We start from the raw sequence: 72,089 nt of genomic DNA on the forward strand, positions 1-72,089 counted from the left end.
GTTCTTTTGAGAAGTCACTATCCTCACCTGTCTGTGTTGTTGTTGTTGTTGTTGTTTTAGGGTTAGGTTGCCAAGGGGAAAAAAGGGCAATCTTAACACTTAATTAAGAGAAACCCACATGGATCTGTGCTTTAGTCTTGCATATAAAGCAAAGATTCATTTTATTTTCCATTTGTTTTAGTATTTGTTCTCTTTCTTCTTAATTATTAATGGTTAAGAGAGCTCTCTTCAGTCCACTCATGGGTGGCAGTGGGATTTCAATTAGCTGCCGACTCATTCATCCAAATACTGTGTTGAAAGGAGAGAAGAATACCCAGTAAATGAGTGAATGATGCGGGAGACAGATTGAATCTTAAGCTTCCTGTACTTGGACTGAAGGGAGCTCCCTTTCCTGTAATCTTTATTTAATTAAAACATCTTCTTTTTGTGCAAATCTCTTTCCTTGTTTTGTTTAGTCAATATTTAAATTGAAGTGGGTTTCCTTATATACTATTAAAGATTAATTTCAACAATTACTTTTCTTCTTTCGGAACCCCGAGCACACTTCTTTTGATGAGGTAATGCCACTATTTGAACTTATCCATATTAAGTTTGACAAGTCTGGCTGTAAGATTATCATAAAGCTTTTGTCATGTTTATCTTGTTTGGTATGTTAGAAAGGGAGCTCGACTTAGGAAAATCAACAAAGGTAAGCATATTTAGAGACCCTTCTTATTTCAAAAAAAGAAAAAGAAAAAGAAGAAGACCCTTCTTGCTTTTGTGCATAAATTTATGGACTTCCACACCATTTCCTCTTTTGTTAGTTACACTAAAGATTTTATTGACTAGGGTTAAAGTATGTAAGATGGTTATTATTTTCTTCTTAATATGCTGTTCATATATATATTCTTCTTGAAAACTAAGCTTTATTAGGGTTTTGTCAAGCGGCTATATTTCTTGCTTTGCTAGTGGAGCTCTAAAGAGGCAACGCATGAGAGAGAGAAGCTAGCTCACAAGCTCTCACGCTCTACGACAATTGCTTCTTGGGTCTTGCTCTTTTACTGCAACAAGTTCCTAGACATGTCTCCCGGAGGGTGCAATTTCCGAAATATACTCGCATGTGGTTCCAAGTCCAACAATGGTAGTGCAAAGTAAAGTTTTAAACAAGAATTTTCATCTCATATGGCATGGACTGTCTAGTTTTTCTCTTTGTATGAAAGACTAAGGATCATTCTTTTCTCCTGTGTGTGGAATTTGTGGTATTTCTTTCTTATGAAGTTTAGAACGAGGAAAACGTTGCATTTATCTTGATGCCCTCCAGGAAGAGCAAAATTTGTTTCTATGTGGGCTAGACTGTGATTATGTGCCCACGTTGACATCAAAGATGCAATTGCAAGTACCTGAGAAAGGGTGGGCTGGTACAAAACTAATTTGGCCACAATCTCTTGCTCTCTCTCTCTCTCCCCTTGGTACACTAGTAGTGTGAGTTTAGCTACTGAGAGATGAGATGTACTTTCTTTTGTGTAGTTGGCAACAAAACAAATCTTATCCTTCTCATTGTAAATTATTTTTTTGATTGATTGATCATTGTAATTTAATAAAAACAAAGGCAAATCTTGTATGCTTTTAAGATCTGAATTCAACTCATTGCTCTTTAGTGATCCACTAATTATGGACGGATAAAGTGGTAAGAATTAATAATTGAGTTTAATTAGGATCGGCCACAACTGACCTAAATTGATAAAACCCTGTGTATACTTTTGCAGGAAAACACCAAAAAAAAAATCGCATATTAGTTGTCCATTAATGTTAATCTTTTGCTCTCCATCTTCATTTACATATTATAAAGTAATCACATCAGCGCTTTTAAAAGATTTTATATATTTTACACAAAAAAAATTATTTTATTTATTTTATATTATTATTTTTATAAAACACTCGCATCAATTTATTTATTTTGTAAATTTATATTTTATATAAATAATATTTTTATGATTTGAAGAGATGGAGGAAGTGAAAGAGAGAATGTGAGGAGGAGAAATAATATAAAGAGTTATAATAATCGTGTATATGTATGATTATTTGTGCATTTATGTATAATTTTACACCGGATGTATTTTTGTTCTTAATGTGTAAAATAAGTTACCTGATGTAGTTGCTCAAATTGACGGCCCTAGAAAAAGGTAATATAGAATTAGTGGCCTATTGGAATAGGGACATCTTCTAAGATATTTGACAATTAAGACGAAGCTCCTATCACCAATAGCTGACTTTGAATGAAATCCTAAAATATAGTTTAATTTTGTGAAGTGGATTTATCAATCATATAGCATTAATTACCTTATTAACTGAAAATGTTGTGGTTTCTTTCAATGGTGCTCGATCACCTTCCCCCCCATGACTATGGTCAGTGAATGACAAAGTGCCTGACCTGTTGTCATTCCTTTTTTCAAACGAATCTCTGTGAAGGGAGAAATACAGAAATTCCAACCACAGATGTTACTACCCCAAGTTGTACCTCTTCACAGTTCTTTGGTTTTTACCTCTCTTAAGCTCTCAAACACTATACTAATTTTGGATACAAGCTTTTTCAGCTAGTCTCTTTCCCACTTTTTCAAAATCCAACGGCTCTTTTCTCGTGGCATGATTGATCATTGCACCATCTTTAACAAACATAAGTGCCATCGTTTTTTGTCATTATTGTATTATAACTGTCTTAATGAAATGGGAATTTTCCAAGTGTCAGAACACGGGTGGTCCCAAGGGTGATTCAATATAAATTGGTTCTCAAAGTTGGGATTTGACAATCTTAAGGAATTTTCCAATAGGTTATTAAAATCGCCATGTTTTGTAAAGTTTGATATCCTTTATTCTCTGGGGCCTGGATGTTCCAACCCATTTGGAAAAGGTATAGTGTGATTACACTGGATTATCTCCTTAAATCAAAATGTCTTGTCCAGCATCATCTTTAGATATGAAACAAGATCTTCTTTTAGGCTTGTAAATTGCAATCTGACTGTGCTTCTATTTGCACTGGAAGGATCTGCCGCGGTTGATAAACTTATACAAAAGTAATTAAGCACCTGAGAAAGGATATATAATATACTTATATATTAGTTTGTCATTCCCATGAATGACCGATAATTGTTAGCTGTTAGCCATGTTAGGAAATTTAGATCCCATTTGATTAATTTTAAGCTTAATTTATCAACTTAATTAATTATGCCAATTATGCACATGTCTTATTCAGTTTATGATGGGTACAACCGTACCTCAAACATAAAGTGCAACAAAAAAATAAATCTAGACACAACAATATGGTCATGAAGGGAAACCTTGATCGGGAAAGACTTTAAGAAGATTTATCGATCACCACAAAATAAAAGAATTAACTAAAGTAGAATGGAAGTATATCAATACAAGAATATCACCATTTTAGTATTGTTGCTTACAATAAAATTACTCATGTGATTATATACAATTTCAACCCAATTGGACTCTTCTATCTTGTGAATCTCTTCAATGCATGAATACCCAATTCATGTTTAACAATACAATAATAACCTGATTGGAGTATGTTTTTTGTGCTACAATTTTTCTTAGAACTCTTGATCTTCAATATGGTGCTGGAGATGATGCTAGGAACAAACCATTGGCACACAACAGTCACAACAAGATCTTTGTTTCTTGTGTCTTTAGTGTAGACCTTCAAACATACTCTTATATACTAAAACTAACAACTCAAATAAAAATTGAACAGTGTTTAGGAAATGGTTTGCCAACAATCTGTAATATTTGACCCTAACAAGCCAAAAAAGAAAAAGAAAAAAAAGACAGATAATTGCTAACAAACATAACCGATAGTCCACTTACCAGTACAGTAGATTCCCTATCACTCAATAAATATCAATATATATATATATATATATATATATATATAAAAGTAAAGACCTTGTGTGAAAGAGCATGAGATTTTTTCATGTGACGTATTCTTTTAAAAGAGAATTGAAATACTCTTAAGCAACATTAGAGATAAGAACAAATTTAAAAATATGGACTCTTTATTTCTTTTGGTTCAATATTTTAAGAATACTATTTTTTTTTTTTTTTTTTTTTAATTTGGTTCAATGTTTTTCAAGACTTTTCATCTCTCTCTCACACACAAAACTCTTTGCATTTTCATTCACCATTTTCACCCTATTCCTTGATATACACATGCCCATAGCCTTTCACACTATCTCATCTCAAATACACACATACCAAAAATAATGTCGTTTACCTTCAACATTTCAACGACACCTATATAACTCCAACATTGTCGTACCATTTGATTCTAACCTGTATGAGTAGGATTTGATCATGGAAGGGGGCTAGCATTTTTTATTCAGTGACGGTAGCTTACAATTTTGATGTTGAAGTCGAACGTTGTGAATTTAGTGAAGGTTGTGATTAGCTTTGAGTCTTAGGGTGTTTGAGATTTTGGTGTGGGAAAGTCATAAATGTATTTTGTTTTAGTGTGAAAGAGAAAGAAAAAAGAAAAAACTTTCTAATTGATTATTTAGGAAGTTAGCTATTTTTTTTTTTTTTTTTAAATATTGTTTTAGAACTCACGATTTGAAAGTTTCTTTGTAGGTTTTTTACTGTTATTTTGTGCGATATGAGCCATAGTGATAAAAATAAAAGTTAATGATGATTTCAAATTGTTTTTTGTATTTTGTTTTATAAAGGATATGGAAGCCCTACTAAAGACAATAAAATTTTGACAAATGGATGTGTTTTTAGCAAATATCTCTTTGTTTAATGACATCCTCTTTATGTTGGTACTTACAAATTATTTCCTTAATTTCATTGAAATAATGATTTGGGCATTTGAGATTAGGGTCTCCATATTTGGTTGTGAGAATGGTGTAGTTGAGGAAATGAATGGGAGGTTACTTAAATTTATATAATTTTAGGATATAAAAGTATTTTATGCTTTAAATACTTATTTATAGATTTCAAAATCATCTAATCAGTTAGTTTTTTATTTTTTATTTTTTATATTATATAAAAAAAAACTCTACTTTAAACGGTAATAAATATTGTGGGGACAATTTTTGCCTAGACCAAGTGTTGCACTTGTAGTCATTTTTGGCTTGGAGAGTCTCACATTGGAAGGAAGGCCCTCCTCTTCATGCCATATAAGGGATGACCAATGGTGATAGAGTACCACTAGTTTGGTAGTTGGTAAGAGAGTCCCACATTGGAAGGAAAGCCTTCCTCTTCATGCCTTCCTCTATCACCATTGGTAACTACCAAACTAGTGGTACTCTATCACCATTGGTCATCCCTTATATGGCATGAAGAGGAAGGCTTTCCTTCCAATGTGGGACTCTCCAAGCCAAAAATGACTACAAGTGCAACACTTGGTCTAGGCAAAAATTGTCCCCACAAATATTATAATATGTTATAGTCTTATAGTGTTAGAAGTTTTTTTTTTAAATAAAATATAAATTAAAAAAATAAAGTTTCAAAGTATAAAACAATATTGTGGGCAACCATAAATATTATACAATAAAATAAATATTATATGTAGTTCACAATATATATAAAAATGTTTTCAAATAAAATTGCAAAGTATCCGCACATCGCGTAGGATATTATCTAGTTTTATTTTTTTATTTTTTTTATTAGGGTAAAATACTATTTTGGTCCCTAAACTTTATCAAATGTTTGGTCTTCATCCCTAAACTTTAAGAAGTTCATATTTCGACCTTAAACTATTAAAAAGTTCATCTTTCATCCCTAAAATATTGAAAATGTTTTATTTATGTCCTTAAATTTTAGCAAAAGTTTGTTTTTCATCCCTAAACTATTGAAAAAAGTTCTTTTTTCATCCCTATTTTGTCTCTAAATTATTGAAAAAAATTCTTTACAAAGTTTAGGGATGAAAAAAAAAACTTTTTAAAGTTTATGGATAAAAAACAAACTTTTGGCAAAGTTTAGAGATCAACTTCTCAAGTTTCTTGTATACCTAGCATGATCAATTGAGAAATGAACACTCTCAATTTTAATACAAATTCACACCTCAATCACAAATACAATGATGAGTGATGATGAGTGATTTTTCTTTCAAATGCGAAAGAAACCAAAACTTAAGTTATTGATTTAAATCAATATATTTCATTTAAAAATGGATCAAAATTTGAAATGTAAACGGTTCATTTTATTAAGAATATTTAAGAATGCAATATAATGCCAAAATTTTAAAATAAGATTTTAGATGACGTGAAATATACGGTAAAATTTTTAAAATCTAATATTCATGCATTTAAAAACTAAAATTTTTAGATGACGTGATATACACCGACATGTATAATTTTTAGAAACTAATATTTACGGTAAAATAGTCATGCCTTTCAAAACAAGTGGAAAAGATCCTACTACCATAAGATTCTATGCATCATTCTTGAATTTAAGCATTGATATAAATATTTTATTTATTTATGTTAGATTTTAGATGTTGGATTAAGGATAAAGTTTGACTACAAATTTGATTGTAGTCTAAGGTTACAACTCCCGTTAAAAAAATTAACATGACTACATATTTTGAAAATTCAACCGTTAGGTTGTGTGTTCTTTATATTCATAATACGCATGTCAAATTTCGTGAGAATCGGATGTTATTTACTATTTTGTTTATAAACTTACTTTTTTATACATAATTTTATACTATAAGAATTTAAAATTTAAAGATTGGATTGATGACCGAACTATTGATTCTTGATCTAAAAATTTTGGTAAGTAGGGAGAATATAAGAAGAAAATGTAATCCAATTGTGGATTTGTCAAAATTGACATTCAATAAAAAAATATTGAGTGATGTTGTAGTCTTAAGTTACAACTAAGTTATTGCCAAACTTTTTCCTTACATTAATTTTATGTGACAAATATAATGTCAAAGACGGTTGCAATTATTGTATTAAAGTTTGGTTAAGATTGTGTCAAGGTGCTTAGGAGTGAGAGAGGGCAGCCACAGTACTTCATAGATCTGAAAAATTCCTTTGAGTCTAAATAGCAAATCCATCTCATGTGTTATTTCTAAACCCAAAAAAGGAAAGAAAAAAGGGACCTATTTACCTGGGCTTTAAACCATTTTTGAAGCCACAAATTAAAGTTGGGTCATACACATCTGTCACGCCCTGAACCCAACTATAAAAATAGGCATGTGACAACCGCCGCACGCTTATAAAGTAAGCACCCTACAAGTGTGCAAGGCCTTCTTAGTAATTAAAATTTATCCTCAAAAATTAAATCAAATAAATCCAAAATACCTCAACAATTTCTTTATGAATAGGTCTCCAATAATTTAATAGGAACAAAATCCAAACCTTATGTACATAATGCCAATTGGCCAATAAATATAAAACTATTAGAAAATCATCCAATCCCAAAATCACTAAACTTCTTTTCCTGCTCACAACACAACATCAAAACTCTCAAAACTTGTTATTCTTCACAATTTGAAACTGGAGGGGAAAAAGGGGGTGACTTGATAACTCAATAAATAACCCCAAGTCCTAATAAGTTCTATCAAGCAATAGATCTGTAAAGTATAAGGTGTAATATGTGTTTTCAAAAGTTATAATATACTATGTGTTTTCAAAATAACTGAAGAAGTTTCATAATCTTAAAATAATAAATTGCACATAAATCACATACTTTAATGTTACAAATATATCATAAATGGTTTAGAAAATAGTCAATTTTCCATATATCAAAAGTTATAACTTACAATAGGTTCCAAAAACACATGAGCAGTTTTAGTGACTCAAAATAGTTCAAATACTCAAACATTTCCAAAATCACATATGTAGTTTTAAGGACTCAAAATAGTTCAAATATTCAAACGTAATTCATATTCTTAATAATCTTATGACTATAGTCACGCTATATCCCCGTGACTGAGCACTAGAGTACCAATGAATAACCCCCATTGACTGGGTATAAGAGTACCAATGAATAACTCTCATTGGTTTAGATATCAAAGTACTAATGAATAACCCCTATTAGCTGGGTATCAGAGTACCAATGAATAATCCCCATTGGCTGGGTATCAGAATCAATTTATAGTCAGATTGTCCATAATCATATATATTAAATCATAGTTTCTAACAACAATATATCTTATTCAAGCATGTATATAAAAATCATATACTCAATATTAAAATATATTTGTAATAATCCTTTACTTGAAATCAATAACAAAATAGAAATAAAAATTCTAACAATTATAAACAATTTTCAATAGTTAAAAATACATTAATATAAGCAAAATAAAAATTAATTAGGATAAGGTTATTTACCTCCAAAAACCATACCAAAAAGAACTTCTTCCTAACACTTCTTCTAAAATCCTTAAATATCATCTAAAACAATTTTGCAAGTATCATTTACTCAATAATCAAATAATTTAAAAATGACTTATAACAACATCTGACCAGAAGAGAAACTGCTAAAATATCCATCTTATATATATAGTTAGGGTTTCAACTTAATTTTCTAAAACTCCCTTAATAATATTAGTTATAAAAATTGACCCCACAAAGAGATTTACTTAAATACTTTTTTTTTCCCGGGTATTACAATCTCCCCCACTTACAAGAATTCAGTCCTCTGAATTCATCACAAGAGGAACCAATTTATCATGCTTCCGTTGCGCTACTCTAAAGCCACAATTGTATTGGTCTATACAAATTTATCTCCCATCACCACAGTAAGAGCAATTATACTATGAAGAATTCCATTTTTTTTTAATGCCTATCACTTGACCCAAATTGCACTATAATTTACTTCCATAGTGAATATAAATAAATTTCAAAACCTACATGTTCAAGTAAACCCAGTAAAATGATAGTTCTTCAATAAGTAATCTCCAATAATTATAAATGGTGAAGGAGCCTCGAACGTTGTGATAAGAGAAAACCACAATCAAAGTCTATTGTAAATCATTATGCTCTGATATCCCATTGAGTTTTATATTACTTCCACTTAAATATAAGTTCAAAACTATTTCACAACATATGCATAGACTTTTCCTTCCTCAAAATTTGTAAAAAAAAAAAAAAAAAAATTCCAAAGTAAACGAAACCATCATGCTTCCGCTCCATAAATACAATACCACTGTTAAGTCTCTTACTCAATTTCCCATAGTTTAAGAACAACCAGATTACAAAAAAAAAAAAAAAAAAAAATAATAATAATAATAATAAGATTCTTCTTCTTTTTTTTTATTTTTATTTTTATTTTTATTTTTATTTTTTAAAGATACACATATCTCTGGTCTAAATACTTCTCTAAGTTCCTTTCAATATGAATAAAAGTTCCAAGGTCCATTTTTTTAGATTAACCCCAATAACTGATTTTCCATCAATTATTAATTTCAACAAAATTTCAAGGCCTAAGTAGTCTCCAAAAATTACAACAAGGGAAATCCACAATTGTGAGATTCACCATAGACCATTGAATGCCAGCATCCATTTAATTCTATACCTCAAAATTAAGTAGCGCATCCAAAGTTCCATTCTTTCATAAGTTCAAAACTCATTTACAATATGTGTACATCTTTTCTTCCTCGAGTTTTGTAAAATAGAAATTCCAAAGTCTCCATAAATAATCTATTGAGCATTGATATAAGGGTCTATCATAGAACATCTATCTTAATCATAAATTATCTTCACAAATAAGCAACATTTATCCACCTTTAACCTCTAGATGATTCTTGGGCTAGAACTCATTGAAGAGATGGGTTCCTTATAATTACATTGCCTATTATGAAAACAAGTCTCTAAGTATACATCGGCTAGAAGGGAATAGTCCATGAAGTACCTTAAACCCCCTTTTTGTTTTGTTTTGTTTTTATTTTTGTTTTTGTTTTTATTTTATTTTTTTACTTGCAGATAATATTGTCCTAGCAGCCTAGAACTTAGAGTACAATGCAACTTTATATATATTATTAACCACTTGTCAATATAAAACAAAGGTACCACAATGAACTATAATTCAACTTGTAATAGTCTTTCAAAATAAACTCTCTTGCCATCCCAACTCCTTCAATATCCAATAAAAAATATGGATCACTAGTCCAATTCAATGCTACCATGTACTTGTGTTCTATCCACCTCATTTTCTATTGAGCCAATCTATTAACTCTTATCAGTTAAATTCAAAGAATTACATTTCTAGCATCAAAACTTTTTCCCCAGGATATTAAACAATCCTCCAAGTCCATAGAAAGAAATTGAGGCCCTCAAACTTCTAAGTAACAGAACATGTCTCAAAAACATTTAGGGACTACCTCACACATAAATTAGGCTGTGGTAATCCATGTAGGTCAACCCTAACAAGAACAATGATCCCAAAAAGTTGGTCCTTAACATTAAAATCCAAGGAAGCCACCGATATATTATTGAATTCTTTAGATACCCTCAGAATTTATATAATAACATATAATATAATGTGAACTACAATAACCACAAATTGATTTTCCCTTCACACTACGAACTTTCCGTTAATTTCCTAACTCCATATAAACTAAAATCAAGGAATTGTAGCTCTAACATCAAACCTTAACCCCTAAATAAAGTTTTGCAATTTCCAATTCCCTAAAAACACTCCAAATTCTGAATAGGACATATAGTAAACTATCATTCAATGATTAGACCTATGACAATCCCCTACAGATCAAACTAACCTTAGGTAGGTCGATTATATTAGGCAAAACTATCAAATGAGTTTTCAAAAGATCAGTCATAAAACAGTAGGAAAATTTCCTTTATTTGTTCTTTTCTCACTCTCTTTTCCTTTTTAATAAGAAGAAGAAGTTTTAATAACCAATCTGATCAATTACAAAATTTCATGAATAAAACACATCCACTTAATACTAGTATAAGAACATAGAAGTATATCAATTAAAACCCTCCTTTTCGTTTTCTAAGTCACGTACGCATAAACCCAAGAGACAAAAATATAAAATCCCAACGAATCTGACCTAACAAATTCATCATATGATGGAACCTCACCTACACTTCTCGTCAAATCATCAAAAGAACACTATCTATGGCTTAATAACCTTCATAAACAATGATTATAACCGTAATCCCTAGTGCGGAAACCTTATTCCAAATCAAATCCTGGTATAGAGTCTACAAGATCATAACCTAAGCTTTGATACTATTAAAATTGTCACACCCCGAACCCAACTATAAAGATAGGCACGTGAAAACCGCCACACGCTTATAAAGTAAACATTTTATAAGTGTGTAAAGCCTTCTTAGCAACTAAAATTTATCCTCGAAAATTAAATCAAAGAAATCCAAAATATCTCAACAATTTCTTTATGAATAAGTCTCCAATAATTTAATAGGAACAAAATCCAAACCTTATATACATAACGCCAATTGACCAATAAATATAAAACTATTAGAAGACCATCCAATCCCAAAATCACTAAGCTTCTTTTTCTGCTCACAACACAACATCAAAACTTGCTATTCTTCATAATCTGAAATTGGAGGGGAAAAAGGGGGTGAGTTGACAACTCAATAAATAACCCCAAGTCCTAATAAGTTCTATCAAGTAATAGATTTGTAAAGTATAAGGTGTAATATATGTTTTCAAAAGTTATAATATACTATGTATTTTCAAAATAACTGAAGAAGTTTCATAGTCTTAAAATAATAAGTTGCACATAGATCACATACTTTGATCTTACAAATATATCATAGATGATTTAGAAAATAGTCAGTTTTCCATATATCAAAAGTTATAACTTACAATAGGTTCCAAAAACACATAAGCAGTTTTAGTGACTCAAAATAGTTTAAATACTCAAACATTTCCAAAATCACATATGTAGTTTTAAGGACTCAAAATAGTTCAAATATTCAAACGTAATTCATATTCTTAACAATCTTATGACTATGGTAATGTTATATCCCCGTAACTGGGCATTAGAGTACTAATGTATAACCCTCATTGGCGGGGTATCAAAGTACCAATGAATAACCCCATTGGTTTGGGTATCAGAGTACCAATGAATAACCCCCATTAACTGAGTATCAGAGTATCAATGCATAACTCCCATTGGCTGGGTATCAGAATCAATTCATAGTTAGATTGTCCATAATCATATATATGAAATCAGAGTTTCTAACAACAATATATCTTATTCAAGCATGTATATAAAAATCATATACTCAATAATAAAATATATTTATAATAATCCTTTACTTGAAATTAGTAATACAATAGAAATAAAAATTCTAACAATTATAAACAATTTTCAGTAGTTAAAAATACATTAATATAAGCAAAATAAAACCCAATTAGGATAACATTACTTACCTCTCCAAAAGCCATACCAAAAAGAACTTCTTCCTAACACTTCTTCTAAAATCCTTAAATATCACCTAAAACAATTTTGCAAGTACCATTTACTCAATAATCAAATAATTTTAAAATGACTTATAACAGTATCCGGCCAGAAGAGAAACTGCTAAAAATATTCATCTTATATATGTATAGTTAGGGTTTCAACCTAATTTTATAAAAACTCCCTTAATAATATTAATTATAAAAATTGACCCCACAAAAAGATTGACTTAAATACCTCTTTTTTTTTTTTTTTTTTTTTTTTTTTTTTTTTTTTTTTTGGGTATTACAACATCAATTTTAGCACTGTGAGAAGAGGTGTTTTTATTTTTTTAATTGATGAAATTAGTACCTCTTCTTTGCCGTATGGTTCCATGTGAGATGAGGTGTTAGCATTAGGTTCAAGGGTATAAATTAGTTGTTGCTATTGATATATGTAACAATCCTTTCACATTATATACTATATAATAAAAATTAGGTTGGAGAACTCATGATTGCACCAAATGTCCATTTTCTATTCTTAAATCATTTCCGTTTACACTCTTAGAGTTTGTTTGGATACCGCTTATTGCTAAAAACTAAAAACACTATAGTAAAATAATTTTCAAATGTGTGAATAGTGCTGTGGGACTTAATTTTAACTTAAAATTTGCTGAATTCCGTACTTGTGGGTCCCGTGAACAGTGCACGGGACGCACAAAAAAAGCCAAACGCACTAAACTTTCAATTTTCAACAACATCCAAACTCACACTTAATGAATCTCTATAGCTATTGACAAAAAGGAAAAGAAAATTTAATAAGTTGTGACTAAAACTTATCTAAACACAAAAAATCATTTCATTATGAAACTAAAAGATCTCTAATACACTGTATGAGTTGTGATATTATATAATTACTAGTCATTTACTTATGTCACCAAAACGTGCCCAATAAAATTACATATTATATAAGTTCATGTTTGATGCATATCATTCTATATACTATATAATAAAAGTTGTATACTACACACAATTGTATACCAAGTCAACATTCTAGTTATTTATTTATGATTATTCCATTTTTTCTTCTTATATCATGTGACACACTATAAGTGTATTTTAAAATAATTAAAATATTTAATTTAAGTGAGAATTTACGAAGAGCTTTTAGAAATCATAAACATTATTCAATTATTTATTTTATATTATTTTAATAATTTACCATATATATATTTTTGTTTTAATTATAAAAGTTGGGTCACTATAAGTACAATAAATTATTAACTTAGGTATTTAAATATATATATATATATATATATAATGCTACTATGATTAAAACCCAATTATCAAAGTTTCAAAATATTTGAAAGAAGTTTCACTACTTATTTTACAATTTACTATAACATTTGGTTTTTGATAACTGAAAATAATTTTTGTTCTTTAATTTTAACTATATTATTGAAATATTTTTCTAGTAAATATGAAATTTATGCATGTAGATCGACATGAATATGAGGACAATATTGTATACTTATATGTAAGATACAACATGTTTATCCTCAGTTAGGGGGAAAAAAAGAAATAAGAAAAGATATAACATCCTTTATCTTCAAGATATAGGTATGTAGATTGTCAAATAAAAAAATTAAAAACATAATGTAGATATGGCTTGCTTTTTAGTTTACGTAATGCAACCATATCTTTATAAATGATGTTAATTAATTAGCATCTTCTTTTTCTTATTGTTTATTTTTATACATAATTAGCATCTTCAAGATTATCTTCTTTGCTTATCTAATGGAATCATATCCTTATATTCTCAAATCATCTACATATATTGGTCTCCTTGTAGTCTTGTACTTTTGAAAAGTTTTGTATTTGTCAAGCACTATATATACTTAATTGATTACATTTGTAGTAAATCTGAACCCTTCTGAAATCTTACTGAGTGAAATCTCTCTGGTCACATGGCATTTAAAACGCACAATTTTTCCTTGGAAGTGGAACCCAAAAGTAAATGATGATAATGAAAATAGGAGAAATAGCCCATTTCTGATCAAGAGAAAGCCCAATACCTCACCTACCTTTTAACCATATTTTTGTTCTTTTGTCACTTCCTGATCAATTTGGTTTTATGTCAAGACGATCTTCAATGAAAGCTATTTTCTTACTTAGACAATTAAAGGAAAAATATAGAGAAACTTATAAAGATTTTCATATGGTTTTCATTGATCTTGAGAAAGCATATAATAAGATCCCTAGAGGGGTTACATGGTGGGTTTTGGAGAAGAAATGAGTTCCTCTAAAGTATACTAAATTGATTAAAGATATGTATGATAGAACAAGTGAAGGAATCACAAGTGAGTTTCTTATAACTTAAGTTTGTATCAAGAATCAACATTAAGCCTATATCTCTTTGTACTAGTGATGGATGAGCTCACTAAATTGATTCAAGAGAAAGTTCCTTGGATATATATATATTTTTGCAAATGATATAGTTTTAATTGTTAAAACTAGAAATTGAGTTAATACCAAATTAGAATTTGGTGAGGCGCACTAGAATCTAAAGGTTTTTGTTTAAGTGGGAATAAGACATATAGTACATGGAATATAAGCTTAGTAAATGTAGAAATAGAGACAAAGGGGCAGAAAGACATGATGGTCAAAGATACTGAAGATTGTGAGTTTTTGATACCTTGGATTAATAATTTGGGATTAGGGTTTTGTTGTTGTTGTTGTTGTTGTCACTTCAAGATCAATGGATCATGCAAAATGAAGTGTTATACAAATCAAAGTGACTCTTTGTTTAGTTAATTTTAAGAGAAAGTTTATGCATGGACATATTAAAATCTTATAGCAGTCTGACAATAACTTTGTTTTGAGTTGTGGTAGGTTCATGTGCAATCATATTTTCTTTTATTTTTTAATTTATAGTGTGTTGACATTTCAGTATGTTGTGAAAAATGATGTGAAATTTTACTGTACCATCTCTTAAAAAAAAAAAAAAAAAACTCTAATTTTAAACTAGAAAAGCTTTTAAACGCCTAACTCTTTTGTAAATATAATGTTCCGTTTTGTAAATACAATGTTCAACTTGACCCTTAATTTGGGGAATCTTCCTTTTTCAGCGGCTTGAGAAAGGTGTAACACCCTCATATAATCAGAAAGATAAACTTGCTCACATACAGTTTATCGGACTACCATTTTTATTATAGGATTTTGCTAATGTGTGCCCTAAGGGCATACAATAATTTTCATTTTTGGAAAAAAATTTCTTCGGAATTAAAAAAGTATTGACAATTTTTTCAAATTCCAAGAAAATATTTCTAAAAATAAATGACTTAAGGGCACACATTAACTGGACTTTTTTTTATAAGCTAATGCTTTACTTAAAAAGGGAGTTTCTTGGCGCAGCAGACATGATTAGATTGCTACATGCTGCTAAAGGTTGCGGTAAAGCCCTCCTACCTCCTTTTTTCGGTTTAAGTATAGGTTGCCTAAAATGTTAATATTGATCATTGTTGACGAAGACCAACACATTCCTGCGATTACCAAAATAAGTGCTTTCAAACATCATGTATTATTCCCTTTGTTAAAAGCACCACTGTGCAACCAATTGGAATTTTCAAGGAAAATTCTGAAATTTTCTAGGAGACTATAGGAATTTATAAGATGTTATAAATATTTGGGTTCAAAACTCTTAGCCATTATCTTTGGGTCACCTCATAATTTTGCATTTCCAAAAAGTAAACATAACAATGCATGGATTGTGTCAAATGGATACTGAAAGGTAGGGGTGGCAATTCATGTTCACGGGTCAGGTTCGTATCGTGTCGAATCATAAGTATTCGGTTATATGGGTTAACCCAAACCTGACCTATTCAGTAAATGTGTTAAGAATTATCAACCCTAACACGACCTATTTATTAAACAGGTCGACCCAACATGATACGTTTAACCCATGTAATTAACAAGTTTTGTAAAAGTCAATACAAATGGCCCGTTTAATAACCTGTTTGATTAATAGCTCATACATGAATAACCTGTTATCAATTCCCATATATCTAAAATTAAAATACAATTATTATAACCATAAATATAGTAATAAACATATAATTACAACCACAAATTAAGCAATAATAACAAAAGTTAATACCTTTATAAGCTAAAGGAGTCAAACATGCTGGTTCATATGTTGAACCTAAACACAACCCGTTTATTAAACGGGTCAGCATATGACCTGAACTTATTTAGTCTCAACTCATGACTTGTTTATAAACGGGTTAGCCATATCAAGTTTGTAGGTCGTGTCAGATTTTGCCACTCCTACCGAAAGAGATGGCAATAGGTACCATACCGATAAAAAAGATATTAGACTAAAATGGGTAGTCATTTCTATGACCCTTACCTAGCCTTTGATGGGTGGAGTCAACTTAGTGAGCCCATACTTCTTTCATATACCCAAAAAAAAACAAAAAAAACAAAAAAAAAAATTTAAATGTACTTTTTAAATTCCTTTTATCACATTTATTTCAATACAAATAAAAGAGAAAGAAGGTTGAAATGAATTTAAATAATATATAAATCTTTAAGTTTATAGTGTAGTAATTTATTCTAATAGTATATTAATCCAATAATTGCACACAAAATGAAAAAAGAAACAGGTACACTTATTATACATGAATTACTAAATAAAATTAAATCACCAATGAAAATAACTATATTGAGCTTAAAAATAAAATATATCATGTTATGTAAAGAAAAAGAAAGGTAAATAATTAGAAAAAAAAACCTATAATAAACTTAAGAAGTAGATTTGATTATAAAATTATTTGTATTTAAGAATTACACATTAAATTGATGAGTCATTTCATTAGTATTTTCATTTACAATATAGAAAATCTAATATAAATTTAGTATACAATATATATTGAAATTAAGTTTATAAAAAGATTAAGTTTTAAATTTTATAATAGATACTTAGCAAACATTTCAGACAGATTAGGTTAATTATTGGCTTGACCTAGTTGGTTAGAGTAAAAGTTGAGTACGGAATCAAATTAAAATTGAATTTCTCATGTCCTAGCACTCCAATGCACTAGACATAAAATGATTACATATTGGTCTCGTTTTATGTTCAATGCATAGACTCAAGCTCTGCCTTTTTTTTCCCTTGCCTTCCAAAAAGAAGCAACCCTTCAATCCCATAACAAAACTACAGAATCACGAACCAAGTTATGGCTAAAGGAGTTATTATGTTGCATGCGCTGTAGTTTGGAAATAGGACATTTGCAGTTCCCATGATTCTGCGTTTTTCGCTAAAGTGGGTTCTTGCCAAACTAGTATTCAGTATATAGTGCAGCCATTAATTATATTGCTACCTATTGTGTGACAAGGAAACAAGAAAGAAACTAGGTGCTGTTTAGAAAGTGATCGAGTTCAACGTTTTCGGCTAAAGTGGGTTCCTGCCAAACTATTTCCAAATGTTGTACTTTGCGCCACACAAGAAAGTGTAGCCAGAATCCCTGCTATAAACTGGATTGGTTTCATGGCACACTGTTAGCTGCTAGATATTATTGGGTTTACATTGAAAAGTGAAAAGTGAATGGGCAAATGTGCTGGGATGTTTTCTAGAATAGCTTTTTCTTTTATGTCAGAGAGGGGAGTTGAAATGAGGAGCTCAGGTTTGGAAAGGAAAGTTTTGGAGATGTTTGAAGTTGGGCCCTATGATAGGCCAGAGGTTCTCCAATTGGCCAAACCCCAAAAGCACAGCCACTCCTCAAAACATTCACTGATAACAACCAAAAGAAGTTTCCTAGTTATTGGGATGAACTGATCCTAGGAACAGTTGAGGGAAGTGAAGTGCCTTTTCTTCTTGTAATTTTACATCATTTGTCTTTCAAAACCAACAAATCAGTTTCCAAGTAATGTTAGTATTGTGTCAGTTACATTCTAGTTGTTCATGTGCAGATATTACTAATCAACTTCAGGAAAGAGATTGTTCCCTCCATTGCTTCCAAAGACTACGATAATTTCCAACGTTGATAGCCCAGATGAATGTTCTGTTGTTCTCATAGTTAGTGATTCCATGGCCATGGCTGCACATTATCAGGATGCAAATGTTGCTCTGGTTGGCCATACGTATGGTTTACTGTATTTCCATCCTATTTAACCTAGTCAAGTCAATCAAATTTTGTTATTATTATTATTATTATTAATTTTTTGAATTTTGATTGATTTATAAGTTGCCCTTTCCTTAATGTGGGTTTTGCAGCTATTTGATAAAGGGAATGCTGTCAAATGAACTATCCTTCATTGCTTACACGTGTGCAGGGGAGCCCCCAAGCTGTTCATTTGGATTCATTCAACAGTCATGGATTGGTAAAAGTTTTCTCATTCAACAAGAATCTCAATGAGACTGATGGCTAGCTTATACCTAATCTGATACTCGAAACAATCTGAGAAACGAAATTTAAGTCATATTCTCTACCTGACACCCCACCCACTAAATTTTTTTAAAAAAATTGAAGAAAAGAAGAGAAAAAAAACTTCACCCATCAAACACACAATCCTTGTTTGGTTCTAGATGCCTTAATGTGGACTAAGCCTAAATGCTTTAATTTCAATTTAGTTGAACTTGACTAGTTGTCAAAATACTTTTTCCCCCTTTTGCTAGTTTCATAATACTTAGTCATATACATGTAATAATTTCTTTAATTTCTTTAATGTATGTATTTTTTAAGTATATATCTATATAATATTTAAAAGCTAAAACATAACATTTATTATTGTTATGCTTGACATGCATAAGCGTAACATTTGGATCCATTTCGGCCCACTTCGCTTCATTTAGTCCATTTTGGTCAATTCAATTCATTTTGATAAACTTTGGTCTATTTCGGTTCATTTAGTCCATTTTTAACTAATTGGGCATAAAATTGATTGTATTTGAAATTATTTTTCTTATTTTTTGAGTTGAAAAGTATAAAATTTCATCTATTTGGGCCAAACTCTTTAGTTTTGGGTTAAGAAAAATAGACATTATAAATTAGATATATGGACCCTAAAAAAAGCAATAAAAATGATAAATATTCACAATATTATCTCTTTTTTTCTTTTTCTTTTTTTCAAAAGAAGATTACCTTAATTAAAATTCAAGTTTCAATAATATAGGCATTATACTTATTTGGAAAGAAAATAAAATGCTACAATTCCAAAATTATATAATAATTTAAACATAACATGTTACATGTGTTCCAATGTGTTCCATTGAATAGGAGTGTACATTTAAAAAAAAAAAAAAAAAAAGGATATGTTCAAATTAGTCAACTGATAATGGTATATTTAGTTTCCCAAAAAATAAAAGATAATGGTATATTTAAAAAAAAAAAAATTTCATTTTAATAACGTTAACATGTGCTCCATTTATATAAAACAATATTATTATAATAATGTAATTTAAATCTTCTTATTATATTAAATTATTATATCACTATGTATTGTTATTGAATACAAAATACATTGTATGTTTCATTAAATAAAACATATAAAATACTTTAAAATAACACATGCACTATTTAACCTACAAATTTTAAATTATATTTTTCCCAATTTAAGAGGAGATTATATTTTGTGATCAGTTCACATTAAATTCAGTACCCCACTACCCCCAATTCAAGAGGAGATTGTAGCTGGTGGCATTGGGCGGAACTTCATTACCAAGGGTCTCCTTGAAGCAGGCATTGACGATGCATTATGTTAATGTTAATTATGAAAAGCATCAGCCTTTCCCTTCTCATAAAATTATAGTTCATGTTAATTATGGAAGTTCATACTTATATCATGGCTCTTGTCTCTCCAGCGAATTCATTCATCAGAAGTTTCTTTGGGACATAGAGTGATTTAAGAACACTTAAATTCTCAACATTGAAACTGCATCAAGGAACAGGGTTTCAGTTAGAGAGGTTGGAGTAACCCCATGTTTTTTCATGTAAACATGTATCTCCATCTTCCTATCTTGCAGGTATGCATGCAATGTGCAAGACTTAGGTACAGTATTTAGATGTTATTCCTTAGATTCTCCTTTTAAGATTTTGTCATGTGAATTTTTTCTCATGGGATAAAAGTGTATTTTTTAGTTAAGTAGACACATGACTGAATCTTAAGAGAAGAACCTAAGGAACATCACCTAAGGTACTGTACCTAAGTTTTTTCTGCATGCAATAAGGCACATCCAGATAAGTGGCTGCATCATTCTAGGTTGAAGCACCATGCTTCCATACCAAAAAAGCCAACTATTTGTTCACCATTTTACAAACAATTCTTAAATCCACTTAAGCAATCAGATAGAGCTAAACAAAAAGTTTAAATTGATCAAATTATCAATTTCAATTTTAAAAATTAAATTAAATCATGGGTTTTGTATAAAGGTAAAAGATGACTACTTCATAAGCAGACAACAAAGAGCTAGCGGATGTGCTACCAAAAACATCACTTATTGGAGATACAGCTGATGCAAAATACCCCATCTACAGTATAGGTAATTTGAAAGGTATTCGAAAACATTCTCTTGGGCTATTGCACCATGCAGCACCATGTAAAACAGTTAATAATAATAAATAATTTACCCTATAAACTTTTACATCTCGTATGATGTGGTAATTGTATGGTGCAATAACCAAATCCAAATCCTTTCTCTTGAATACTCTCCTCCTGAACACCCTTTATGCCATATTCTCAGGTCCAATAGTTCACACACTATGTACGGCAGTAATAAATCTGGATGAACAAATATTATCGATTATTGAAGGGAATCCAAAGAAAGGAGAAGTTTCTCACGTCTTCACTATGTCATCAAAAGAGTTCAAGATGCCACGATAAAGGCTCTTAACTTCTACTTCCTTTGCTAGAATTGGAGGAACTCTTTTCCTAACCTTAAAGCGGTTCATAAAGGCCTAGCATGTGGCCATCATTACATACAAGACCTTAAAAACTTGAATAAAGAGACTTAAAAATAAAGTTGAAATTTTAGTGTGATTGGGATGAATTTATTTTTTTCAACTGTTAATTTGCTTATTTTGAGTATTGTGTAAATGTATAGTTGTATCCTTAAAAAATAAAAATAAAATTGATTCTTGAAAAAGTTGTACCTCAGCTTTTTAGATGAAAAAAATTAGAAAAACAGAATTTAGGGGCTGTTTGGATAGCCAATTCTCATAACTCAATTCTCTGTTTCCATAACTCATAACTCAAAAATGGTGGGACCCATAGCAAAAAGGTTGTTTGGCAAATGATAACTCTGTTTCCATCACTCAATTATCTGATTTTTGAGTTATGAGTTATGAAAACTGAAAATAACCAAAGGCTGTTTTCAGTTTCTATAACTCATAACTCAATGGTAATATTGTAATTAAACACACATAGGGGACCCACAGCCGCAACTTTTGACCACCTTTTGACTTCTTTTTTTTTCTTGGGTTGGCTGTTCGTTTTTTTTTTTCACTTGTTCGGTCTTCAGTTTGTTTTTTTTTTTTTTCTTTTTTTTTTAGCTTCGGTGAGTTTGGGTACTGAAAACAAAAACAAAAACAAAAACAAAAAAACAAAAAAAGAAAGAGAAAAAGCTGCACTGGCTGACAGATATGGGCCCACAAATAGTGTGAAAAATATTGAGTAATGAGTGATGAGTGATGGAAATTGAGTGATGAAAAAAATGAAGCCATATAGCCCCTTACCTTTCCATGGCATAGTTTTCAGAACCGGACCGGACCGGGAGGTCGGACCGTGAAAACCGGAAACCGGGATGAAAACCGGTTTTTTAAGCCTAAAGAACCGGATTTTTTGTTAATTCCGTGAACCGCTAAAACCGGGGTTGGACCGCATGAACCGGTGAGAACCGTGCGGTCCAACCCCTTAGCAATTTTTTTTTTTTTTTTACAATTTTATTCTACTTAATTAAATTATCCATCTCTTACAAGGAATAAAAAAAATTATAATTAAAATCCTTCAAAGATATTCAAATTTACTTCAAAAATTAATCATAAATTTTAATGTTTTAATGGTTATTATTTTATTTTATTAACTTTCTTATTTAATTATTAAATATATGCTTGAAAATCATTAAATTTCCCTCACATATATAGATATATTGTCAATTTTGCTAGTTTTATAAATTTAATATCTATATTTAGGCTTTAATTAATTATTAAATTAATTATGATATCATCACGGTTCAACCCCGGTTCGATCTCGGTTTGACCTCAAAAACCTTGAACCTCTCCTTTTTACGGTTCAATGAACGGTCCGGGTCTGAAAACCTTGTTCCATGGATCTCATGTTCGATGGAACCATTTTGTTCAGCTCCCAAATTCCATCAATTTTGCCACCGTACTGTTAATATCCATTCCGCATGCTGTAAAACTGGATTAGTATTTGGCATGTTCAACCATAGTAGAAGCCCAATCATTTGTAAGAAAATTGTAATCTTATAATGTAGTTTTCCCTTTTGCCCCTTATCTCAACTAGACCTTCAAAATTTTGCAAGACCAGAAAAGAATGCCAAAATTATTTGGCACCTAATAAGGGAATCACCAAATAATGCAAAATCAAAATTATCCTTGAACTTGAATGGTGTTTTGATTACACGGTATAGACTAATGTTATCAATTTTGTTTCGATGCTGGTTCTAATTTGTCCATATAAATGAAATATTTCAAAACCGATTAATTCCAAGTTTTCAACATAATATATATAACACAATTTAAACAATCAAATAAAATTATCGATTCAAAATAATCAAATTAAAATAACACAAAATTTTAAGTTCTAGCATCATCATCACATTGCTTAACAGGAACATTTATAATATCTCACTATATAACAATAGGTGTTTTTTTTTTTTTTTTTTTTTTTTTTTTTAAGAGAGTTTCAATTTATAGCGTTCACTCATGATAATAGCTCTTTATTATTAAACTAAGACATCAATCAATTTTTGGTATAGACAGAGATTGAACCCTAAATCTCTTATTCAACCATTAGAGACTTTTTCAGTTGAGCTAACTGGAACTACTAAGTCTAACCATCTAAGTAATATCTCATTACATTACAAGCTAACAAGGTCTATAATTAAAATAAAAAATATTTTTACATAACATTACTTATCATTAATAAAACAATAAGGAACAAATAACAACACAGTTTCATTTTTGTTTTTAAAGTAGCATATTTGTATCAGCCAAAATTTGAATACCAATCGAATTGGCAGAAATAATGTAATGACCTAAGGAAAAATGCTAGTCATATCTGCATTATACCTTAAAAGGACTAGTCACAATTGAGGCTTTTTGTAGTTCTTAATAAAACCCAATTCAACCTAGTATATGTCTAATGTGGGACTCATCGTACACCCGCACACAACACACAATCAATTAAATTAGGGCATCACAATCTCCCCCACTTAAATCCCTAACGTTCTCCTTAGGGCCCACTTTATCGAGTAGTATCTCTAAGCCCACACGGGGATACTAGGCCGGCTCTGATACCATTACTGTCACGCCCCAATCCCATACCAAGGTCTTAAAATAATGGAAAGAGCGTAATTAAATATCCACAACCTGGAATGTATCAAAAAAATTTCTGAGGTGGAATGTGGAGGTTTCTCTTTCTAGTTTGCTCACCAATACGGTATTTTCTGGCCGTTATGCCTTGAACAAAATGGAATTAACAACAATGGTATAAACATTCAAATTTCTTTGAAAGTTGACACATTAGTTTTTTATCTTTTTGTTTTATTCTTGTTAGGTTATAGAATGACTACATTTAAATTAACTAATTACCCAAGTTGATTATTAGTCCAAATTACATGGAAAACCAATTGAGACACAATCAAATCACCAAAGCGGAAAATAAGTTTGGCACGATGATTTAATCACGATAGGAAAAACCCTCGAAGGCAAAACCCTAACTAGTGAATTTCAAGTCTCCAAGAATCCACTATTAAGAATAGAAGTTACAAGTACAAAGAATCTTACCCTATCTAGAAGTACCTACCTACAGTAGAATTTATTAATCAATAAAGAAGCACAACTTCAATCCCCAATTAGCTAGACTACTTCATTTAACATATTTCTCCTTTGCACGAATCTCTTATCTATGACTAACACCACAGCAACCCTTGATTGTTGTAGTTGTTTTTTGCAGTAACTTCACACAAAACATCAATAAGATCTTCAACTATTGGTGCCAAAGACTTTGCTTGCTATAGAATCTAGAGGTGCACAAGAGTCGCAACAATATCTCCTTCTGTTTTTTGAACTCACCAACTCAATAGGTGGAGGCTAGGGTTTTAATATGAAAGCCTTAGGTTCTCTATCTCTTCCAGCTTATTTATAAGTGGAGCTTAATGGACCTTTTAAATAGGCTTTCTAACTAGGTTACACAAACCCACAAATAATAGCCACTTAAAATAAAACGAAGCTGGCTAAACTAGAGATCTCTTGGCTAAATAGATCAAAAGGTATTGAGCTTCATTTATTCTTGATAGATTAACAGGTATCGAGACCTATAGTTTCAACTTTCTTGAGTAATCTTGTATTTTCAATTCATACCACTTGATTACAAAAGTTGTTTTTCTTGAAGCACTAAAAACTAAGATAAATTTAAAGTGTGTTTTAATCTCGGATATGTCAATACATAAAAATATGACACAATTTTTTTTTTTTTTAATTTGGTAATTTTACACATTCAATAGGTCTTGAAGCGGCCATCATCCACGAACTCACTTTTTACTTTATTCTTACATGGTAAAGAGATGCCAATTGAGCTTGAGTTCATTGGTTGACACACTAATGTTTATATAAGGTGTGAAAGTCCGGACTTGTTAGTTCAAGTGAGTACCTCTCCATGCACTAACTTTGTGGGGGCCCGGGGAGCTAGGTCAAGGAGGAGGGGCTGCATTATAGTATATAATATTTCTAACTACTATATACATATGTAATAAACATACCATTGTTACCCCCACAGCATACCTTGGAATCTTTCCATACTCCTTAAACTACTGAATATGCATCCTTTGGAGACTATATTTCCCACTAGAGCAGATGTATCTTTTTTTTCTTTTTTCTTTTTTGAGGAACGCAGATGTATCCTTCTTTAGGAATAGAGAACAACCACCCCCCCCCCCCCCCCAAAAAAAAAAACAACGCCATAATCAACTGAGGTGGTTTTAGACGGTATAACCTTATCCACTTATCAATCTCATATACTTAAAAATAAACAAAAATTAAAAAATAAATTACCCCTACTCTCCAATTTCATACCTAATCAAATACTTTTATTAATGCACACAAAAGCGAAGATAAGGAAATCCTTTATTGATATTGACTTTAATTCATCCCCCGAGAAAGGAGTCGAAATGGAGAGTTCAGGTGTGGAAGGGAAAGTGCTGGAAATGTTTGAAGTTGGGCCCTGTGAAAGTGCTTACCAGATGTGTTTCTTAATAGGCCAGAGGTTCTCCAATCTTATAAGAAGCAGGCTGGCCAGAGACCTCATTCTTCAAGACCAGCTACTACCTTTTGCCCAAACCCCACAAGCACAGCCACTTCTCAAAGCACTCGCTGATAATAACAAAAAGAAGTTTCCAAGTTATTGGGATGAACTGATAGGAACAGCTGAGGGAAGTGGAGTTCCTGTTCTTCATGTAATTTTTCATTTGAAAACCAACAAAATACTTTCGTTTTATTTATCCTAGTACAGTATCAGTTACTTTCTAGTTGTTCATGTGCAGATAATACTAATCAACTTCAGGAACGAGATTGTTCCTTTTCTTCCAAAGAACAAGTTAATTTCCAATGCTGATAGCCCAGATGACTGTTCTGATGTTCTCATCATTAGTGATTCCATGGCCACGGTTGCACATAATGAGGATGCATATGTTGATTTGTTTGGCCACACGTAGTTTGTTATATTCCATCCTATTTTAAAGTTTCACAAAAAAACCTTGTCAGGTCAATCAAATTTTATTGGTTTTTATAGCGAGTAATGTTGGGGACACCAACTTTGTGCCACCACAACTTACCATATGACGAGTTGTGATTAATAAGGGTGTGTCTTTTATAACTTGATCATTTCTTATGTGTGTTTGCAGCTATTTTATAAAGGGAATGCTGTCAAAAGGACTATCCTTCATTGCTTACACATATGCTGGAGAGCTCCCAAGCTGTGCATTTGGATTCAACAGTCATGGATTGGTAAAAATTCTCACTCACCAAGAATCTGTATGAGACTGGTGTGTTATACCCAAACTAATACTGGAAACAATCTGACCAAAGAAATTCAAATCATATTCTGCCTGTGACCCCACCCCCTAAAATTTTCAACAAAAACGAGAAATGAAGAAAAGAACAGAAAATCTACCATGTAAGTATCAAACATACATTCACAGTTTCGGTTATGGATGCCTTAATGTGGACTAGGCTACAATGTTCTCACTTCAACTGAATTGAATTTAACTAGTTTTCGTAATATTAGATGATAGATATGTGTTTATAAAAAAAAAAATTGATATATATGTCAGTAATTTCGTTATTGTGTATACTTCAGGCATTCACACTAAATTCAGTACCCCCAATTAAAGACGAGATTGTGGCCGGTGGCATTGGATGTAACTTCATCTCTAGGGATCTCCTTGAAGCATCAGGCATTCACGATGCATTAACTGTAAGATGTTTTATAGCCCTTCTCATATAACTATAGTTCACGTTGATTATGGAAAGTTATATCATGCCTTGTTACTTCAGAGAATTCATTCATCAGAAGTTTCTGTGGGACATAGTTAGAATCTGATTGAAATAAGAACATGTCAACGTTGAAACTGCATCAAGGAACCGGATTTCAGTTAGTGTCCAGCAGGTATACAATAAGGCATATCAGGATATGTGGCTACATCAATTTATGCTGAAGCACCACGCCTCCACACCAAACAAGCCAACCATATGTTCACCACTTTACAAATATTTCTCAAATCCAAATCATCAATCCAATGCTGGCTCTGACAATTTTGCTGATGTGGTGAACCTCCTTGCTCACTTGGAGTGGTGGCATGGCAGCTTCTATGACAGATGCAGTTTTAGCGGATATAACTAAACAAAAAGTTTTAATTGATCAAATTATTTACTCCAATGGAAAAATAAAATCATGGATTTTGTTTGAAGGTACAAGATGACAACTCCATAAGCAGGCAAAGAAGTGCACTTGTGCTACCAAAAACATCAAAAAACGAATTCCTATCACTTCTTGGAGATATGGCTGACGCAAAATACCCAATCTACATGACAGGTAATTTGAAGGGTATTTGACTACCTTCTGTAGAATAATTACTCCTAAAATGACCCTTTATGCCATATTCTCAGGTCCAATACTATACACACTATGTCCGGCTGTAATAGATCTGGATGAACAAACATTCTCTATTATTTAAGGGAATCCAAAGAAAGGAGAAGCTTCTCACGTCTTCACTTTGTCATCAAAAGAGTTCAAGATTCCACAATTGGAGGAACTCATTTCTTGAGCCCCTTAAAGTGGTTCATAGAGGCCTAGCATGTGGCCATCCATACATCGCATGGCTGCAACCTGATCCCATGCATATTATAATAGACCTTTTATATCTTGAATAAAGAGACTAAAATTGAAGTTGATAATGTCTATAGTGATTTAAGGGAATTACCTTTCCATGAATTTCATATTTGATGGGACCATCTAGTTCAGCTCCTAGGGGCGGAGCTAGAAATTTTTGTTTGGGGGGCCGATTTGTGTTACTAATTTGTTGTTATACAAACTTCCATACACATATACAAACACATACATGTATACACACACATAATTTAATATCTTTCATAGTGAAATCCTTAAAATTAAATGTTTTATAGAGTTAAATTCATCTTTCACCATCTCTTATAGTGAAATCCTTAAAATTTTCATTTTCAATATAAGTTACCAAATTGTCTATCATTGCGAATAAAAAAATTTTCAATTGAACTAATGAAGTATTCAAACATGAATGACCCAAAATTTTAAGAGATACGAGAACACATTTTACAACAAAAAATGAATTTGAGAAACAATACATTCTCTATAACTACTCTGACCAATTGGACAATTTTCCTTAAGAAAATTATTGAACTAACTCAAATATTTGTGGAGCCAATTAAGTCCTATTTTTGGGGGCTAATTTTTAAAACATTAAATATTTCTATATAGTATAAAAATATTTTCAAAAATTTTGGCCCCCCATCATGTAGCTCCGCACCTGGCTCCCAATGTCATCAATTTTGTCAATGTACTGTTAATATCAGTCACTGTGATTGATAAAAGTGAAGAGTATCCATTCTGCACAACATGGTCACTGTAAAACTGGATTAGCAACTGGCATGTTCAACCATAGTGGAAACCGAAGCATTTCTACGAAAATTATTATCTTATAAAGTCGTTTTTCCCACTGCCCCATAGCTCAAATAGTCAATCAGAACTTCAAAAAATTGTGACACCAGACAAGAATGACAAAACTATTTGGTACCTAATAGGCAAATCACCAATAATGAAAAACAATGGCTCCCAAATATATATATATATATATTTAATGAAAAACCAAATTATCAGTGAACTTGAATGGAATGTAATGATTACAGGGTATAGACATTCAAAGTAGTTTGAAAGTTGACAGTGTAGTTTTTTCTTTTTCTTTTTTATTAATTGGTAATTACACAAACTCTTGATCTTACAGCCTCATTCTTGACCTTGTCCTTACAAGGAGAGGAGATATCATTTGAACTCGACCTCATTAGCGGAAACACTATTCTTTACATAAGGTGTACTGTATAGCTAAGTAAACATACTTAAATACCAATATTACGTCACCAGATGAAGCATATCCTGGAAGCCATTTCAAACTGGTGAATATCCATCCTTTGGAGACCATACTACCCACTAGAACTTATGTATCCTTGGAAGCATCTCATAGATATGGGCACGGATACAAATACAAATACGGTATGGTAACACAACAATTTAAAAAAAAAAAAGAAAAAGGATACCGACACAATGGGATATATATATTAATTAATTATCAAATATATATTTATATATGGTTAAGCATTTATTTTTCATATGATATTAAACATATATCAGTTTTTTCTTTTTCTTTTTTATTAATTGGTAATTACACAAACTCTTGATCTTACAGCCTCATTCTTGACCTTGTCCTTACAAGGAGAGGAGATATCATTTGAACTCGACCTCATTAGCGGAAACACTATTCTTTACATAAGGTGTACTGTATAGCTAAGTAAACATACTTAAATACCAATATTACGTCACCAGATGAAGCATATCCTGGAAGCCATTTCAAACTGGTGAATATCCATCCTTTGGAGACCATACTACCCACTAGAACTTATGTATCCTTGGAAGCACCTCATAGATACGGGCACGGATACAAATACAAATACGGTATGGTAACACAACAATTTAAAAAAAAAAAAGAAAAAGGATACCGACACAATGGGATATATATATATTAATTAATTATCAAATATATATTTATATATGGTTAAGCATTTATTTTTCATATGATATTAAACATATATCAGTTTAAGAGAAATAATAAGTGGATTCTAGTTAGCTTAACTGGTAAAGTCTCTGAAGGTAAAATAAAAGATCTGGAATTCAATCCCCGCTTATACCAAAAACCGATTGGTGTCTTGGTTTAATGATAAAAAACTATTATCAGGAGTAGATATCATAGGTTGAAACTCTAAAAAAAAAAAAATAATAATGAATATTTTAAGTCTATATATTATTAATCAAAATTTTTTTTTCAAATTAAGAGTAATAATGGATAATAAAACTAATTCATTACTATTAAAGGATGTTTAGAAATTAGAATACAAATCAATGATAAAGATATTTATTAATTTTCAATTAATATATTATTATTCAAAACATGAATGTTTTCTTTGTTTTGTGAAAGGATATTCAATTTCTCTTGTTCTTGTGTCCCAACTATATATGTCTTGCATTTCTTATTTTTTAAAAATAACACAGCTAGGACACACATGCAGAAGTGTCCAACATGAATACGGCAAATCCAATTTTAAGATTTGTTCAATACCCTCTTTCCTCAATATACAGAACCTCACGGACTTCTCTTATAGTTCCTCATTTTTTGCCCATATGTATATTAAATTAGCTGTTTTAACTTTTAACTCCTCTAGAATATGTTTCAGTCCACTATAGTCCACTGACTAAGAAATTCTTCCAAGTTGGCAAAAGAAATGTATGATAACCAAGAAATCAAGCCCAAGTTGCCCACTAACCTATTTAATTACACCCTGCTAAATTATATCAAATATATAAAGAATCCAAGGTAAAACCATTTCTAAGTTAACTGATAAAGTATATCATTTAAAACTTATGAGAAAACACAAGCATTAAACCCAGTGTATTAACACTCCCCCCCAACACACACACACACACACAAAATCTTATTAGCAACATTACTTATCATCAATAAAAAATAATAATAATAAAAAAAAAGTCTTATTCCATAACATTACTTATCATCAATAAAACATGGATTCTACTAACGTATACTCTTAGGGCATATATTAAGAAACCATTTAAGGAAACATTTTATGGAAAAATGAAAAAGTGATTAACTTTTTGACAACTTTTTCAAATTCCCATAAAACAGTTTCCAAAAATAGACGGTTAATGTATGTCCACCATAAAACAATAAGGATCAAATAACAACATAGTTCCTTTTTTTTTTTTTTTTTTTTAATAAGGAGCATATTCGCATTTGTTAGGTTCTAAAAGTTTAGAACAATTGGCAAACTGTGAACAAGAACTTGTCTAGGTATAGATCATAGAGCCTATAAGGTATATTAGACAATGCTCAAAGTGTTACGAGTCAGAATACAAGAACAAGGAAGCTACAAGTTCAAAGAATTCGAAATATGCCAAGCTCGACTAATCAAGAGAAATGCTCAACCGATCGATATATGAATCTGCAGAACTTAATTAAAGCTCAACAGCCCATTAAGTCCATCAAGTGATTAGGGTTTCATATTTAATTCACATAATATTTAAAGGAAACTCTAAGACACGTTTTATTATGACTTTGGAGCTTCTCTTTTGAGATCTAAAAGGTTCTGTGCCTTCTTCATTCAAAGTCACTACCAGAAATCAATCTGCATACCATTAGAACCGGTAGATCTGAAGTTGCTGTCTCACTAGTCATCAAAGGTGCTAGAGATCTAAACCTTCAAGGGTGGTCTTGGAGCCATGGCTGGAGGTCTATTTGGGAGATCTAAAGCGTAAACTGGAAGTTCATGTGAGAGCAAATCTACATCAAAGAAGTCTAAGTTGTTCAGAGCTCAATTTGGTAACTGTAGTTAGATTTAATACGAATTGGTATTCTTGGTTATAAATCTCAATTTGATATAGTGAATTCTCTTGAGATCGTTCCCCCCCCAGGTTTTTTTACCTTGAAACGAGTTGTTTCATTAGTTTTCCTAGGTGATGCAGATTGGTTAAGGAAGAATAAAATATTTTAATATTTTATGTTGTTTTTTCTTTCCTGGTGGAATTAGGATTTATTTGCTTTTACAAGTTCAATTAAAATCCTTTTCCTAGTTGAATTAGGATTTTAATTGTTTTTCATTTCTTAGTTAAATTGTTTTTCCTTTCTCAAGTAGAAGTAGGTTTTATAATATCTTTTCCTAAAAGGAGTAGGAGAAATTCTATTCCTATAAATACTCTTTATAGAGGGGTTGATTGTTATTGTTATGCGTTGATTAATAAAATTTTGTTAGAGATGTTTTCTCTATTATTTTTCCTACTAGCCTAGTGTTCTTGTGGAACTTAGATTTCGTGGAAGAGTTGTAGTAATTGTGTGTTACAGATTCTGCTTCTACATTCTGCTTCTACACGCTCACGCTGCATCAGTTGGTATCAGAGCCAGGTTAGGTTCCTACCATGGCACAAAGAGGAGCATGTGGGGGAAGACTTGTTGCCATAGATGACGTGTATGAATGCGATGAGGTTGCACGCGATGCACAATTAGAGGCGTTCTTTCAACGAACAAAGGAGTGGTTTGATGCGCTTTCAAAGCAGCTTGCCGCCTTAGCTGTTGAAAACCAACCTCAAAACTGCCATCCAAATCCATGTTATGTGGAGGAGGAGTATTTTGATGTCGAGGAGGAGAACTACGATATCAAAAAGGAGGATGAATATATTGAAAGAGTCTGTGTAGTAAATTGGGATTCTCCACCAATTTATGATGACTATCTTGAAGATTATAGTCAAGGAGACAAGATTGAACTTGATGAAAATAAAGTCATATACATACGAGGTGAGCCCATAACTCACACCGTTGATGAGACTTTCAACATTAAAAAACAAGAGGTTATTGATTTTATTGATTACAATCGTAAGTTGGTACAATTGGTTTGTTCAACAATAGATGAGTTCTCTATTGATGAACAAAGTTTCAATCTACTAAAGTTTGAACTTGAACACATTAAACACTATGATTTCATTGGGGTTGATGAGCTCCTCAACAAAAATTTTCCCGATAGTATATTTAATATTAATTTGGAAAGATTAATGGAAAACTTTATTGATCCCTTTTGGGAAGATTTTATTGAACAAGAATTGATAGAGGTCAACAAGAGGTGTCAATGAGTGGTTTTAAGTAATTTTTGCGGAGGTGGCAATATGAAGTTTATGGATGTGAGCATGGATTCTTTTTTAGTACTTGCTTCATATATCCCACTGCGGCAAAAGAGGTCAAGAACAAAATTTTGTACATCAAGATTTATTATGAGTGAGAAAAGATTGATAAGTAGCATATTGATTCGTCTTGTTTTGCACAAAAGAATAGGATGGAGAGGATTATTCGGGTTTCCAATTGATCGTGGAAGATTGCCACAAAACTCGAGGACGAGTTTTCCCCAACCCCGAGAGAATGATGCAGATTGGTTAAGGAAGAATAAAATATTTTAATATTTTATGTTGTTTTTTCTTTCCTGGTGGAATTAGGATTTATTTGCTTTTACAAGTTCAATTAAAATCCTTTTCCTAGTTGAATTAGGATTTTAATTGTTTTTCTTTTCCTAGTTAAATTGTTTTTCCTTTCTCAAGTAGAAGTAGGTTTTATAATATCTTTTCCTAAAAGGAGTAGGAGAAATTCTATTCCTATAAATACTCTTTATAGAGGGGTTGATTGTTATTGTTATGCGTTGATTAATAAAAGTTTGTTAGAGATGTTTTCTCTATTATTTCGCCTACTAGCCTAGTGTTCTTGTGGAACTTAGGTTTCGTGGAAGAGTTGTAGTAATTGTGTGTTACAGATTCTGCTTCTACATTCTGCTTCTACACGCTCACGCTGCATCACTAGGTCATCACATCTTGTGTTATTTAGTTTTCTGCTGTGCATGTTATGTGTGGTGAATGTTTAACCTAGATAGGAATAATTAACTTAAGTAATACCTTGGCTAATAAATTAGGTTAAACATATTATGTTTTCTAGGGGTCTAAAACTTAACAGCATTGGCCAAAATTTAAATACCAATTAAATTAACTGAAATGAACCCAAATGTACAAGAATTTTTTCTATAAGGTGGAATATGGGGGTTTCTTGTTCTAGTTTGCTTACCAATAGGTATTTTCCAGCGTTTTGCCTTGAATGAAATGAATCAACAACAATAGTAAAGGCATTCAAATGTCTTAGAAAGTTGACACATTATTATTATTATTATTATTATTATTATTATTATTTTGTTTTATTCTTGTTAGGTTATAGATTGACTACTTCATGTAAAAGATTTCTCCTTTGCACAAATTTCCTATCCGTGACTAACACCATTGCTACCCTTTACTGTTGTAATTGATTTTTGCTGTAGCTTTACACAAAACACCAATAAGATCTTCAACTGTTGATGCCAGAGACTTTGCTTCGTACAGAACCCAAAGGTTCATAAGAGTCACAAGAATATCTCTTTTTGTTTTCAGGACTTATCGATTCAATAGGTGAAGGCTAGGGTTTCAATATGAAAGCCTTAGGTTTTCTGTCTCTACCACCTTAATTATATATAAGTGGGGCTTAATGGACCTTTTAATTAGGCTTTCCAACTAGGTTACACAAACCCACAAATAATAATCACTTAAAATAAAATGTTGTTGGTTAAAACAGAATTCTTGTAACTCAATAGATTGAAAGGTATCAATACTAGTATCGAGCTTCATTTATTCTTGATAGATCAATAGGTATCAAGACCTGCTGTTTCAGCTTTTCTTGAGCATCTTGTATCTTCATTTCATACCACTTGATTACGCAAGATGTATTTCTTGTAACACTAAAAACTAAGACTCAAATAAATGTAAAGTGTGTTTTGACTTAGGATATGCCAATACATAAAAATATGACCCTTAAATTTCTTTCTTAAATCGGCAATTATACACATTCAATAGGTCAAATCTATCATCCATGACCTCACTTTTTACTCTATTTTTACATGGTGAAGAGATGCCAATTGAGCTTGAGTTCATTGGTTGTCACGCTAATGTTTATATAAGGTGTACAGGATCAGACTTGTTAGTTCAAGTGGATACCTCTCCATGCACTAAGTGTGTGGGGGTCAAGGGTGCAAGGTTAAGAAGGAGAGGCTGTATATAACATTTATAACCACGAGAGAGAGAGAGAGAGAGAGAGAGAGAGAGAGAGGTGTATTGGAAACATACCAATGCTACCCCACAACATACCTTGGAGACTTTCCATACCCCTTTAAACTAGTGAATATGCATCCTTTAGAGACTAGCATGTTTGGTTTGGAGGTATTTTAATTTCCATATCTCAACACACGAATGCCATTACTCTAACCAACCATTACTCGATTCTCCTAATTGTAACTTAGAATTTTCCCATGACTCAACGCACCTTCCGTTTGGATTACATTCTCAGTGGAGTTTTCATTTGAAAAACTCAAATTTTGTAACTTTATGTGGGACCTACTCTATTGACTCACTCAAACAACAACCCAGAACAACTCTTTTACTCCCCACTATAAGTTCTCTCTCCACTTCATTTTTTTCTCTAAAAATTTCTCTCCTCTTTCTCCGCCCCTCTCCTCTCTTCCACTCACTATGCCATTGACGAAGCTGATTCCTACAAAGTTTTGTTCTTCATTTTTTGCATCTCAGGTAGATCGGTGTCTTCAATTGATCCTTCTTCTTCCTGATTCAAAGTCAGGACTCTGATGGCTAAGATTGGAGAAGCTAACTTAGAACACAACCCAGCCTCCAAGTTTCTCTCTCTCTTTCTCTCTCCATTTTGAGTTAGGAATTTTGTTGGTATATGGATTATGTTTTGTTCTTTGATAACGGGTTTCCTGTTTATGTGTTAGCTGATTTTAGTTTCCTCATTGATTCCTTGCATGTCCAATCTGATGGGTTCTATTTTCGGTTTAGAAATTAGAGGCCCACTGCTTCTTGAATACGGAGACAGACATGGAGCCAAGAGGTGAGTTGAGCTTTAGTTGGAGATCAAGATCGAGATTGATACCTATAGGGAGACCGGGTATGCTTTCAACTCATTAACACTGAGACCGATATGGGAGAGGTGCTCATTTTTCAGTTCTTGGAATACAAGAGAGAAGGAGGAAGAAATGAGAGCTCTCGGTTTTGGGAAGAGATGAGAAATAAACAAAAGTAAAAGGATGGAAAAAAAAGGATGGTAACTACAGTTGGGATAGACTCATTGGATTGGAGTGAGTGAATGAGTTGGCATGATTAGACAAGACATAGAAGTGGGTCCCACTAAGATGAGTGAAATTACAATAATGCCATGATAACTTAGTTTTGATAAGAGCATCCACATCAGTATGTGGAAAATTTTTTTCATTTTGCACATCTAAAACCTACTTTTTCTATTTTATACACCTATTTTTACAAAACACTCACATCAATTTGTTTATTATACACATTTATTCAAATAAAATATTCATTTCTTTAATAGTGTCATCTGTCTTATAGACCCAACACAACCCACACATGGTCATCTCTCATAGACCCAAAACAACCCAAACAACCACACAACCACCATCGGAACAATCGAAACCCACACAAGATCGACACCAGCAACCAATCGGAACCCACTGTGTAATAAGATCAACACCAGCAACCAATTAGAACCCACACAACCCAAAGAACAACCCAACATAAATAGCCCACCACAATAGAAAAATAACTAGCAACCAACAGATCGGCGATAGGAAAAAACTAGAAAAAAAAAACCTAGCAACCAATAAATCGGCGATGGGAAAAAACCCAGCAACCAACAGATCGGCAATGGGAAAAAACTAGAAAAAAAAAAAAAAAAAAAAAGAAAAAAAAAAAAAAAAAAGAAAAAAAAACCCAACAACCAATAGATCAGCGATGGGGAAAAAAACCCAGCAACCAACAGATCGGCAATGGGGAAAAAAACTAGAAAAAAAACCTAGCAACTAACAGATTGGCAATGGGTCTTGGGTTGGTGGCATGGGTCGTTGAGAGAGTTTATCTAAGAGAGTTGATATGATGAAATGAGAGAGTCTAATGAAATGAGAGAGAGTTGATCGGTGAGAGTGAGGTGAGAAAGGAAATGAGAAAAAGAGAGTGAGGTGAGTTAGAGGTAGAGAGAGGAGAGAGAAAAAAAGAATAAAAAAATCATTTACACAGTGAACAGTAACCGTGCATATATGCACGGTTACTGTTCATTTACACTGCCATGGTGTATATTTGCACATTTTTATAAAGACTAATGTGGGTGTTTTTGGGTTAGAATGTGCAAAATTGAGGACTTTTTGCATTTTACACATTTTTGCAACCACTAATATGGTTGCTCTAACTTGGAGGCTGTTTTGGTTTTTTTGTTTCCATCAACCATAACTCTATTTCCATCACCCATAACTCAAAAATGGTGGGACCCACAGAGAGAATCCTTGTTTGGATGTGTTTTCAAGTTTTGTTTCCATCACTCAACTCTCTGATTTTTGAGTAATAAGTTATGGAAACTTAAAACACATTTTAGGTATTTTCAAGTTACTAAAACTCAGTTTCAATGGCATTTCCATAATTAAATCCACATACCTGGGACCCACGGTCAGAGCAACACACGTGAGGCGCTGCTTTTGATGGGTCTTTTCAACGGCTCTCTTCACTAATGCAGATCACTCTCATCTCCATTCCAGTACCACCACAAGCTAAAAGAAGCTCTCCCTGCCCTCACCTCCTCACGCACTATTTCACCGATATGAGCTCAGCCAACCCACGCCGTTAGGTCATGATCACACTAAAACTGACGTGCCGCTGCACCGATCTTCCCTCGTTCTTAGTTTGAGTAACCAATCCGTAAGGTATTTTCTACATTTGACTGCATTTTCCATCTGATTTGTTGTAATAGTTTCCAAATTTCAAATCTTTTAGATCTATTATCCGAATGTCGTGATTTGTTTGCTTCTCTGTTTTTATTTTATTTTATTTTATTCTTTTTTGGTGTTTGTTTTTTCGTTTCTTCGAGTTAAGAAGTTCTTGAGGGAGCGTGATTATGCAGATGTGTGAATGGATTGGTGATTATTCTTCAAATGGGTCTTCAACAGAGTGACCCCATAAGCGGACGTGATGGTTCTTCAAATGGGTCTTCTTGGGCTAGTGTTTTCATTAAAATAGTATATGAGAACACAGGAACAGTGTGAGTGTGATTGTGTGAGAGATGGGTCTTGCTATTTTTGTAGACATTTTTTTTTTTTTGATCTGGTGGTGTATCATAAATAAGTATGGATGGAGATTTGAATTTGGGGTGATGAGCTGCTTTAGGTGGTTAACTTGTGGGGTTTTCAAATGGGTTTTCCAAGTGTTGCCCTGCTGCTACTTGGAAATTTTTGAAGCTGGGTTTTTGCAAATTGGTGTTTTCTATTTTGTTTGAAGTATTATGGATTTATAAAATCGTATTGCTATATGTACGGGTGTTCTACAAATTGTATTGAAGTATGAATTCGTATTGCTATCTGTCAAAGAACACACATAAAATCCTATTGCTATCGTATTGAAGTATGAAATCATAGTTTTTAATATATATATATATATATATATATTTTTTTTTTGAAATTAGGTTTCTGCAAGGTCGATTTACATGCAAAGTTGTGCATGTGTGTGTTATTTTTTTGTATACATCAATGTAGGGTTGCTGGAATGTGTTTATCTATGTTCCCTTTCCATGGGTTTGTCTCCCAAAAACAGAACATTATCTATTTTTAATAATATTGTTTGTCTGTTTGTGTGTTAGGCAGGTTAAGAATTTTTAGTGTTTTAAGTAATCCCATTGATGAAGCGATATCCCTTTGGAGATGTTTGTTTGATGTAGCAAAATTTTCGAGTTCTTCATAGCCATGAATCTCTTCTAGTATAAGGCCATTGTCACTAAGGCTGTCCAGATTGATCCGGCAACCCGACCCACCTGAAGAACCGACCGGATCCGACCCGACTGTTTCGGTCGGCAGCGGGTCTTCACCACCAGAAACCGGTTCCGGTGGGTCGGTTTCGATTTTCCTCCCCTAAAACCCGAAAAATCCGAACTGACTGAAAGATTTCCAGATTCCGGCAAAATTTCTAGAATCCGACAATAATTTTCCAGAATTCGGCAAAGAAACCCAGAATCTGGTGATATTTCCCTTAGATCCGGTGATATTTTGACCGGATCTGGCGAAATCTCATAAAATCTGGTGAGATTTTCACTGGATTTGGCGAAATATCGCCGGAATCTGGAAAACTATCGTCGGAATCTACGTTTCTTCGCCGGATCTGTGTTTTTTTCACCGTTTTCTCGTTGTCTTCTCAGATCTAACTCCGACTGACTTGCCCGCCACCCGTTGATGGTCTGAACCGCCCGACCCAATTACTCTGGCGGGTGCATTTTTTTCCCACCCGATTCCGGCGGGTCGATTCCGGGTTGGGCACAAACCCGACCCAGACCGACCCGTGGACAATCCTAACTGTCACTATTATTCTGCAAATCAAGAGATATCAAACACTTCAAATTACCAATCCCAATTGGAATGCTTCCATTAAATTAGCTATAAGCAAGAGCCAATACTCTCAACTCAATCAAGTTACCAATAGTTGGCGTAATTTCACCCGTCAACAAATTATTTCCTATTCTAAGAACTTGCAACTTCTTCAGTAGACCAATCTCTGCAAGAATCTTACCAGAGAGGTAATTTGTATAGAGGAGCAGTATTTGTAGATTTTGAAGCTACATACGTGAACATTGGCAGCCCAGAATATGAGCCTGATCATTTGAACATGTCAGTCCATTCCAGCTGCATATGTGAACTTTGGCAGACCAATTCTCAAGAACCCCTACAAGATCAATGCTGAAGGAACAAAAAGTTAAAAAGAGACCACTTGTGCTGAAGTGAAACATATAATTTGGCCTTTTTTATTTTTTATTTATTTTTTTTTCTAGGCTCTACTTGCTATGAAGTTTAGAATGGATTTCTACCATAGAACGAAAGATTTTCTGTAGCTGTACAAATTATAGATGAAAAATAAAAAAAGAAGAAAGATTCCCTATTATGTTTTACTTTTAATTTTGTTTTAGAATCTATTAGAATTATTCCAAAAAAGATTTTGTTTGACTATGTAAGAGAAGTGGTCAAAATAACCTCATGGACTGTCAACCAAATAGCCATAAACCCATCATAGATGAAAAATTCCATCTCAATCTAATGAGATAACAGATTGTTCCAAAACAAAAAATCTCCTCACTCTTAACCTAAACTACCTAATTTCAGATTAAATACAAGAAGAAAACAGAAAAACAAAACAACCACAGTGCTCAATTTCACATGATAATTGATACCAGCTGCATCAATCATGTTCATATAAAGATAGATACAAGAGCATGTGCTCAATTTTGCCTGCTACTTGCTGCTAAAAATTTCTGTCTGCTGCTTGTTATATAAAGCATTAAATAAAAATCTTCCCTGCAATACAAATTTCTGCTGCAAATAAAATCTACTACATTGAAAAAATGCTACTGTATCAAATAAAATTTCTACTGCAAATTTCTTCAAATAAAAATTTTGCTGCATTGATTAAAAATATATAATGTTATCATTTGCCAAAAGTGAAGACAATCAGTTTTGTCTTTAAGCCACATGCATATAGGTTTACAACCAAAACCAAACTATTGGTCCACCACTCATCAGACATACACATCTTCCAACCAAAATATAAAAATATTGTTTTTGGCACTTGAACAATTTAAATACTAGTTACATTAACTGTGAGAACCATAACCAAAAAAAAAAAAATTGATGATCTGCTTCATTTACTGCTTTTGGTGCCCTCGTTGGATTTTTTGCCTTGTCCACTAAATGGTTGAAACTTTCTGCCATTGAACCCCATAGTAGCACCACCACCACTTCTTTGACCAACTACACCAATAGTGCTACCAGAGGCACTTGTTGGCTACATAATGAAATGCAGCAGTTAGTAGGATGGTCCAACAATATCAAGTAAGAGAAACAAAGAAATATGTAGTGCCCCACAGGAGTGAAGCAATAGTCAAGACATGTAACACTAGCTGACAGGGATGCAGAGATAGCTTACTGTATATTCAAGGTAACATTAACGCTTTTAATTAAGTTTGTTATTGAGGGCACCATCCCCTGATATCACATATAAAATCCACCAATAAGTTGCATGAATGTAACAGTAGCTTGCGAGAAGGGATAGCTAATTGTATTCAAGGTAACAACAATCCTTTTACTTTTACTGTTTTGATATTTATATATATATAAGAACAATAATCCTTTTAATAAGGTTTTCTGATAGCACCATCCACTGATAAAGCTGAAAGTATATATACAATCCACTATAAGTCACTTGGTGATTAAAAATGACAACAAATATTAATCTTGACGTCTTGCCTCTAAATAATTGGTATGAAATGGACTGACATTGCAATTCCACCAGACAGCCCAAGTTTCAACCTAATTATGTTCAAAATAAATTGCTTGATCATTTGTCTCACAAAATAAAATAAAACACGTTCAAAACAACAACAAGACTCCCAAAAGTTGATGCTAATAACTATTTGCAAGGATCACTTGCGTAAGAAGCCAACCAAAATGATCAGATATCATGCCAGTACTCTTAATCAGGACGCATTGATTATTATAAAAAATAAATAAATAAATAAAGTAAAAGAATCAGGATGCCTCATAAATTCCTTAAAGATTGAAAGCTCAAAACTTTAGCCAAAATGATGAGGTATGAGGTATCATGCCATTAGCTATAATCAAGATGCCTCATAAGTGCTTTAAAGAATGCTGGTTCAAAACAAGGTTCTAAGACACAAGGGATGCTGTTGATAGAGTCTGTTTTCGTGTTAAATCCTCTATAATATACTTCAAACTGTATATCTTAGGGAAATTTTAGACAAGTTTATATGAAAAAAAAAAAAAAAAAAAAAAAAAGCCCAACGCCATACTCCAATACACACAAAACCACACTATACTCCAATAACACTATCACAGCACATCGAATCACAGACCTTAAACTATTGTCTTCTTCATAAAAAGTTTTTTCATCTATAATAGAGAAGTATCAAACAAGATTGGGGTATTTTCAGGGTAATATTACTTCAGCAAATAAAAAGTCCAACACAATGTAAACAATCCAGAAAATCTTTAATAGATTCAAAGCCTCTAAACCATCTATTTGAATTGGTTTACTTAAGCTGATGAGAAATCAAATTTGTCCAATAAACGATATATATTATCCAACCAGGAACAAATAATCCAATTCAAGCAAACCAGCAATGGGTAAGCATAATAATATCATACAAACAAAAGCCCAAACCAAAAAAAAACTTCTCCTTTATTATTTTCTCACCAACCAAACAACAGGGAAAAACAAAGGCAAAGCAGAGTTTAAGCTAAAATCTAACAGTTTTCTCAAAACCCAAATGCCAAAAACATAAATCAGATAAAGAAACAAGGTGAGAGAGTACAAAAAGGGATGCAGGAAGCACCGTGTTAGATCGGAGGAGATTGTCTATGACGAATGGAGGAAATGGGTCACGTTTCTTCAAAGGTCATCGGCACTGCTAGGTCACAACGGAGGAGATCGCACCACCAGTACACGTTGGAGAGATGGGTGAAGCGGCCCTAGTGACGAACGGTGGAGATCGGCGAGGGAGCTTCTTCTATTTTATGGGTTTGGGTTTGTGTTTTGGGAGAGTAACAGGGCTGAAGGGGGAAGGGGAAATGAGAAAAGAGAAAAAAGATGGGGATGAAACCTTCCGTGGGTAGGTAACAGCTTTCCTCTGACCAAGTTACAGGTACAGGGTTTACAAAAAGTTGAAAAATTTGAGTGATGACAAGTTAAGGGAAGTGTGCCAAACAGGTGGGGTATAAGAAATTGGAGTATTTTAAGTGATGAGTGATGAGTGATGAGTGACGATAATTGAGTAAGGAGTGAAAAGTGATGAAAAAAAAAAAAAAAAAAAAAAAAAAAAAACAAACAAATAGCCCCTTGGAAACAACAAAAATTTGTTTTCATTTTTCACAACTCTAACGGTCTATTTGAATACCGCTTATTTTGTTGAAATTGAAAACTTATTAGTGAAAATACTGTAAATAAAGGTAAAAGTTAATTGAAATAGTACAGTGAGACTAATGAATAGTATCAAAAAGTATAGTGAGACCATGAACAGTAGCAAAAATAAGCTGAATAGTGAAATAATTTATAATTTTAATTTCAATCCAAATGCACGCTAACTAATTTTTTTTTAAGTTATAAAGAGCATTAGCATTGGGGAATGCTAATGCCAAATCTAAGAGAAATTTGGCATTTTAAGCCCCAAAAACTCTTGCATCAGGGAATTGTAAACGGCAGTATTGCAAATTTTTTTGCAATACTGCTACAGTACAATTCTAAACATAGAATTGCACTGTTCACAGTATTGTAAAAAAATAATAATATTTTATTATGTTTTTTTCCAAAAAATCTTCTCTTTCTTCCTTCTCTGTTTCTCCGTTTGCTCTCTCCTCTCTTCAGACCCAAACACCATCCCCCTCCCAACATCAACATCACACACCATCCTCCATCGCTGAAGCTTCACCAAGCCTCTCACCCATCTCCATTGCTGAAGCATCACTACCCACACCCATTGTCACCACAGCCACAGCCACGACCACAGCCATAGCCGCCACAACCACCACCACCACCCACAACCTCAACCCCAACCACCATCAACCACCATAAACCAAAACCCACTCACCCACTCACCCACCCACCTGCCACCACCGTAAACCCCAACCCAAAATCAACCCACCACTAGCCACCACCATCACAGACCATACCCACCATCAACCAAAACCCACTCACCCACCTACTTTCCATCACCGTGAACCCTAACCCAAAATCAATCCGCCACCAACACCGTAACCCATACCCATCCACAACCAGCACCCAAAGCCACTCCGATCAACCCACAAACCCAACCACAAAAATCAAACCCCAACCCAAAATCAATCCGCCACCAACACCATAACCCATACCCATCCACAACTAGCACCCAAAGCCACTCCGATCAACCCACAAACCCAACCACAAAAATCAAATCTCACCAAAATCAATCAAAACCCAACAAAATTAAAACTCACCAAAAAACGATCCACGATCCACCGCCCAGCCACACCCAGCACCAGAGAGACCCACAAACTCGAGAGGCAGTCAGGCATAGAGAAAGGGAAATGGAGGGGCAGAGAGAAAGTGACAGAGAGCATGGGAGAGAGTGAAAAAATGATGAAATTCCAGCAAGTCTGAAAAAATGTAGTGGTTGGAAATAAATAATAAAGAATGATTAAAAAATAATATTTTAATAAAAATAGAGTTTTGGGATGTAGGAGAAATAGTAAAATGGTATGGTATAATGATAAAGTGGTGTTTTAGAATGGTAAAATAGAGTAGCATTAGCATTCAATGCTAATGCTCTAAGTTATGGAATTGGAAATGAAAACTTGGCCAAAAATATGCAACTAAGGTGGGACGCACCCAAAGTGAGTGATGAATAAATAGGACAAACCAAATAGGCCCAATATTACCCACTAGAATAGATGTACCCTTCTTTAGGAATAAATATGCCCAAAAAGAAATAGAAAAAGAAACGCCATAATCAACTGTGAGTTGGTTTTGGACTCTATAACCTTATACCCACTTATCCATCTCATCTCGTAACCTTAGGGTGTGTTTGGATAGAACTTATTTTGCTGAAATTGAAAACTAAAAACTGAAAACACTGTAACAAAATAATTTTTAAATGTGTAAATAGTGCCGTGGGACCCATTTTTAATGAAAAAGTTGATGAAAAGTGAAGTTTGTGGGTCCATGAACAGTACATCCGTGTACTATTCATGAAAGAAAAGTCAACATAAGCTGCTAAAGAAAAAAAAAAAAAAAAAAAAAAAAAAAGGAGAAAACGTGGGACTTTTCACGGCTGCGTTTTCTTCTCCCACGTTTTCTCGGACTTTTCACGGCTGCGTTTTCTTCTCCCACGTTTTCTCCTTTTTTTTTTTTTTTTTTTAGCAGCTTATGTTGACTTTTCTTCCATGAACAGTATACGGATGTACTGTTCATGGACCCACAAACTTCACTTTTCATCAACTTTTTCATTAAAAATGGGTCCCACGGCACTATTTACACATTTAAAAATTATTTTGCTACAGTGTTTTCAGTTTTCAGTTTTCAGTTTTCAGTTTTCAGTTTCAGCAAAATAAGTTCTATCCAAACATACCCTTAATAAAAATAATAATAAAATAATAAAATAAAAATTACCCCTACTTCCGTGCCAAACCAAATACTTTAATTAGTGCACACAAAAACGAAGATAAGGTAGTCCTTTATTGAAATCCCCGGAGAAAGGAGTTGAAATGGAGAGCTCAGGTTTGGAAGGGAAAGTGCTGGAAATGTTTGAAGTTGGGCCCTGTGAAAATGCTTACCAGATGGGTTTCTTAATAGGCCAGAGGTTCTCCAATCTTATAAGAAGCAGGCTGGCCAGAGACCTCATTCTTCAAGACCAGCTACTACCTTTTGCCCAAACCCCACAAGCACAGCCACTTCTCAAAGCACTCGCTGATAATAACAAAAAGAAGTTTCCAAGTTATTGGGATGAACTGATAGGAACAGCTGAGGGAAGTGGGGTTCCTGTTCTTAATGTAATTTTTCATTTGAAAACCAACAAAATACTTTCGTTTTATTTATCCTAGTACTGTATCAGTTACTTTCTAGTTGTTCATGTGCAGATAATACTAATCAACTTCAGGAAAGAGATTGTTCCTTTTCTTCCAAAGAACAAGTTAATTTCGAATGCTGAAAGCCCAGATGACTGTTCTGATGTTCTCATCGTTAGTGATTCCATGGCCATGGTGGCACATAATGAGGATGCAAATGTTGCTCTGGTTGGCCACACGTATGGTTTACTGCATTCCAGCCTATTTTAAAGTTTCACAAAACCCTTGTCAAGTCAATCAAATTTGTTTGGTTTTCCGTTTTTATAGCTTGTAACATTTCTTTTTTGGTTTTGCAGCTATTTGATAAAGGGAATGCTGTCAAAGGAACTATCCTTCATTGCATACACGTATGCAGGAGAGCTCCCAAGCTGTGCATTTGGATTCAACAGTCATGGATTGGTAAAAATTCTCACTCGCCAAGAATCTGTATGAGACTGATATGTGAAACCCAAACTAATGCTTGAAACAATATGAGCAACGAAATTTGAATCATATTCTGCTTGTGACCCCTCCCCCTAAAATTTTCAACAAAAAAGAGAAATGAAGAAAAGAACAGAAAATCTATCATGTAAGTATCAAACATACATTCATAGTTTTGGTTATGGATGCCTTAGTGTGGACTAGGCCAAAATGTTCTAACTTTAACTGAATTGAATTTGACTAGTTTTCATAATACTTATATGATAGATATGTGTTTATCAAAAAAAGATGGACATAAGAATAATTTCTTTAACGTGTCTACTTCAGGCCTTCACACTAAATTCAGTACCCCCAATTGAAGACGAGATTGTGGCCGGTGGAATTGGATGCAACTTCATCTCTAGGGATCTCCTTGAAGCTTCAGGCATTGACGATGCAGTAACTGTAAGATGTTTTATAGCCCTTCTCATATATTTAAAGTCATGTTGATTATGGAAGGTTATATCATGGCTTGTCTCTTCAGAGAATTCATTCATCAGAAGCTTCTGTGGGACATAGTTACAATCTGATTGACATAAGAACACGTAAAATTCTCAATGTTGAAACTGCATCAATGAACCGGATTTCAGTTAGAGAGGTTGGAGTAACACCATTTTTCCGTGCAAACATGTATCTCCATCTTCCTGTCCAGCAGGTATGCAATGAGGCACATCTGGATATGTGGCTACGCTTTATGCTGAAGCACCATGCCTCCACACCAAACAAGCCAACCATATGTTCACCACTTCACAAATATTTCTCAAATCCACATCAGCAATCCAACGCTGGGTCTGACAATTTTTCTGAAGTGGTGAACCTCCTTGCTCACTTGGAGTGGTGGCATGGCAGCTTCTATGACAGATGCAGTTTTAGCAGATATAGCTAAGCAAAAAGTTTTAATTGATCAAATTATCTACTTCAATGGAAAAATAAAATCATTGATTTTGTTTGAAGGTACATGATGACAACTCTATAAGCAGGCAAAGAAGAGCACTTGTGCTACCAAAAACATCAAAAAACGAATTCTTGTCACTTCTTGGAGATATGGCTGATGCAAAATACCCGATCTACATGACAGGTAATTTGGAGCGTATTTGACTACCTTCTGTTGAATAATTACTCTCCTAAAATGACCCTTCATGCCATATTCTCAGGTCCAATACTTTACACACTATGTACGGCTGTAATAGATCTGGATGAACAAACATTCTCTATTATTGAAGGGAATCCAAAGAAAGGAGAAGCTTCTCACGTCTTCGCTATGTCATCAAAAGAGTTCAAGATGCCATAATAAAAGCTCTTAGCTGCCTGCTTCATTTTCCATAATTGGAGGAACTCATTTCTTGAGGCCCTTAAAGTGGTTCATAGAGGCCTAGCATGTGGCCATCAATACATCGCATGGCTGCAACCTGATCCCATGCAAATTATAAAAGACCTTCATATCTTGAATAAAGAGACTAAAAATGAAGTTGAAGATGTCTATAGAGATTTAAGGGCATTACCTTTCCATGAATTTCATATTTGATGGGACCATCTAGTTCAGCTCCCAATGTCATCAATTTTGTCACTGTACTGTTAATATCAGTCACTGTGAATGATAAAAGTGAAGAGTATCCGTTCTGCACAACATGGTCACTGTAAAACTGGATTAGTAGCTGGCATGTTCAACCATAGTGGAAGCCAAAGCATTTCTAGGAAAATTATTATCTTAGAAACTTGTTTTCCCACTGTCCCTTAGATCAAGTAGTCAATCAGAACTTCAAAATTTTGTGACACCAGGCAAGAATGCCAAAACTATTTGGTACCTAATTGGCAAATCACCAGTAATGAAAAACAATGGCTCCCAAAAAAACAAACAGAATAATGAAAAACCAAATTACCAGTGAACTTGAATGGAATGTAATGATTACAGGGTATAGACATTCAAATTAGTTTGAAAGTTGACAGTGTAGTTTTTCTTTTTCTTTTTTATTAATTGGTAATTACACAAATTTTATGGGTCTTGATCTTACGGCCTCGTTTTTGACCTTGTTCTTACAAGGAGAGGAGATATCATTTGAACTCAACCTCATTAGCGGACACGCTATTTTTTACATAAGGTGTATAGTAAACATGGCTAAATACCAATACTACATCACCAGCTGAAGCATATCTTGGAAGCCCTTTCAAACTAGAGAATATGCATCCTTTGGAGACAACACTACCCACTAGAACAAATGTATCCTTCTTCAGAAAAAGAGACCCCAAAAACAAAACTCCTGTCGTATCTTTTAATAGGTACCTAGAAGGCATTATTTTGAGAGCAGCGCAAAGAATGCCAAATTCCAATTTTATGTTTTGTGCAGAACCTTCCACCGACTTCTCTTATAGTTCCTCTTCTTTTACTCATTACCTTCCGCCGACTTCCCTTATCTTCTTTTACTCATATGCATATTAAATTAGCTGTTTTAACTCCTCTAGATTATGTTCCAATCCACTATAGTCCACTGACTAAGGGTACGTTTGGTACACTGAATATGGATTACAACAGGAATGGTAATCTTTATTACCAGGAATAAAAGGTGTTGTAATGGAATAACTAAACCTATTCATTAGTTTGGTTGTGAGTTGTAATATTAGAATAAAACTTATGATCTATTTTAGGAAATATCTCATTTATACAAATATATTTCCTAGAAAATAATATATTTTAAAATTTAGAGAGATGAGTTATTTTTTGATAATTTTTTATTTCCATAATTGTTAGGTGGATATGGAAAGTTTATTTATTTGGAAATATATTAATGTTAGAAATTATTACATCTACTAAGAAATAGTTATTACAACCCTTTTAGAGAGGAATAGGTATTCCTCATTTTAAAGAATAATTATTCATAAAAAATGACTATTCCCTGTAATAAAAACATAACCAAACTATTGAATAGTTAAACCATTGGAATAACTATTACATTACAATGTCTATTACAGTCTACCAAACGTGCCCTAAGAAATTCTTTCAAGTCAGCCAAAGAAATGAATGATAACCAAAAACTCAAGCCCAAGTTGCCCTCTAACCCATTTAATTAAACCCGGTCAAAATTATATCAAATATATAAAGAGTCCAAGGTAAAATCATTTCTAAGTTAACTGATAACGTATATCACCTAAAACTTATGAGAAAACACAGGCATTAAAGCCAGTGTATTAAGTATTAACACCACCAAAGAAAAAGTTATAACGAGTGCTAAAAAAAAAATTCAAAATCTACCATATGGGCATGCATAATTGCCAATACTTGAAACAAATTTTTTCAAAAATGCAACTAGTCTAGGCAAATGTGGGTTAAAAACTCAGCACAGACGTTTCATTAACAATATAACCCAATTGCTGCACTAGTCAAAGGAATAAAAATGAAAATGTCTGAATATAGTTATCATGTATTCTAGGTTCTCTTAGGCAATTTGTCAAACACCAGAAGTGCATTCGGGAAAAGGAGAGAGAGAGAGAATTACTTGGGAGATTGCATGAGGGCGAGTTTGAGAGGGCCAGATTGGAGTTCGGCCCAACGGAGAGTGCAAACGTTGACGGTTAAGTCCAACCCCTCTGAGTAGAACCGAGCTGCTTTGGGAACGTCCTTGTGTAACTGTAGTATCCATCTAAACGACGCTGCCGCCATCTCTATCTCTCTCTCTCCCTCGCCTCTCTTATTGAATGGTATGAGTGAAAGGCGTGGGAGTCAGTTGGAAGTTGGGAAGTTGGAAGTTGGAAGAGTTGTTTTATGCCAAGGGAGTACGGGCCATATATATTCAGTCAGACAGTGACAAACCCAGTTGCTTTGTTGGTGCAGTCCGTCTTTAATCTTTTACTTTTGATATTACTAGTTAAAATTTGGGTTTTATAAATAAATAAATAAAAACTTAAATTTTGAAACTGTAAAAAATTTAAGAGATAGAAGAGAAAAATGTTGGGGTTCTAGGGGTTTTAGTTTGTAAGTATTGTAGGTTTTGGACTTTTATTGCCAACATAAAAAGACATAATAGCTTTTTAGAACAAGCAAATTAAATAGGTTTTTGATAATTTTTACTCCCTCCGTCCCACTTTGTTTGTCCTCTATTCCATTTTAGGATATCCCAAAATATTGTCCTGTTTCTAAAAATAAAAGTCATTAACTTACTAATATTCCTATTATACCCCTATTAATTTACTAATTCAATTTTTTTGATAAATTTATTTAAGGGTAGTTTTGAAAACTTATACATTTTTAAAAGATAGACAAGACAATAAATGATGTTCCCTTAAAAATTTTGACTTTTCAAACAGGACAAACAAAGTGGGACGGAGGGAGTATAATAATAAAAAATTACAAAAAAAAAAAAATATATATATATATATATATTTATCTACTAAGATAGGCATAAACAGTGTAACATATTATGATCCAAGTAGCTCAAATCAATTGTACTACTTTTCTGTCAAAAAAGGTTAAATCAATTGTAGGCTTATTTACTTGTAAAACAAGCAAATTAATGGAACAGTGTAATATATTATAATCCAAGTAGTCCAAATTAATTGTAGAACAAGCAAATTAACCTTTGGATAAATTATGGTTAGTTTAGGATTTTCTAGTATATAAACTCTACATTGAATTTATTGTATCACAAGAACTTAATATTAATATGTAGCTATAATCAAAAAAAAAAAAAAATTAATATGTAGCTGACAAGAGCTTTCTACCGAGGTCTAGGCTGACATTCGGATTTTGGCCATGGCTATGAATCACAGTCCCACAAAACCTCTCACAACCTCCGCAACCAAGTTCACCGTTGTTCTTCACCTTGAAAACCCATCGGAGAAACAGCCCCATTCAGATCATATTCAATCCCATCACAAATTCATTCACAACACCAAGCCACCATACAACAATGCCACAATAGCCGCACCACCGTGGAAACATGCGCAGGTAGTATCCTATCTATATATAGGTAAGCAACACGAGGTCATTGCAGTTGATGAAAGAGGTACAATGAAATCTATGCATGTCATTAATTCAACAAACGCAGTGGCCAAATATATGCCTATTTAGCCAGATAGTAATGACTCTTTATGGTGATTTGAAAGTTGAAACGGATTTGTGAGACAGATCTTTGGACTCGTTTCCAAATGCTGTTTGAAAAAGCATGTAATTTAGAATGAGTAAACAATATTTGGCAAATATTGCACTGAAGATAAATGTCAAGGTGGAAACACTGTCCTTGTTGATGCACTATTTAAGATATCTGTTTCCGGTGGAATGATCAAGGAATTACTCATATCTTTTCGGAGAGCCACAATGGAAGAAACCACAATGATCAAGATATCTGTTTCCGATGGTGTGAGTACTCATGGAGAGAATGTCAAGAGGGTTATATTCTACTGTTAGGCTAGCTGGTTCCTACTTCCTAGTGGGATATCATTAAAATACTTGTGAAACTTTTCTTCATCTTTGTGACTAATGGTATTTTATTGTGAAACTTATCTTTATCTTTGTGAAACTTGTTACTGCAGTTTGTTATTTTTCCATGATTAACATAGTACTTAGATGTTTTGTTTCACAAAAAACACCAAAATACAAACATAAAAACATAAAAGTGAGATGCAATATCACAACTTATTGCCGTGCCAGCCCTAACTGCATAGCCTGTCATGTCAATGACATAAGAGCATCCACAATAGTGGTGCTAAATAGCTATATTGCTATTTTAACTCCACCAAAATACAATAAGTGCTCTACAATAGTGAAGGTATATCTAAATATTTTACCTTTAGAGCTACAGTAGCTTGAAGCTAAACAGAAAAAATGTTTTTTTATTCCCACTAACATTAGAATAATATTTCTTCTCTTCCTTTATTTAATTATTTTTCTATTTCTTTTATTTCTTTCGTTTATCACACAAAGACAAAGGCACAACTCCTTCTCAAGCTCTCAACTCTCATAGCGTTGAAACTCTCATCCTCCACAAAGGCTTTAACTTCACCGATTCCCATCATCCTCATCCACAAACTCTCACCAATTCATCAACCTCCTCACCGCCACCACCGAAGCTCACGCATCATCGCCAACTCACGCACCATTGCCGACCTGATTCATCATCCTCCTCACCCACTTCGAAGCCCAACTCATCGCTGCGGAAGCTGCTGTTGCCTTCCTCAGCCCATTGCTTTGGTTTTCCACCGATCTCAGGTATTACTCTATTCTTTCTCTCTTCTTTTTATTTATTTATTTATTTATTTTATAATGATTTTTACGATATGATTTGTGGTTAAGATGGCGGCGGTGGAAGAGTCGGTGACGACGGCAGCAGCGGTAGTAGCAACAGTAGCGATTGCAGTGGTTGTGATTGTTGTTTATTGTAGTGAATATATTATTTTATTATGGTATATATATTATTTTATTGTGATGTTTATATTATTTTATTGTGTTGAAAGCTAAAATAGATCCACTGCTATTGGATGTTTTGTAAAGTAAGTAAAATAGATAAAGTAACTTTTTGTGGTGTCAAATAGCTAAAAAAAAATAGCACCACTACTGTGGGTGCTCTAACTCTATGTAAGGGAATTGACACAACATCTTTTGTAAGTGGATTTGAAGCCCACTGGGAGTTTCATGAAAACACAAAATGGCCCTAGGATAGATCCCATAATAATGAGCCTATGTCCTATAATAATTAGTCTATGACATATTCCAGCATCTATCTCGCACCCCAAATTTTTTAAATTTACACCCATTGCCTATTCTCTAATCTATATACTCCCTTTTTCAATCACCCAGCTCGCATCAAGGGTGTTTTTCCATGCATAAGAAGCATTGCCACTTTAGTTTAGCCTCAAGGAATGTACAAGATGGAAAATACTTTGGTTTTAGACCTCTCTATAGTACAAAATTTGTATTGTGTATTAGTTTTGCTCCTGTCTAATAAACAAAATTATTTTGATACACCGAAACCCCATTCCTCTTTGTTGCTTTGATTCATGTAGCCTTTCCCATTTCATCATGTTTATCTTTCTCTCATCTTTCTTTTGGCCCCTCCAAAATTCATTGATCATTAAATTAATCTCCTCATTCAAGGTTGCCAACAACTTGAAGCAACACATAGCATGGTTGGAATAACTTATGCTACTTCTTTGACGAAATAAGTCAAATAATCTTTCATTTCAAACATGAAATACAGGAAAAAAAAAATTTAAGCAAAATATTATAGTGGAATTGAACATATTAAATATTCATTTTGCAGATATATATAAGAGAAAGACTTTGTTTTGTTTTGTGATATAACACATTAGGAGAAGAGAGAGAAATTAAGCAAAATAAGCCATATTGATAATCGACTCTTGATTCCTGACCTCCATCCCCAAGAAGATGAGAAGATTAATGGAATTGATGATTGATCTAGCCACTGTCGTAATGCACATAGTCTATGCCCTATTAATTGGAACCAAGAAATAAGCCACTTTGCAAGCAAAAATGATAATTATTCATATTTTGTGTGTCATTCAATTGTGAGATGCTTAAAGGATAATTTTTCGGACAGCAAGAATTCCTATAAATAAAGAAAATAAAATCATATACCGAGAAGTGCTATTGGACAAGAAGCTTCGATGTTTCACTTTTGATTTTTTTGATTTTTGATTTTTTTTTTTTTTTTTTGATTTTGTTTTTGAGAAACAAACACACTCACATACGCAAGAGATAGGGAAAGGGTTTTTTTACATAAAGGCACACCACAAACTCCACTAAAAGTAATCACTTATGAAACTTGAGACAACTTGTTCTTTCTTTTTTCTTTTTTTTCTTTCACTTTTATGGGCGAGGGGGGATACAATGAATTATAATTTTATTGAGGACACGATTCTTGGGTTGGTTTCTTCTCCAAACCATTTGAATTTGCAATACATACGTGCTACTCCAACCTTCAAGAAACAACCAATTATAATCAGATATCATTGGGAAAAATATGGATTGAGTAAGAAACAAATATGCATAACTTTTAAATAAGTAAATAAATAATCAGTAATATTCACACGAAAAAAGGTAGGACATAAATTTTAAAAAATAATAACTTACCTGTTGATCCTACGAAAACCATATTATATGATACACTCATGATATTCTATCATAAACAATGATCTTTTCTTTGGGCCACTAGTATCGTTAACACAAAAATATTTGCATCCAAAATTTTCTCTTATAATTGGATAGCTCATAAAAAATATGAACATTTTCAAAAAAGAGGGGTACTGTAAATATTAAGAAATATCTTCTTCATCATCATTAATTAATATAGGATATGCTCAATTCTACACGCTTCTGATGATAGCTCTTTATCAATTATCATCAGACCAAGACACCAATCAGTTTTTGGAGTAGACGGGGATTGAACTCCAAATCTCTTATACAGTTATCAGAGACTTTATCAGTTGAGCTAACTGAAACCCACAGGATATGCTCAATTCTAAATATTATTATTCTACCCATATTTTGTAACCCCTTTTTTTTTGGGTAAGCAAGCTCAACCAACTATGCAACAACTAATTATAAACATCTGTATTTGCATTAATTCTTGATATTTTATAAGGATACTGCTAAGATCACTTGCTAAAATTAACTAATAAACATAATTATTACCATTAAATTTTCCAAATGCTCACAAATGTTTTTACTTGAGCATACATAAAAGGAAAGTAATCTTGATTCCTTTCTAGATAAGGCATTTCGGATTATACCACAGAGATATTGGTAAGATCACCTACTATAATTAGTTAGGACTATAATTATGATTAAATTTTGGAAATTCTCACAAATTTGAAATTTGTTCTTTCTTGAGCATACGTAGAAGACACGTAAAATTGATTTCTTTCCAAATAAGGTCATGCATAAGGTTTATCTCATGGATGCATTCCTTTAAGGAATTTCCTTGAAAACACTAATACTTTTTTGTTTGTGAATTTTTTTTTTTTTATCATAATTTTTGGAAGGTGAGCCTAGGTGTTGAAGTGGTAAGTGACATGCATAAAAATGTTAAAGGTAAAATCCTGGGAGTGAAACCCCAAGGGGTGTGGCATATTGGTTAGGCGAACTCTGGAACGAGCAGTAAAACTCTGACGTCTTGAGTTCAAGCAGCTAAACGTGCATTCACTCCCTTAGGACCATCGGATTGGGGGAATTTAATTGCCCCTTGAATTGCCTATGGTGCACTTGTAGGAAACTCCTTGTCGAGGGCCTGTGCACCCTAGGATTAGTTAGGACAAAGTGAGTTTGAAGCCCACTGGGAATTTCATGGAACAAAAAATGGTACTTGGACAAATCCCAAAATCACAAGTCTATAATATGTTAGTATGTCACCACTATAAGCTTTATCCTTTGATTAGCAACTCCTCATTCCTTTGATTAGCAACTCCTCATTCAAGGATTTCTTTTTCACATCTATTAGAGCACTTACTTTGCATCTTGTGGAAGGTTAATAGTTGGAGATATTACCTCAAAAGATAGAAGGCTTCAACATCCATGTAGTGCCTGATATTTTTCACACTACACCCTTTTCTTATGCTCCATCTACTTTTATCACCCAACTTGCATCAAGCTGCTTTTCCATGTGTATGTCTGTATGAAGCATGGTCACATATATACTATATAGTAAAAAGTTCATATAATGCATTAGTCTTCAATCTTGTTTGACTAACAAAATTTTTTTTTTTTTTTGAACATTCCAAAACCCCCATTCCACTTTGTTGATTTGATTAGCGTAACCTTTCTTTGATCTCCATAAATGTTTTCTTCTTTGATCTTCCTATTATGAAAGGAATCTTAAATATTTTTCATTTTTTTCACTTCTTGGACCTATAGTTTGCTTCTGATTAACTCCTTTTATATCACTTCTTGTGTTTTTAATTGAAAAACAATTAGACTTCCCTCCATTTATCTTTTGGCATATGTTTCATTAGATTGTTTCAAATTACCCAACATTCTTTCACAGCTGCCCTACAAAAGAGTAACTTGCTATTTGCAAATGTAGAGTAATTCATGATATAATTTGATCCTTTGAATTTTCCTCTACATCTCCACATTTTAAGGAAATCATGTAACCATATGGAATACGTTTTAGATACACACAGAAGTCACATATTAAATAAGAAATGCTACAAACATAATTTTTTTCACAATGTCTAAGGTGGTGGATTGTGATTGTTGCAATATTACCTTCACATGAAATCCCCACTAACATCACTTTTATTGTATACCAATCATAACCTGTGAAAAATGGTAGAATTATTTATTTATATTCATATACATACATATATATACACACACATACACACTTGTTGATGTAAGACCTATCTCAAAGCAATCCCAAACAAGCTATATACACCTGAGCTTTCCACTTAAATAAAAAATAAAATAAAATAATTTCTTAAAAAAAAGCTCTAGTCAATTCCTAGGTGGCCTCCAAAGAACTCATTAAAATTCATGAAAAGATGCTGGAGTTGTTGCCTGTGGAATGAGGAAAACATCATATGCGCAATGGCACTAAGTACAGAGCACAAATGTATACAATTAGAAAACCATCTTATCATTTAAGAAAGTTGGTGCTTGCTTCTAAAGTAGAGTTTATATATCAAGAATGCAGTCCATTCAGTCTATTTGGTTCACTTTGGTCTATTTTAGTTTAATTCGGTCTACTTTGGTCCAATTCAGTTCACTTCGGTCCAATTCAGTGCACTTGGGTCCACTTTAGTCCAATTAGGTCCCTTTTAGTGCATTTTTGTCCATTTCAATCCACTTGGTCTATTTCGATCCACATCATTCCATTTCGGTCTATTGCAGTCTACTTTGGTCCATATCAGTCCATTCGGTCCGTTTAGGTCTACTTCAATCCAATTCTACATATTATCATTCTTCCCATATTTTGAATATACTAGTAAGGGTTGCACTTGCAAGGCATGTGCTGCCCCTTGAGTGAAAAAATTTTAGATAGAATTTTTTTTGAAGTGGTATCAAATCATGTATTTAAATGTAGAATAATTATTTAACATATGACTATCTATTTAGTATGATAATTTCTTACAACCTATTTACTAAAGACAATATCTACTTACAAAAAATTCTACTAAGAATGATAACAAATGTCATCGTCTTTCAACAATAAACAACTAAGTTTTGATAAAACATTGTGACAATATTTAAATTTTCGCAATAAATGATGATATATACTACAATTGAAACTTTTCATCAAATTAAATACCTACAACCATTTGCAATGAATATTTTGTTATTCATACTTCCTTCTTTTTCATTTTATTTTATGAGCCTAACTACGATGCTTAGCTTTAATTTTTAATAAACACCTTTTTAAGAAAGAAAGAAAAAATAACATAAGACATATGTCATTGAAGTTTCTGTTGGGTTAAGATAGCTTGACCTTGGTTAATTAATTTAATTACTAAAGTTGATTAATTAGGTCAAATTACATGCAAATCATGGAGGCACCAACAAATCACCAAAAAAAACTAAATGCAGTGGAAATTAAATTGACACAATGATTTGTTGACAAATGGGCAAAACTTTTCGTAAGGCAAAAACCTCACCAGGTGAATTTAAGATCACCACTCCCAAGAATCCACTAATCAATAATTAAGTGGTTACATGTATGAGATATCTTACCACTACCCTGGCCTATCCCCAAATACCAACTTACAATTGAACCTTCACTCCAATACCCAATTGGACTTGATCTTGTAGTAGCCTTCTTTCATTTGATGCACAAATCTCCAATCTGTGACTAACCCTTTGCACGGATCCCAATACATGACTAACTCCAGCAACTTGAATGATTGTTGTTAGCTGTAAAATTCTTCACTTCATAAACGATGAAGAATAGGAAGTACTTGGTTACAAAACCCTATGGTGTACAAACACAGTAACTTCTCATAGAGAAAAATTAAGTTCTTAGTCATTGTATCCGTATATGATGGCTCTTAAAAGAGCCTTATGTCTAGGGTTATGAGAGAAGAAACCCTAAACAAATATATCAACATGGGTCAAAATTCAGATCTGGAAATTCTGAATTCGTAAAACTCGATAGATCGAGCTAGTGTCGAGTTGGTGTTGAGCTTGCCCAATAAATCTTGATAGATGCCTTCTATCAAGCTATCTGTCAAGTTTCAGTAAAACAGCTTTTCTTCACTTGTTTCTCGGATCAATCTTCATGTGTATAATACAACCACTTGATATGTATCAAACCCAACTTAGATTCTACTCAATTTACAAGTAAAGTGTGTTTTGTCAAATGATAAGCCAGTAACATAGAAAATATGACCCTAATAGTTTATATTAAATAAAATTATAAATCTAGAAGATTTAAACCTTTAATAAATTAGTGTTCTCTAGGTAATAAATAGAATACCATAGATCACCATTTTTACTTTTTACGTATGACTAACACATAAAACTCAAAATACACAAAGAAAAGTTTTGGGACATTAAAATTTAGTGAGACATTTTAGATATTGCACAATGAAATATTCTAGGAATCATAAGATTTTGTTAGGATTTAACTAAGAGAATAACAACATGGACTATATGTTTGTACAAAATATAAAAGAGGAAATTATTCAACTTTAAAGTTGGAGGGATAAAACTACCCCAAACATAAAAGGGGAAAGTACTTTTTTCTATAATTTTTTTTTGGTAAAACTATGAGTTTTTTACTTTAAACAATGTGTTAAAAAAAAAACTCAAGAAAACTGTTTGTAAAACTATAAATTTTGGCTCAACAAATTGGCTAAAAAAAAAAAGTCAGGAACACAATAAATGTTACAATATTTTCTCAATACATTTATTTTAGCTATGGTGGGCCTTGATATGATATTTTATAATTTATTTTAGACTAATGCTACATCCATAATATTTTCAAAACAAATTTTAGATGATAAATTGTTATTGATTTTTAATTAGGACAATCACTTTAAACTATGCATTAAAAAAATAATAATAATAACAGAAAAAAATTGTGCGTAGAACAGTGAATTTTTTATCACCAAATTTGACTAAACCAAAAAAGAAGTCTAGAAACACAACAAAATGTCACAATATTTTCACAATACCTTTATTTTCAACAATGGTAAGTTTTAGTTTGATACATTATTATTTATTTTATAGAAATGCTATCTCCATAATATTTTCATAAAAAATTCTAGATGACAAGTTGTTACTGATTTTAAAATGGACCCATAACTAATATTATTTTTTTATCCATCAATAATAGCTTACCACCTATAATTTGTTGTGAAATTAATGTGAAAATGTTGTGAACTTAGAAATTTTTTATTTGATCTATAAGAAATTGAGATCTCAACAATTGTTTGTGATAACAACAAGTGTTACAACATTTTCTCAAAACATTTATTTTTAGTTGTGATTGATCACAGTCTCATATTTTATTATTTTATTCCTACTTATAAAAATTGACACATCAATAATTGTGAATTGTGAAATTCATTGTGTCAGTATAACAAAATATATGCCAACTCATACAAATATATATAAAAAGAAAAAGAGCACAAATCGATGAAAAAAAATGAAAAAAAAGAAAGGGCTAATGAAGTGATGAACTGTACATATTGAATAAAAAAATAATAAATAATAATACTATAGCTACTATAGTAGCTTTTACACATTCATACAACAAGTGTTACAACATTTTCACAAAACATTTATTTTTAGTTGTAGTTGATCACAGTCTCATATTTTATTATTTTATTTCAATTTATAAGAAATTGACATCTCAATAATTATGAAAATATTGTGAAATTTGTTGTTTCAGTATAACAATACATTTATTTTTAGCTGTAGTTAGTTCCAATATGATATTTTATTTTGATCTATAAGGAATTAACTTCTCAAGAATTGTGAAAATATTGTGACAATTTGTTGTTGTGGGAGGGAGATTTGTCTCAGACCCCAACAAAGGAATTGTTTGCTTTGGGAATGGGCCGAGGAGACCGATGCCACCCTCACGAATTTGCTCAATCCCACATTGGGGAGAGACGCCTCCCACACATGCCTTATAAGCTTGAGCCTAAGACATGAGTGTACCACTACCACTAAGCCTGAGACAAATCTCCCTCCCACAGTTGTGTTAACTAACAACTATGTATAAAAAAAATAAATAATAAATAAATAAAAAAGAGTTGATCGGTTGATATTACCAAAAAAAGAAAAAGAAAAAAAGAAAGAAAGAAAAGAAGGCTAGTGAATAGGCCAAATTGAACAAACCAAAAAAAAAAAAAAAAAATGTAGTTGCTACTATAGCTTTACGCAATCACACTTTTGTTATTAAAGTGTTGTGAAAAATGTTGTGGATTTAGCACTTCTTTTTACACATTACCTTTATTTTTAGTTGTAGTTGGTTCTAGTATAACATTTTATTTTGACCTATAAGAAATTAACACCTCAACAATTGTAAAAATAATCAAAATATTGTGATAATTTATTATGTTAACTAACAGCTCTACATAAATTTTTTTTAAATTAAAAAAAAAAATTCAGCGAAACAATGCAAAGTATTGAATAAACAAAATTACTGTAGTTTTTTACCGTAGCTTTAGCGCATTTGCGCTTTTTATATATAACTAGTTATGGCAGCATGTGTAAGGCATGTGCTTGCCGTGGAAAAAGAGTAGCGATTAAGGTTAATTTTAGATTTTATTTGTATCACAAAACAAATATATAAATCATTTTATTTTTAAAGTACGTAGAGATTTGCATTGATCAAAAAAGACATTAATATTAGGAATTTTGATAATTATATCATAAAAAGTTAATTTCATTCGTATTAGAATTTTGATCAACCACAAAGCTAGAGTAGCTATTTAACATATAAATATCTATTTTACTATAATAGTTTTTTAGTACCTATTTACAAAAGGCAATATATCTACTCACTAAAAAAACTTTTAAGATTGATAACGAATATTATCATCTTTCAACAATAAACAACTAAGTTTTGCTAAAAAATAAAAAATAAAAAGTAAAAAGATAACAAAAGGCATTTACATCGAATTTTTTATTAGATAAATTATAAGTTTCGAAAATTTAAACCTAGAAAATCAATATTTTTTGGATAACAAATAAAACACATTATATCATCATTCCAACTTTCCAAGAATTATTACCTTCTAAAACTCAAAATACAAGAAGAAAATTTTTTAAAAGTTAAAATTTAGTGAGAATAATTTAGACATTACACAATAAAATATTTTGAAAATCATAAGTTTTCTTTAGGGTTTAACTGAGAGAATAACAATATAACATATTTGCTATTTTCCAAAATATTAAGGGAAAAATTGCTTGGTTTTAAAGTTTAAGGAGAAATTGTAAACTACCCTAAACTTAAAGGATCAAAAATGTTTTTTTCCTAAGTTTTTTATTTTGCTTTTGTGTGTAAAACTATGTGTTTTTACTTAAAATGGTGTGCAAAAAAAAAAAAATACAAAAAGTCAACCCAAAAAAATTATATGTGAAACAATGAATTTTTGGCTCAAAAAAGCTAACTAAACCAACAAAAAATTTATAAAAACACAACAGAATGACATGACATTTTCATAATACCTTTATAATTTTGTTATATTTTATTTTGACTTGTAAAGAATTGATAGCTCAACAATTTTGAAAATATTGTGATGACAACAAGATGTATTACCATTTTTACAAAAAATGCTATATCCACGACATTTCACAGCAAATCATAAGTAGTAGGTTGTTATAAGTCGTTATTGATGGGCAAAAAAATTGTTTCATTGGTAAGTTTAAATTAGAATTAATAACAATTTACCACCTATGATTTGTTATTAAAGTGTTGTGAAAAATATTGTGAATTACTTCTTTTTTCACAGTATCTTTATTTTTAGTTGTAGTTGGTTCCAGTATGATATTTTATTTTTTATCTTGATTTATAAGGAATTAATACCTCAATAGTTGTTTATTGTGCCAATTTGTTATGTTAATATTTTATTATAATGTGGAACAGTGCGAATTGGACAAACTAAAAATAAATAAAAAACAAGCTCAAACCAAACTGGCGAACTTGAAGGAAAAAAAAGAAAAAAGAAAAAAACAGAAAAAGAGCAACTCACTAAACCAAAATTACTATTCATGAGCCTATTTGCTCTTTTTACGTATAGAAATAGATATATAGATACATTCTGCCCCTTAAGTGAGAAAATTTAAGATATAATTTTTTTTTTTTTTAAAGTAGTATCAAACCATGTATTTAAATTTAGAATAGTTATTTAACATATGGTTATCTATTTAGTATGATAATTTCTTAGGAGAAGGTATTTGGTATCAAATGATACCATGTCAATGGTATCAAAATCCAATAAGTGTGAGGCATGTCAGCGAAAAATAACTAACCCACCAACAATTAAAAGACATGTGTTAGTGGATAGTATTTTTTGCACACATGTCTCTTGTTTATTAGATTTTGATACGGATGACGTGAAATCATTGGATATAAAATATTTTTTTCATTTTGTAGAACCTATTTACTAAAAACAGTATATATCTACTCACAAAAAAAAAAAAAAAAAAAAAAAAAAAAATCTACAACGTCATCATCTTCCAACAATAAACAACTAAGGTTTGATAAAACATTGTCATAATATTTAAATTTTCATAATAAATGATAACATATGTTGCAATTAAAACTCTTCATCAAATTAAATATCTACAACCATTTGCAATGAATATTTTGTTATTCATACCTCCTTCTTTATCATTTTATTTTATGAGCCTAACTACGATGCTTAGCTTACTTAAATTTTTAATGAACACTTTTTTAAGAAAGAAAACAAATAAAAAAAATAACAAAAAAACATATGTCATTGAAGTTTCTAATAGATAAAATTATAAATCTAGAAAATTTAAACTATTAATAAATTTGAGTTCTCTAGGTAACAAATAGAATACCACACATCACAAGTTTTACTTTTCAAGTATGACTAACACATAAAACTCAAAATACAAGAAGAAAATTTTTGGGACATTAAAATTTAGTGAGGCATTTTAGATATTGCACAATGAAATATTCTAGGAATCTTAAGATTTTGTTAAGGTTTAACTAAGAGGGTACAAACAGTGACTATATACTTGTCTACAAAATATAAAAGAGTAAATTATTCAACTTTAAAGTTGGGGGATGAAACTACCCCAAACATAAGGGGGAAAAGTACTTTTTTCCATAATTCTTTTTTTATTAGTAAAACTATGTGTTTTTTACTTTAAAGGCGAAAATACTATTTTGTTTCTTATATTTTGGGATCACAATCAATTTGATACCTACATTTTGGTAGCAATCAATTTGATCTCTATAATTTTCGACTTGCAATCAATTTAGTCCTTACTGTTAACTTACTAATGGAAAATACCTACATGGCAAATGATGTGCACACTTGGCCCAAACAAAATCAACCATAATAATTAAAAATCTAAGTCATATCCATGTTAGCATATTCAAGAAAACGGCCAAAATGGGAAATTAACCTTAATTTTCAAACATTATAATTAGTAGGCCACGTTTTCAAACTATATTTTTTACTATCATCTCGAGTCTAAGAGGCTCAATTTTGGACTATAAATCGAGTCTTTGAGAGTCGGTTTTCATGTTCTGATCGGGTCTGAGTTTGCACTTTTTCCAAGTGGCGTCCACCTATAAATCGAGTCTCTAAGACTCGATTTACATTTGCAACATTTATAGTACAAATATTTTCAAGTGTCTAGAGACCCAGACCCAGTTCTTCTCCCACTCTCCTTTCTCAAACTTCCAAAGTCGGCCAAAATGGGAAATTAACCATGATTTCCCAACTATTTAGTTAGTAGGCCTGGTTTTCAAACTATATTATTTACTAACATCTCGAGTCTCAAAGACTTGATTTTGGGCCTATAAATTGAGTCTTTGAGGCTTGGTTTTCATGTTTTGATCAAATCTGACCTGGACTGAGGTCTACCTGGAAATCGAGTCTCTAAGACTCGATTTCCCACGTGGCGATCTGGCTATGACGTGGTTGAACCACATGGAAGACCGGGAAACCGATTTCAAATAGGGGTTATTTCAAAATTAACGCCTCACTCACACTCTCACACAGATCAGTCTCCACTCTCACTCACCCTCTCTTTCACACAGACCAGTCTCACGTTCTCACTCACCCTCTCACTCTCACACTTCAGTGCCTCTCTCACTCACCCTCTCCACTCTCACTCACCCTCTTCTCTCACTTAGTCTATTTCACATTCATCACCTTCGCCGAAAGATTTGTTAAAGCCACAGCAAGGTGTACAGAGATTTGATAAAGTCTCCACTCTCACTCACAGAGCTTTGAGTTCCTTCAGTCTACGCGGTCTCTCAAAACTAAAAAAAAAAAAAGGTGAGTCGCTTCAAAGTGTGTTTCACTATTTGGTTGCCGAGAAACAGTGAGAAAAATCAAAGAAACTTTGGTTTCAATTCGTTTTTTTCTATTTTGGTTTCTGTTTTGAATTTCTAATAGAACTGTTAAAAAAGATCGAAGCTTTATTGTTTTTTGAGATCGGATTATGTTTCTAGGTTTGTTTACATTTGCTGTGGAATCGGATTATGTTTCTGGGTTTGTTTATATTTGATGAGGTGCAAATGTTTATCCATTGTGCTCAGATTTTTCTTATTGTGTGGAGAAACTCTCAGGACATTTCCCCTTGATCATAGCTTAGGCAGTACAGCAGTGGGGTGCTTGTAGGTTCAAAAGTTATTTAAAGAAAATCTCTGGAAGATTTAGCCTAGATTCCATATTTTTTTTATGAATTTTCAAGTTGTTTGAAAATTTTCGAACATTTTTAGAATGCCATGTTTTTGATGCCATGGACATGGATATTATGCAATATCTATTATAGAACTGATAATATGAACTATTAATTAAAAGGATTGAAATCATGATAACCAAGTTGTCTTTTGATGCAACAGAAGTGAAGGCAAAAGGGGGGAAGGGAGTTAAGAAACTTGGGATTCCTAGACAGGGCATGTTAAATTGTGAATCTTGAACATGTGGCACATGTCCAAATATTGAGCTTTAGGACCTAGGTTTGTGTATATAGATATTGATTGAGGGAGGATTTCTCATTTTTGTTCATAACCCTTGTCCATCTGCACACAGGGTTATGAACGACAGACATTGAGTGGTGGAATTGAGGCATATGTACCATATGGATATCCTTTTGGTAATTATTTTAGATGGGTCTTTATTGTCACTCACATAGTTTGCCATGTGTATTAACATAGTATAAATAGTCATATTAGCCTGGTATAGGCCATAGTAGTTGTGCTGATTTTATGATGCTGTGATTGGATTGTGGCAAATGGTATTGATATGTAGGCTGTAATCTTCAGGCTTCTTTTAGGGTTATGGGACAATGATAGTCTTGCAGTTGTACTTATATAAAAAAGAAAAAAAAAAGAAAAAAAGAAAAAAGGTCTTGCAGTTACATCAATGGGTTACTAGTAGGGTGTTGCTGTTGTGGTTTGGTGGTTAAATTGTGGGGAGGAGACTTCTTCCCAGTGATTTGTGCTGGTGGTGGCATTGATTATTAAGATTAACTCAAGAAGTCCATTTTTTAATCAATTTTATAAAATTAATCCTTTCCTTTAATTTCTTTGATGTCTTGTAAATGGTAATTGTGTGGTGGCTGCCTTCATTAGGTATTGATGGTAGTGGTGTTGGTTCTATATTAATGAAACTAGGGGGCAATTATAAATGGCTTTTTTTTACAACAACAATTTTTTTTTTTTTTTTAATTTTATAAGTAAGTGCAATTCATTAAAGTAATAAAAACGTATACAGGAAGTATACAGTGAGAAAAAGATAAGAAAAGTGAAAGCAAAGAACATAGAATGAAAGAGCAAGGCCATTATATCAACGACAGGTGCTTAGAGAATCTAGGAACTCGATCAATTTTTTTTTTTTTTAAATATAAAATTGTTTTTGTTGTTCTTAACAAAAACAATTTTAAACACTTAAATTGGGTTTTCTTAAACAACATGCACCTTTTAATTCTTAGGTATTGCTAGAATTTTCCCCCTCTTTTTTAGTAGAATGAACTTTCTGTGGGCGGTCAAATTTATAATTCTATATATTGATCTCTGAGGAGTGATGAGCACACACACACTCACACATCCACCCAATTTTAAACACTTAAATTGGGTTTTCTTAGACAACTTGCACCTTTTTAATTCTTAGGTATTGCTAGAATTCTTCCCCTCTTTTTTGGTAGAATGAACTTTCTGTGGGCGGTCAAATCTATAATTCTATATTTTGATCAATGATGAGTGCGCACACACACATCCACCCAAGCCCACATCTCTAGTCTTTCTTTAAACTTCTCAGATATATATCAAATTGTTATAAGAACATTCCTTCATAAAGGACCATGTGCCACACCAAAATTTAAATCCTTGTAAGGAATACCGGTTGAAACTATATCTTTGCATTGCTTGATCTAGTTGATTTGGACTCTATTAAGTTGCTCAGAATTGGTTGTACATCAAAGGCTAAATGAAAACACTTCTTGGTTAGATTTCCTACTTTCGAATTATTAATGTTGTTTTTCTAGCAAGTGACAAGTCAGCCATGAATGAATGATGTACACTTCCTGTTGCAAAAAATGAAGTTAAAGAAAAAAGAAAAAAAGACAATGGCAAATGCATGGGAATTTATAGAGTCTGAATGTTGAAGCAATAGGAACCTAATGATGCAACCAAAACAAGGCAGCTAGATTGATAGTTTTGTTATAAAACAGCAAATAAAGAGCCTTTTTGGCATTGTTGTAGGAAGTAGAGCTCTAACTGTAGACCATGGTTTTAAGAACCAGGATGGATAGAGAACTGGAAAGGAGTACGGTTGCCAATTCTCTCATCTAACCAGGGTTGGACTGGTGGTCAAATTGATGATGTCATAAACAATTTTATTAATAAATTTATAATTATAAAAACTAAAAAAATTTATGGTAAGTTTATAATTAGGGGTCCGGTAATGGGTGCTCTTAGAAAATTTGTTAATGGATAATTTTAGATAAGTCTTGATAAAATTAATAATATTTACTGAAGAACATCTAAAATTTTTAATAATCTTTAAGTTTCAAATGATGTTCACACTAAAAAAACATATTCTTTCTATTTAAATAAGTAATTTTCATAAAGCAAAATATTAAAAAAATATCATTCATTCATGCTTCTTTGCATATTACTATTATAATAAAATTACAACGGAGGCTCACGTTAATGTCAACAATTGTGTGTTTCATCCATTGGAGACCCATTTTGTCTTACCCTAATATAAAAAAAAGAATTGAGCATTCCCAAAACCAACTTTTCCTTAAAAAAAAAAAAGAATGTAAAGAAAAGAAAAAACTTTGCTTGTTTCAAATCTAAATGATGTGGCTTTGCTTGCCTCAAGTTATGAAGAAATTGAGACTTGCCCCCTTCATTGTCCACAAAAGAAAAAATCCACCAAATCAGGCATTCTCTCACTCAATCTCTCTCTACAAGTTTTGTTTTGGCAACGTGGATGTTGAGGCTTGCCCTCATTCATGGTCCTTAAAAAACCATTAGACTGATCAAAATTTCCCTCTTGATCCCTTTCTGCAATGTTTGGGTTGGCTAGGTGAGTCATCATGGACAGAGGTTTTGAGGTTGACTGGTTGAGCTTGAAGGAGGTGTAGATCTTGACTTCATGCGGTTGATTGAACCTATTTAATTGGCATGGTTCTTGGTTTTACCAGCTGAATATCTGGTTGCTAGTTTAATCTTTTTTTTTCTTTTCTTTTTTTTTTTTGGTGTAACTGGATTGGACTGATGACGAGTTCATGATTGGACTGGTTGAATTGATTGGTTTGATTTTAACTACTGGGGACCTTTATTTGTAGATCTTTGGTGGTATAGAGTTTTGCCCAAAGAAGCATAGACACTGACATCACACAGGACTTGACACATGACAACATGACATTTCTTGAAAAATTAGGGCATGGGGATACAAAAATTATTGATATACTTATCAAAAATAAATAAAAATAAATTTATTAATATTTATTTTTAGGTATTTTTATATATATTTTTGGGCATAATTTATGTTTAATTTTAGGTTTTAAAGAAGGTTGATGTTGTTCCCAGTAGATAGTGTGGCAGTTGCATTGTTCACAGTAGATAGTGTTTAAAGAAGGTTGATGTTGTTCCCTGTGGTACTGCTATAATATTGGTTGAGAACACTGCTCATAATATTCTTTCTCACAATTTTTCCGGGTAGCAGTTATCTTAATTTCACTTGTTTTTCAAGCATGTTAGCTTTAGAACAAGGATACAACCAGTAAGAGCCCGTTTGGTTTGTCATTTGAAAACACAGTGTTCAGTGTTTAAACACTGAACACTAGTGTTCAAAAACAAAAAAAATATGTTTGGTGTACCAGTTTTGTCCTTATTGTTTGAAAAACATTGTTAAAAAACTAATGTTATAAAACCCATTTTTTGAAATCAGCTCCGGATAGATTTTAAACAATAAACACTAGTGCTTAGTGGCAATTCTGTAATTATCTCAAACAACAAACACTAGTGCCGGTCAGCTTTTTCATACTTTGTCAGTTTTTTTTTTAAATGTTTTGGCTGTCTCCTGCCCACCATGTTCTCTCTCCTAATTTAAAATATATTTATTTTGTACTTTGGTCAGCATTTTTTATCATTCAAAACACACATACCAAACACATATTTTATATTTTTTGAACACTGAAAAATGTTATTTAAACCATGATACCAAACACATATTTTTGTTTTATTCACACTAAAAATATGTTTTTCAACAACACTTTTTAAACCACAATTTTCACATCTTTTTAAACAACAATTTTTGAAAACTATAACCAAACGGGCCCTAAATTCCTCAGAGTTTGTTAATTTCACTTGTTTTTCCAAGTTTTTTACTATTTATTTTCAAAAAAGTTTTAATGTTGGTTAATATCACTTGTTTTTCCAAGTTTGTACTTTTTGTTTTTACAAAAGTTTAACAGTTTGGATCTGGCCAAACACATTTTAATGACTGAAACAATAGAAGTCAGTTTGTCGTTCTTATTCTCAAAAAGTATGGCTTTTTTGTTTTTGTGTGTTCTTGTTGTTGTTCCTGTTCTTGGTTTTTTTTATTTTTTTTTTATTTTAACAATTATAAAAAGCAAAACTATTCCAATCAAGCCATAAATCCCCTGAATTTGTTAGCGATTGTTGTGTTTTTTACTTATAAGAGTCAACAATTTTTTAGATGGTGTTCTGATTGTTGTTCATTCTCCTCTGCCCCTACAATGATGTTTGCCCCCTTGGTATGTCAAGGCAATCGACTTGGTGTATGTGCTCTATTGATTTATGAGAAATTAAAGGGCAATTCTGTATGAACAGTAGTTCTTTATCAAATCACTTCACCATCATTTTTTAGCTTGCTTTGCATTGTTTCAATGTTTCATTGATTTTAAAAATTTTAAGGGCACTCCAGTAGTTGGTGTTAGAACTCTTGTTGGAATTGTGGAAAGAGTTATTTGATATAACTTGTGGGCTCTTTAGAATATAGAGATGGTGGGCCTTAGTGAAAGAATAAGTTGGCGGTTTATCTGCAATGTGTAGAATGGTATGTTTACCTGGTTTAAGATGGTCAACTTAAAGTTTGTTGCCGATCAACAGAGAAAAGACTCGGGCATAAATCTATTTCGGAAAAATCCTTTTTGTCTGACTTAAAATGTCAATTATAGTGGAGTGATGATTGGTAGTTGTTTTTTGAGAATATTTCTTAGGTTGTTTTTGTGTGTTTTTTTTTTTTTTCAATCATGTCTATTACGTGCTAATTGGTTACCATTCTTGTGCAGTATGGTTGCTACAAATGCTGAATGGATTGACCATACACAGTCTGGCCCTATTGACGCGTCGGTGTTGAAGTTGCAACCCACCTATCGATCTGAAGCTATTTGGAATGGGCAGGTAAAACACAACACTATAGATTTAACCAATGTACATGCATTTACTTAATCTCATGTACACACTTGCTATCATGTATTAATCCATGGTTCTGTTCTGTGCAGGATCCAGGGTCCCTTACCTGCTGTACTCGTAGTTCAGAGTTCTCCAATCGAGAGCCAATGGTGGACAACCAAGTCGTTGACATCATTAAGGTACTCAGTTTGGAAGGACTCCTCAGGGTCCCAGGTAGAGAGATTGATCATGGTCTGATAACGACCTTAGTGGAGCGATGGTGGCCAAAGACTCACACCTTCCACATGCCACATAGTGAGGTCACCATCACATTGCAAGATGTGGAGGTTTTTCTCGATCTTCCTGTTGATGGTGACGCTATAACAAGGAGCACGCAGAAAGTTTGGGCGAATGTGTGCCAGGAGTTCCTTGGCTTTCAACCTATAAATCAAGAGCAGCATAAGCAACTTACTGGCCAGAGGATCCTCATCAACCAACTTTTGCAGCAAGTTGCTGCTCCATTGCCGCCTAATGCTGAAGAGAATCAGTTGCATAAGTACGCACGATGCTACATCCTAGCGTTACTGGGGGACACAATATTCATGGACAAATCCGGCGATAGGGTGCATCTAATGTGGGTACAGCAGTTGGAAGACCTTCGCAACCCACGAATGTACAGTTGAGGAAGTGCTTGCCTTGCATGGTTGTACCGAGAGTTATGCAGGGCAAGCGATAAGGACACCAGTCAGATCGGTGGGTGTTTACTGTTGGTCCAATAGGAAATCCTTATTGATCAACAAATCAACTAAACAACTACTTGTGAGGCATCAACTTTGGCTGGGACTGTTGGAATTACTAAGCTGGCAACAGAGGTCCTGCCACATGGCCTTAGGACACAACATACACCATATGATTCTGTGCACAGTAGTTTGAGAGTGTGATTGTATTTCTCCCTGAGTACACCTCCGGTGTACTTAGTGCTGTTTTTATTAATACAATTTTTGGTTACTTATCCCAAAAAAAAAAAAAAAGTTTCTGTGCACAGTAACATAGCCAGAACTTCAATATAATCATAAAGGTTTAAAGCAAGTTAGGCGGATTGTGGAAGACTGCATACAAAATAAAATGCATCCTGTATACCATATCAAGGTCAAAAGCCTGGCACTCTTTTTCTACTGTAATTGGTGTTTTCTCTTGAAGACCTGTCAACTTAGTTATTTACACCTGAAGATCTATAAACATTCTCAATCTCTCTTTATCTCCTCCCTCCAAACATTCTCTTTCTTGTTTAGGTTCTTATGATGAAGAAAGAGCTTGAAAAGGATCCAGCGCTTGCAAACGACAACTGGGATAGATTTCTTCCAAAATTCAAAAAGTATGGCATCTACTACACACTTTTTGTTGTATATGGATAAAATCACTTTCTTTAGTTTATTCTGTCCAATATATTTCCCATATTTTAAATTACTCCTGTAACTTTTATTCAGGAAAAATGTTCAGCAAAAGAAGGTCAAGACTAAAGAGAAGAAACCATATACACCTTTCCCTCCTCCACAACAACCTAGCAAGGTGCTTCTAGTCTCTACATATTTTAAATTCGTACAAGAAATTCAATGCTTACTGTTATCATCACATCAGGTCCCAGTTACCCCCAGCCCCCAAAATATCACAAGCTTTCTCTTTGATTTAGCTTTGATAGAAATTAGGTTACTTGTTGCTTTGCTTTTAATTAGGTACATATCAGGGTTTAAAACCCTTTAAAAATATTTTGAATATTAAGGATTTTTTTTTTTTTTTGTTCTGATTATTATTACTGTTATTTTTCATTTTTGAATCCCAC

At 32.6% G+C, this 72,089-nt stretch overlaps 3 protein-coding genes, 1 long non-coding RNA gene and 1 pseudogene across 7 annotated transcripts in view; 3 read left to right on the forward strand and 2 right to left on the reverse strand.

The window, feature by feature from the left end:
• Positions 1-25,777: 25,777 nt before the first annotated feature.
• On the forward strand, positions 25,778-27,931 carry LOC126697706 (uncharacterized; annotated as a pseudogene).
• Positions 27,932-40,523: 12,592 nt separating this feature from the next.
• Positions 40,524-42,847, reverse strand: LOC126713386 (uncharacterized). 2 transcript variants are annotated; one of them, XR_007651333.1, is made up of 3 exons: positions 42,497-42,847; positions 41,071-41,129; positions 40,524-40,929 (listed from the first exon to the last, which is right to left on the reverse strand). It is a non-coding gene; the product is annotated as an uncharacterized LOC126713386 (long non-coding RNA). The 2 variants fall into 2 exon arrangements; XR_007651332.1 differs by lacking the exon at positions 41,071-41,129.
• A 2,496-nt stretch (positions 42,848-45,343) lies between these two features.
• LOC126713384 (uncharacterized) lies at positions 45,344-47,772 on the forward strand. The gene is made up of 7 exons (XM_050413131.1): positions 45,344-45,683; positions 45,771-45,937; positions 46,055-46,157; positions 46,506-46,622; positions 46,702-46,872; positions 47,172-47,295; positions 47,372-47,772. Exons 1-7 carry the CDS (start codon positions 45,399-45,401, stop codon positions 47,506-47,508), a joined length of 1,104 nt encoding a protein of 367 aa, XP_050269088.1. The 5' UTR covers positions 45,344-45,398; the 3' UTR covers positions 47,509-47,772.
• On the reverse strand, positions 47,229-50,173 carry LOC126713385 (uncharacterized). The gene is made up of 3 exons (XM_050413132.1): positions 49,709-50,173; positions 47,720-47,852; positions 47,229-47,626 (listed from the first exon to the last, which is right to left on the reverse strand). Exons 1-3 carry the CDS (start codon positions 49,870-49,872, stop codon positions 47,570-47,572), a joined length of 354 nt encoding a protein of 117 aa, XP_050269089.1. The 5' UTR covers positions 49,873-50,173; the 3' UTR covers positions 47,229-47,569.
• Positions 50,174-70,088: 19,915 nt separating this feature from the next.
• LOC126713388 (KRR1 small subunit processome component homolog) overlaps positions 70,089-72,089 on the forward strand; it is a 4,549-nt gene continuing 2,548 nt past the window's right edge. For 2 of the 3 annotated variants that reach the window (XR_007651334.1, XM_050413134.1), the window contains exons 1-4: positions 70,117-70,258; positions 70,360-71,398; positions 71,542-71,624; positions 71,737-71,818. Coding sequence is in view for 2 of the 3 variants with exons in the window: in XM_050413134.1 (XP_050269091.1) it covers positions 71,375-71,398; positions 71,542-71,624; positions 71,737-71,818 (189 nt within the window). In the remaining variant the exon portion in view is untranslated. Of the gene's footprint in view, positions 70,259-70,359; positions 71,399-71,541; positions 71,625-71,736; positions 71,819-72,089 lie in introns of those variants that run through there. The other variant, XM_050413133.1, reaches the window with a different exon arrangement.

Source organism: Quercus robur, chromosome 2 (assembly GCF_932294415.1).
Source record: "Quercus robur chromosome 2, dhQueRobu3.1, whole genome shotgun sequence".
Classification (NCBI taxonomy): domain Eukaryota; kingdom Viridiplantae; phylum Streptophyta; class Magnoliopsida; order Fagales; family Fagaceae; genus Quercus; species Quercus robur.

Bases quoted from the DNA above. Each gene is read 5' to 3' on its own strand.
- LOC126713384 (XM_050413131.1), top strand. From the start codon at position 45,399: ATGGAGAGCTCAGGTTTGGAAGGGAAAGTGCTGGAAATGTTTGAAGTT. The intron at 45,938-46,054 runs GTATGGTTTACT...TTGGTTTTGCAG, and splicing joins GTTGCTCTGGTTGGCCACAC to CTATTTGATAAAGGGAATGC. The intron at 46,873-47,171 runs GTATGCAATGAG...TTTTGTTTGAAG, and splicing joins TCCATCTTCCTGTCCAGCAG to GTACATGATGACAACTCTAT.
- LOC126713385 (XM_050413132.1), bottom strand. From the start codon at position 49,872: ATGGCGGCAGCGTCGTTTAGATGGATACTACAGTTACACAAGGACGTT. The intron at 47,853-49,708 runs GTAATTCTCTCT...CCAGTTTTACAG, and splicing joins GCCCTCATGCAATCTCCCAA to TGACCATGTTGTGCAGAACG. The intron at 47,627-47,719 runs GTAATGCCCTTA...GCATGGGATCAG, and splicing joins AATATGAAATTCATGGAAAG to GTTGCAGCCATGCGATGTAT.